We start from the raw sequence: 54,401 nt of genomic DNA on the forward strand, positions 1-54,401 counted from the left end.
AAACCTACAAAAACTACCAGACCTTGTTAACACAGCAAGTAATGTATAAATGAAAGAACGGTCCTTATTTTCTAGTTCTTTCAGCCCTTGGGCGTTTTCTTATGTAGGTTGGTAAAAGTTTTATTCTGTCTGATACGTTCTTTGATTGTTTTCAAGTCTTTTTTATACTTCGGAACTTGAATGAGCTGCTAAATAATTTTTCTCTTGCATATTCATCTGCCCAACATTTGTTGAGAAATTACAATTTTTATTTTTTTTAAACATGGATGTCATGTAAATTTGAATTGATCACAAAACCAGAAGGAAAAATAAAGAACAAAGTAGAACATCAGAGTTAAGCTATAAAATGGAACACATAATAAACGTGACAAGGCGACTTATGTCATGTATGTAATGTACTAACATTGTAATAAATAACACAACATAAAGACTGAAAATAGCATAAAATATGAAGTTGGACTATGATATTTTGAATACTAGAAAGGTAATGAATGCCTCGTAGACAATGATTGAACCAAGATGACATTTCAATTTTTGGCAATTTTTTTTCTCAAAGATTGTATTGCAGAAATTCATACAGTATACTCAACCAATTATGCAATCTCCATATATGAGATTGTTACCGTGAACAGTTTGAACACATCCACAAAACATTCAGTCACAGAGAATTGCTAATACATGAATTAGTTGACATGTGAAGAATTTGTACACCATCTGAATGAAGTTAAAACCGGTATACTTTTCTTGTACATCAATTATAAATATTCCGTTTTTAGATAACTTTTATTTGATAGTAATTCAAATTTAAATACTTAAATAATTTTTTTTTTAAATGTTATTATGATACTCAGGGGAGTCTTGTCCTAAAGTAATAAAGGTACAGTAGTTTTGAATTGTGTAAATGCAGTCTTGAAAAAAATGACGGATGTAATAGAAAATAGAAAAACGAAATATAAATTACACGAAATAAAAATAGTGTATAAAGGAAACTATAATAGTCTGGCATTAAACGGAGAACATTAACATGTTTGAGAAAAACACGAACAGAGAAACAAAATGTGAATGTGGAAAAGAGTAAATAGAGGTTCCGTGTAAGTAGTGAAGTGGGATACCCTACGGACAATGGAAATTCCAGTCAAAACACCTCTGGGACACTCTACGGACAATGGAAATTTAACATGGCGAAAAATCGTGGGACACTCTACGGACAAGGGGAATTTAACATGGGAATAAATCGTGGGACAATCTACGGACAAGGGGAATTTAACATGGGAATAAATCGTGGGACACTCTACGGACAAGGGGAATTTAACATGGGATTTTTTTTTAAAAAAAAAATTTTTTAAAAAAGGGGTAGGCAATTCAAAGACTATCTCTTTTCGAGAAATATGGCTGGCCCTGAAAAGGGCCTTTGGTTTATGTTAATATTCCCTTAACATAAAGGGCATTTGCGACATCTTCTTTTCCTCAAACTTCGTCTTACAGCAGGGCCATACATCAGAGTCCTCTTGAGGCAACCTTGTCTTTCTATATAGACTCTTCTTATCCACAGGCTGCTGTTGGTCCTGTAGACAACGGTCCACTTGGATCGGACATACATGAGCATGTCCGTCCTGAACATCATCGTTGACACAAGGGTTGAAGATTCAACGTCGGTCCACATGTTGAGGCTCCGAGAATAGGTGAATCAATGCAGTGAACGGCGCTTATTTATAGGGACAGAAAGGATTGAAACGGATTGAGTTCATTCACCAATCCGAACACGCGTTACAGAATTTAGTCAGCCCGCATCCAATCCGAAGAGAGCAGTCTGTGACGTCACGTAGTCAATATAGATTCGCTAGCGCTTGTGTGCAGTCAATCTATGCGACAGTGATTCAACATGACGGAAACTCAGAAAACGATCCAGTGGGGTGCACCAGCAGGGGAGACCGCCCAAGGGAACCCGGACTTACTTTCAGAAGAGGTGAATTGGGATTTTGTGGATTTTCTCTCCTCGCAAGAATTTGTTCCGGAACCTTCGTTACCTTCTTCATTACCGCAAGTGGAGAATTTTAGACAGAGACAGAAAGAAGAATTGGAGAAATTTATACAACGACAAAAGGAAGCGGAACAGGCTTTTCTCCTACAGCAACAGCAACAGCAAGAAGAAGAGGTAAGAAAAAAACAACAGCAAGAAGAAGTAGCAGCAAAGAAACAAGAGGATGAAAATCAAACGGTCACGGTACTGTTGGACATTTTAGCGGAGTTAAGAAGTCTGAAACAAATGTATCAGACTTCTTTATCACGACCGAAGAGAATACGACCTTCCCGAGCTAAACACGTTAACCCTGTGACTAAGCCTACCGTACCACCCTTAGTGATTTCAACCCAATCATTATCATCATCAACATTACGCAGTCCAGAAGTAGGCCTTGGCCGTGGCAAAGGCTTAAGGCAGTTAAAGTTGATTGCTTAAACTCACCCCTACACCATAAAGAAAAAAAGGCCCTTTTCAGGGCCACCCACATTTCTCGAAAAGAAATACAATTTCAATTTGCCAATAACTCAAAAAAATCTTACCCATTTTACCCTTATAGTACGTGTCTGTGTATGAGTGCGTGAGTGTAGCTTCTTATTTTAAAATCACAACTCAAAGACACTTACCTTATATCATTCATTTATTCTTTTCTCCATTTTTTACAATTCAATTCACAATTCACAACACAACACTTTAATAAAAAGTTCATTGATTTCTCCTTTTTTAGTCTCTCTGTTTTTTGAATTTCTTCACCGTCACACTCTTTTCCTCTTCTTCTTTCTCCTCGCTTTCTTCCCTTCTTCTTTTCTTCTCTTGTTTCTTTGCCTCATTTAAATAGAATTGTCTTTTTTCTTCCTCTTCTTCCTCTGAAGAATCCCTCTCTTCTTCTGAAGAATTCCTCTTTTCTTCTGACTCCTCTTGTTTCTTTTTGGGGCAATCTGGAGACCAATGTCCTTTTTCTTTACAATAATAACAGGTATCTTGACTTTTGTCTTTTTTATCCCCTGTTTTTGTTCTTTTTTGACGGTCTGGACACTCTGAAGACCAATGCCCTTTCTTCTGACAGATATAGCAAGTATCTTGACTTTTATCTCTAAAGGAAGGAGAGTAGTCCGTAGGCTGGTCTGAAGAGAATTTTCTAATGACCCCTCGCAAAGCTCTGACGAAACGTTCCATCTGGTTAGTCTCTTCCATCGTTGTGCTCGGCTTGAGAGTGAAATGAATAGTGAAAGGACAAGACACGCACCCTTTTATATACGCTGGTCTGCTATGACTATAAAGTAGTTTATGGTGTTTGAACTTGAGTCATTTGACTTTTTGCTTTCAAGATGAAACGATCCCATTCATTCGAGAAGAAAGAAGAAGAAGAAAGTAAGAGGCAGAAACGTGATCTATCGCCTCGTACCAGGGCTGAAATCTTGGCACAAATTCATGCCAGTGATTTTGAAGAGGACATGAGTGAACCAGAATCCGAACCCTCTAAACCAAGTTCATCACCCTTAGTCAACCCTGAAAAGTATTATTCCATTCGAGAGACGGAAAAGCGCTCCTCTAGAAAATTTAGAACCACGGCTTACAAATACACGGTGAAGTTTAAAGATTTCAAGGCTGAAGTGCCGTTAGAGAAAGCAGAAGTGTTCATCACCGAGGTGTGGGATTCTTTGCTCACTGCACTCAAGCGACAATGTCAACCCAAAGAAGACGATCGCTTGAGACTTTCCATACAACACGACGGTTTGAAATCCCCTGTTTGGATCGAGTTTAGCACCCCTGCAGAATTGACTGCTTCCAAAGTCATGGACAAGATTCAAAACGTACAACAATCTAATGATCAGTTTGACATCACCGATGGTAAAGCCACACTGGACATGACCCACGTCTCTCCTCCTCAAGGGACAGGACGCAAAAAGATGTTATTGGTGGACGACCTTCGCAACACCAAAACGAGTCTCGTCCGAATTAACAACCCTCAAGACCAGATGTGTTTAGCCCGTGCCATCGTGGTGGGACGAACCTATGCCAACAAGAACGACACGGTAGAATGGAAAAGAACCTGGGACACTATTCAACGTTCCGACCGAGCCAAACAACGAAACGAAGCAGAACTTCTGTTACAACAAGCCGGACTGCCCAAAGACACACCCTGTGGCATTCCTGAGATGCAAAAATTGCAAGATGCCCTAGCTCCACGCTACACCTTGAAAGTGCACCCTCAAGAAATGCGCGGGCCTCTATTGTTTCGAGGCCAAGATTTTAAGGACGGAAAATACATTCATGTTTATCATCACGATGACCATTTCGATACCATTACCAGTATCACCGGATTCCTGGGATACGGTTATTACTGTGAGAAATGTGACTATGGTTATAATAATCGAGAGCAACACAAGCATTGTGGATGGAAATGCTCAGGATGTTTGGCCTCTCCACCCTGTCTGATCGAAGAACCAGTGCCTTGTTCCACTTGTCTGCGCACGTTTGTCAGCCCTACCTGTTACCAACAACATTTGAAAACACAAGGTTCACAGAAGAAATGTGCTTGTCAACTCCTGAGATTGTGCTCTACGTGTGGACAAGGCATACTTACCAACAATGCCAAGGCACACGTATGTCGAGGAAAGAAAAAATGTCACATTTGTCACCACATCGTGGACTTGGAACACCAATGTTACGTGCAAAAATACCAACCCCCACCAGAGAAAGAGGACGGTCACAAGAAGAAAGGCAATTTCATCTTTTTCGATTTCGAATGCATGCAAGAGACTGGCATTCACATCCCTAATTTCTGCGTGGCTCATCGAGCGTGCGAGAAGTGCATTCAAGAACCTATCTTCAGTCATTGCCCTCACTGTAGCAAGATTCCTGGAGGACGTGAAAAAATCTTTCGGGGACCGAACACGTTAGCCGATTTTGCCCAATGGGTCTTAGACCCCGTCGACAAGACGTGGAGCCAAGAGGACATCGAACGTTACGGAGATTGTCATCGTCATGCCACGGTGATGGCTCACAATTTTTCCGGATACGATGGACAGTTTCTTCTCAGATACTATACGGAACAAGGCACCGAACGTCCTAAAGTGACTTTGAACGGAGCCAAAATCATTTTCATGCAAGTGGGACAAGTGCAGTTTAAAGATTCGATGAGTTACTTGGCCATGCCTTTGAGTCGAATGCCTAAAACGTTTGGAATGACAGAAATGGCTAAAGGGTACTTTCCACACTTTTTCAATACGGAAGCCAATCAACATGCCGTTCTACCCCATTTGCCTGAGGCTCACTATTACGACCCCGACAACATGCGTACCGAACAACGAGAAGCTTTCTACGCTTGGTACCAGGCTCACGCCTCGGACCCTTTCGACTTTCAGGAAGAAATGCTAAAGTATTGTCGTTCCGACGTGGACATTTTACGGCGTTGCTGTGGAAAATTTCGAGAACTGTTCATGGAACACGGAGGGGTCGATCCTTTGAAAGAAGCTTGCACCATTGCCAAAGCGTGTTCCCTAGTGTATCGACAACGATTCATGCCTGAAAACACCGTGGCTGTCATCAGCCCTCAAACGACCCACTTTGTCAAGCGTCAATACTCGGTCAAAGCCCTACGTTGGTTACATTACTTGTGCGACAAGGAAGACAAGTGGATTCAGCATGCCCGCAACGGAGGGGGCGAAAAAACCATCGGAACGTATTCGGTCGATGGCTGGGACTTAGAAAACCCCAAGATCGTGTACGAGTTTAACGGTTGCTTATTTCACGGATGTCCCGTCTGTTACCCTGACCGTCACACTAAAAATCAGTTTTTGCAACGAACCATGGAAGACTTGTACCAGGACACTTGTCAGCGACGCCTAAAGTTAGAACAGCAAGGATACCAAGTGGTGGAAATGTGGGAACACGAGTACGATCACCGTTTGAAAACCGATCCCGAGTTTAAACGCCTCGTAGAAAGTTACCTGTTCATGGACCCGCTGAACCCGAGGGATAGTTTGTACGGAGGAAGGACCAATGCCACCTGTTTGCTGTACCAAGCCGAGGAAGAGATAGGAGAAGAAATCAAATACTTGGACGTGTGTTCGCTGTATCCCTACGTGTGCAAATATTGTCGCTTTCCTGTAGGGCACCCGCAATTGTTAACGGAACACATCGACCTGGTCAACCTTCGACAATACGAAGGCTTGATCAAGTGTAAAGTTTTGCCTCCCACGAACCTATACCATCCCGTCTTACCTCACCATTGTCAAGGCAAATTGATGTTTCCCTTGTGCCGTACTTGTGCCGAAACGTGCAACCAAGATCAACCTTGTCAGCACAGCCAGGAAGAACGGGCCTTGACGGGAACCTGGGTCAGCGTAGAATTGTTCAAAGCTTTGGACATGGGATACCAACTGTTAGAAGTGTACGAAATTTGCCACTTTCCCAAGACACAAGAGTACCGCAAGGGTGATCCCAGTCAGAAAGGCATTTTCGCCGACTACGTGGATGCCTTTTTGAAACTGAAGCAAGAAGCCAGCGGCTATCCTTCCTGGTGTCACACTCCCGAAGACCAAATAAAATTCAAAGAGAAATACCGGGAACAAGAGGGCATCACTTTAGACCACATCGAGAAAAACGAAGGCAGGCGATCGTTTGCCAAAGTGATGTTAAATTGCTTGTGGGGTAAAATGGCACAACGCCCGTGTTTACCCAAGACGGAATATTTGACAGAACCTTCCCGCTACTTCCAGATGATTCACGACAAAACCAAATACATGAAACACGTGGACGTCGTTCGAGAGAATTTGATCTTGGTCAATTACGAAGAAGATCTGGACTTTGTACAAGACGACCCTTTTGGAAATGTCATCATTGCGGCTTACGTGACAGCTCATGCTCGCTTAAAATTGTACGAAGCTTTAGAACTGTTAGGGGAACGCGTCCTGTACTTTGACACGGACAGCTGCATTTACATCCATCACCCGATTCAACATCACCCTAACATCGAAGGAGACCGTTTAGGAGCCTGGACAGACGAGCATCCCGACGACAAGATTCTAAGTTTCGTCAGTGGCGGTCCCAAAAATTACGGCTACGAATACCGTGACAAACAAGGAGAAGTGCACACGACGTGCAAAGTGAAAGGACTGACTCTGAATTATCGTACCAGTCGAGTGGTCAACTTTGGGGTATTGAAAGAAGCCTTGCAATCGGGAGAGGATGGAAACTTTAAAGTGACCACCTATCAACCGAACAAGATTGTACGTTTACCCACTCACCACATCGTCAGTCGACCCTTGGAAAAAGTCTATCAAATTGTATACCAGAAGCGAGTTCGACTTCCCAATCATTTCACCTTACCTTACGGTCACATCGGTATTGGTCTGTATATAAAAAGGAACCCTAGGCAAGATCGATAGTTCATTGGGACTACCAAGACCGAGGGAACAAGATGAATACTTTGAAAGAGGCATCGTTCCAGTTTGGGGATTGTAAAAAAGTTGTATCTTCCTCTAGTGTGACTAATATTGGATGGATAAGACCCATGCATTGCGACGGAAAATGTCCGGAAGGAAACTGCGATTGTCCATGTGGTTACCATTGTAATTGCGTAACGGAGTTTGCAGACGAGTGCGATTGTGAGCCTTGCGATGGATACGATGCTGTACCTTGTGACCTGAGCGATGCCGTAAAGCATCATGGGAACTTTAGTGCCCCTACCCCTATCATGGAAAGTGATGCTGTGCGTGTCAAACCTGTGGGATGCGAAAGCGATGCTGCTCGTCCTCTTGGACATTTTACTGGGTTTCGTTTTAAAGGGGAATGTTCACCTTCACGTCTACCCCCCTACGGATGTCATCCAGCCCTGAGCAAACTCCTACCCATGTCACTCAACCCTCATAGAAACGAACCTGTGAAAAACGAATATTCTTTTCCTGTGCGTTTGTCGGAATACTGCGACTTTGAAAATCGTCTTCAATCGTTCAAAGGAAAATGGCCAAAGTATCTGGGAGGACCGACCCCCGAAGAATTAGCCAGAGCCGGATTTTTCTACTTGGGCGAAGGAGATAAAGTCAGGTGCTTCAGTTGCGATGTGACACTTCACCACTGGGAACCGCAAGATTCGGCCTACGTAGAACATGCTCGATGGTCACCGAATTGTCATTACTTACCCTTAGTGGGACCGAGACATTGAAGTAACTTCTTACCATAATAATCTGTTCATGGATACTTTACAAGAGAACATTCGTGCTTTGCCTGTGGAGTTGAGAGAACGCATTTACCGAGAGCTGGTCAAAATACAAGTGAAACGTAAAGAACAATTGCATCCGTCACGTCACCGGTGTTTGAACCACTGGTACCTGAAGGCTATACAAGGATTGATTCAATTGAAAGTGTTCCATCGGACAGACATTGATCAACGATCCTCTAGTTTTAAAAAGGATTGGTTTGGTATGGACGATTCTACCTACATCATTGTAAACGTACTGCATCGAATTCCAGAGGAAGAGTTAACGAATTACCAACATCTTGAACACAATGTCAACTTGGTGAAAGAGGAAACTTCTGAACGAATTGTAATGTGTAGATTAGTGACTCAACGATTTAAATTCGACACTGAAGTGAAACCATGTTTGTGCAAAGAGTACATTTCTTGTGTCAGACCAAAGAGGATTTAGTATGACCTATTCATGGATACTTTGCTAGAGAACATTCGTGCTTTGCCTGTGGAGTTGAGAGAACGCATTTACCGAGAGCTGGTGAAAATACAAGTCAAACGTAAAGAACAATTGCATCCGTTACGTCACCAGATCTTTAACCACTGGTACCTGAATGGTATAAGAGAACTGATTCGTCAGAAATTGTTTCAGTGGTCAGACCTTGTTCAACACTTTGTGTTAGTGAATGATCGAAATGTTCATTATTTTGGTTACTTCGAGATTCACCTACAGCAATACATTGAGGAAGACAAGTTAAAGGATTATCAACATATTTTACGTGGAATCTACTTAGAGGAAGAGGAAACTTCTAAACGAACTCTGAAGTTTCGGTTACAGTATGCAAGATTTAGATTCCCTACTGGAGAACGAAGATCTCTGGCTAGAAAGTACGTGTATTGTTTCCGAAACAAAGAGACTATAAAAACAGGCTGCCATGCCACGACTTATGTCACATGTCATCCAACAGATTCCGTGGAAGGAACTCAATGACCATATTCAAACCGTGGATCATTACCATCGATTATTACAAGAACTGTATCCATTCAATTTGGGACGACAAGTGGTGTGTGTCTTAGTGACTTGTTTTTTGGGATTTCGTTTACCAGCCGATTCTTTGTGGACTCTTTACGATCAGTACTTACCACCTCCATGGCCTTAAATGGTCACGAAAAACTCCTTTTGCTCAAAGCCTTGCGTTTTCATCTGGATACTTCTCGACCTCAACAGGAAAAAAAGATTCGTCAACTTTTAGCTACCCAAGACGTGTATGACGATGTGTGTGTAGCTTGTGACTTACATCCCCATTGGACAGATGTCCGTGCCTGGAAAGAATGGGATTTTGAGGCTTGGACCCAAGAAGTGGCCCAGTATGCACGAGAGTTGTTCAAGGAAAAAAGTTACTTTTCAACCCGTGTTAGTGACGGTGCCAGAAGAACCCGTCACCCAAGACAGGACTTTCGTGGACAGACCTGAAAGACCTTTTCGGGAGGACACTTGTGTGACTTTACCCCCTGTTGAACTAGTTAGAACATTACCCAAAACATGTGATTGTTGTACAGACACTTGTGTTTATTCCACGTTCATCGTTATCATGTGCCTCTTATTCTTGTACTTAAGCCTTTGGCTTTTATGTATTTTTGTCTTTCGTATTCATGTTTGATAAAAAACATTCAATAAACGTGTTCTGAAAAAGTATATAAACTCTTGTCTTGTTTGTTTTCGTGTCACAAGTGACATTTCTGACACCATGGCTACCTCTACTGTCTCTGCTCCCTCTTCCTCTACTGTCAAAGTCATCGACGAACACTTAGATCGTGCCAGTTGGGAGGCTTTGTATCTTCGCCATCCCTTTAACATGCTCATTGCTGGACCTAGCGGTTCAGGCAAAACCGAATTCGTCAAACGTTTGATCGAACATAAACATCATTTGATCGATCGGCCCCCTCAACGGATCGTGTGGTGTTACAAAGAGTGGCAATCGGCGTACAGCCTCTTGCGAGAAAGTCAAGGCGATTCCATCGTGTTTGTGGAAGGCATTCCTAAAGAAGACGACGGCATCGTCTCTGACTCCCGTCAAACCCATTTGGTCATTTTCGACGACATGTTAGGAGAAGACGAAGAAGAAATTAAACTGTGGTTCACGCGCAAAGGGCATCACCGTAATGCCAGTGTCATTTACATCACCCAAAATTTGTTTCAACAAAGTAAAGCCCATCGCACCATCAGTCTCAATGCGCATTACGTGGTCTTGTTTAAAAGCCCTCGAGATAAATCGCAAGTGCAAGTCTTAGCCAAACAGTTAGGAACGCCTTGGCTGACTCAGGCGTACGACGATGCCACTCAAACGCCACACGCCTATTTACTCGTCGATTTGAAACCTACGACTCCTGAGGATTTGCGATTTCGTACCCACTTGTTTCACCACTGGTGCCAAGACGGAGGGCCTGTCCTGTACACGTCTCCGTCCTCGACTTCATTTCACTCCCCATCAAAAAATCTATAAAAACCTCAGACCCTTTTTCGTCTGTCTCACTCTCAGTGCGAACATGACGTCCCTTCAGTCGCATCTTCCCGTCAAATTGATTCGTGCCTTGTATGGCATCAGTCGAGAAAAAGATCCACAAACACGAGCTCGTGTCTTAGAAGCTAGTCTCAAAGAAGTCTTACGATGGTTCACGGTGACGGCACGTCAATTACTCCAAGGAATCATTCAGATTCCTCATCAAACCCAACGCTTTTTCGATCGAAACAAAGTCGCTTTGGTCCAACTGGCCGATCCCCGCATCGACACTCAAACCAAAAAACAAATCATTTTGAAACCTGGAGGGAGCGGTACTCTAGGAGGGGTCATCATTCGCTCACTCTTAAGATGGGATCCTAATGCCCCCAAAGTTATCCCCAAGACAAAAGTCCAACGAAGCCCCAAGAAGAAAAAGAAAAAGACCAGGTCCCCAAGAAGAATAACTTCTCCAGTGGCAGGACCCTCCTCTTACCAGACACCACCACCCCGGAAAAAGAAAAGAAGCCCCCAGAAAAAGAAACAGAGAAAAAGTCCCCAGAAAAAGAAAAGTCCACAGAAGAAAACTAGTCGCAAGAGAGGCACTTCGGCCAGGACGCAACCTTACACTCGCAAACCACGACCTGCCACGGCAGTGACTGCGTCTCCGGCATCCTCACGTTCATCCACTTCTCCGTTGATGACACCCAGAACTGAAGAGTACTTGGAGACGTTGATCACACCAAGAACATCTCCGTTGATGACCCCCAAAAGAACTTCCCCAGTGGCAGGACCCTCCAATTTAGTGGCAGTGGCTGCTGCTCACAAAGTACCTTCTCCCAAAATCAAAGTCCAAGAAAGATCGGGCATGTTACAAAGTTTACTGGATTTGTCCAAGCAAGAACTGGCTCGATTTAGTCCGTTGCGTACCCCTGCACGACGTGTCATGCCTGTCCTCAAACTGATAAAACGTAAAGACAATCAGTGGCGACGCGTTCCAGTATAAAAAGAGCCTGTGACCAAGTCGGGGTATCAGTGAACTTGTAAAAAAGATGTCACCTCCAAGAAGCCACAAAAGAAAGAGACAAAGGCAGACGCGTCATCCGACAAAGCGCTTAGCCAAGCATCGACATTACCCTAAGAAAAGACACAGTCGTTCCAAGAAAAAGAGGCGTCAACAAAGGGGAGGATTCCTTGGCGATTTTGGGAAAAACATTGTCACCTTTATGACAAAGCGATAGCCCCAAAAAAAGATAAAAGGGTGTGCGTTAAGTCATCGACGTTAGTGTCTGTTCGGTGAATGTCCCGGAACCCACAAGCAAAAATGTCACCCTCCAGAAAACCCCAAGGAAAGAAAAGGAAAGGACTGCCACCACGTTTAGCTAAACATGGGGACCTGTTATCTGTCCTGTCCAAAGCTTCTCCACCCCTACGAAAAAAACTCATTCAAACGGCCTCCAAAGAGGTCATCGATACCGTCTGCGAATGTTGTTTGAACGTTTTGAAAGGTACGATCCCTTTGTCCAAACACCAGAAACAATGCTTAGGCAAACATCGTCACGTTCTTCGCCAAATGGTTCAAAAGAAAATTCCCATTCGTCAAAAAAAGAAGATGTTGGTTCAACGTGGAGGCATTTTGCCTCTCTTGTTAGGCCCCATACTGAAAGGAGTCTTGGGAACCATGTTGGGAGGACTGATGGGAGCAAGATAAAAAGGCCTTCGAAAGTCCCAAGATCTCAGAATCGACCCCTGACAACCCCATGGAAGGACGAAAACTAGCTTTAGTGCCTTACAAACGATGGATGGAATACCATCGGTGGCAAGAACAACGCACCCCGCATTTACCTCCCAATCCCAATTTGAGCGAGATGTCCCAGTTACAACACGAATTGCAGTCCTTGATGGATCGCCAAGATTTGTCCGAAACAGAAAAATCGCAAAAGTACGGTCAACTCTTGCAACGACTGCAACTCTTTCACCAGAAAGCTTTAGACGAAACAGCTTTACCCACTCTAAAAGATTTTAAGACCTTGATGAAAAGTCCAGCACCATCATCATCATTACCACCACTACCATCCCCAAGGGTCACCAGAGATGCTACCCCACAAAGACCTGAGGAAGAAGAGATGCGCGAAGTGTTTCAAACACCGTCAGCAGCTCCCATTTCAAGTAAGATTGCAGCATCCTTATTGACCCCGTCCCCCACACCCCAACGAGAAGAAATGAAAGCTTGGGTTAAAAAGATGATGTCCACGCCTCCTTCGACAGAAGTGAAAAAGAAAGAAGGGAAACCAGAAGCGAAAAAAGAAAAGAAGACCAAAGCCATTCCATTGCCACCACCACCACCACTACCTTCTACTTCTACTCCCGTAGCCCATCGGACACGTAAATCCGTTTCCAAACCACCCTTTCGACCCACCCAAAGTAGCATCACCGAAGAGTGGGTGACTTATTAAAACGCCAACACAAAATAAAAAATGGAAAAAGTCTTAGCCAGCATTTACTACGATCCCTCGCATCCTGCAGGTTACGCAGGAGTTCAAAAATTGTATCGTGCTGCCAAAACTCGACTGAAAAGTCTCCGTTTACCTCAAGTGCAACGATGGTTACAAGAACAAGCTACCTACACTTTACACAAACCCATTCGACGCAAGTTTGCCAGAAGTCGCACCCGAGTGGAAGGCATCGATCATCAATGGCAAGCCGATTTAGCCGATGTCTCTCATTTGGCCAGCTACAATCGTGGCTACAAATATTTGTTTTGTGTCATCGACGTCTTTTCCAAATTTGCCTGGGTCGTGCCCTTGACTTCCAAATCCAGCAGCGAGTTAGTGCGAGCCCTGCAACGGGTGTTGAAACAAAGCGGCCGTCACCCTCTTCGATGGCAAACGGACAAAGGCACCGAATTTCTGAACCAAGCTTTCCAAAAAGAATTAAAGAAACGTGACATTCATTTTTTTACCACCGAGAATCCCGAAACCAAAGCCAGCATCGTGGAACGTTTTCAACGCACTTTGAAAGAACGCATGTGGAAATATTTTACGCATCACCACACTCTGAAGTACATCGACATCTTACCGCATCTGGTGCAAGCGTACAACCAATCTTACCATCGAAGCATCGGACGTGCTCCGCAAGACGTGACTCCCGACAACGAAGTGCTGGTGTTCGAGCGCCTGTTCGGTACGTCCCCGACGAGGGCTGTCCCCAAGAAAAGTGGAGAGTTGACCGTAGGAGATTGGGTGCGCATTGGCAAAACCAAACGCACTTTCGACAAAGGTTACTTACCTAACTGGACAACCGAATTGTTTCGCGTCACTGGACGAGTACATGGCCGTCATCCTGCCGTCTATAAATTGGAAGACATGAACGGAGAAGTACTCAAAGGAACGTTTTATTTGCCCGAGTTACAACGTGTCACCAAAAAAGAAGACGACGTGTACGACATCGAAAGCATTCTCGAACGCAGAACCCGTAAAGTGGGCAAACGACGTGTCAAAGAAGTCAAAGTACGTTGGAAAGGATATCCACCCAGTTTCGATTCTTGGATCGACGCTTCGCAAGTCATCGACTATAAAAAGAAGTGACCATCATGCCCTTTCACACAGCAGACGCAGCTACGTCGACCAGTCCTTCTTCCCCTAGTTCTTCTGTGCAAGATTTACAAAAACAACCCTTGTGGGTGTGGTGTGGAGAACGTGTGCCTAAAACGCAAATCGTCTTTTTCTGCCAAATCTTCGTGGTGTATTGTGTCATCGGGGCAGCCATCGCCAATTTGAGTTTGCAACAAGGAGACAAACAATTGTGGACCATTTTATTGAGCAGTTGCATCGGTTACCTGCTTCCCAATCCCTCCCTGAAATTCTCCTCGAACGGGAACGTTGTGTCCAGTGCCAGTGCCAGTCACCACTCCAACAACCACAACCAGAACCCCATTTTGGGCGGAGACACACCTCTGACGTCCAGTAATATCCCCTCGGACAGCCACAGAACTCTGGAATTATGAGTCACCAAAACCAATTTTACTTAACTTTACCCAGTGACAGTTCCATGGAGGTGTTTCCCCACAACACGTTGTGCTGTTACACGGCCAAATTACCTCAAGCCATCCCCTTAGATCACGAAGCCCATTGGGAAGTGGCTTTAGTAGAAATGATTCACCCGACCCAAGTCCTCAATGTCATTAACAATCAAAATACTTTTAAGGTAGAAGTTCATGACGAGCAATTGCAACAGGAGTTGGATAAGAGAACCATATCTGACATTAAAACCTATGATGAGAAAACTAAAACGTGGACCTACCACTTGTCCATTCTCCCAGGCTATTATTTCAGTGGTCATCATTTGGTCAGCGCCATAGCCTCCAGGTTTAATGGCGTGTTTGGGAAAGCTTTTGAGATTGTCAAGAACAAAAGTGTCACCATGGAGTACCACAAAGTAGCTCGTCGCTTCTTGATGAAATTTGAGCGAAGTAAAATCGTCTCCATTATATTTTGTCCTGAATTGTTTGACATGTTGGGCGGGGACATGGAACTGAGGAAGAACTTAGAACGAAAAACACCACCCGAATTACCAGTCATTTACGACAACGTGACTTTTGGCCAGTATTTTCGTACCCCGGTAGAACTGAACCAAGGACTGAATTTGATCTTTGTGTACTCCGATGTGGTGGAATACAACGTGGTGGGACACACCTCCGTGCCGTTACTGCGTGTCATTCCTTTCAAAGTGGATTCTGCCACGAACGCTGACGAGGAAGGTGGAAACACTTACCACGTCCACCGCGAATTTGTCCATCCTCACTATTTGCCGGTCAGCAAGTCGTATTTGGACACGGTCAACATTACTATAAAAGGAGATTTGGGACAAAATATTCCATTCACCAAAGGAAAAGTCACGGTGAAACTCCATTTTCGAAAACGGTTCTCTCACGACTCGTAAGCAAGTCATGTATCCAGTGTACCGAGGGGTGGCTCGACAGCGAGGACACGGTTTAGGAGACATGTTAAAATCGGCCTTTCGTTCGGTGGCCCCGGTGTTGAAACCGATGGTGACACGCGGATTGCACGCCTTGAAAGATGCAGCACTGACACAAGGCAAAGAATTTCTCCAAAATGTCATCATCGACAAACAAAACCCTAAAGAAGCCTTCATGAGGGCTGGCAAAAATGTCTTGCTGCAAACGGGCAAAGACATTTTGGGCCGACGAGAGACACCTATAAATGCCCTGCACGCTACCGAGTCAAGCATTCAGCAAGGACAAGGCAGAAAGAGACGACGAAGAAGAAAACACCCTTTCACCAGACTTCAAGCGAGAAAGGCCAAGAAAAGAAGAACCGTTCGAGACTTAGACGTTTTCGATTATTGAAACACAGCAACAACAAAAAATGATGCACCGAGAGTCTTGCGCTTGTTCCAAGACGGAACTGGATCTGTTTGCCATGCCCCCTACCATGATGACCATGCAAGAATCCCAATGGGTGGAATTTCATCCCATCTCCTCATTGACCGATTCCGCTCCCATCGAGTTTGAAATCAAGGGGCAGCCCGAAGATTACATCGATCTGAATAGCAGTTACCTGTACTTGAAAGTCCAAGTTCTAAAAAAAGATGATAAAGGAGTAGAAGACGATGACGAAATAGCTCCCGTCAACAATTTCATGCATTCCTTGTTCAGCTCAGTGGATTTGTACTTGAATAACAAACTAGTCAGCAGCAGCATGGATACATACCCTTACCGTGCCTACCTGGAAAATCTCTTGACGTACGGAACAGATGCCAAGACAAGTCATCTCAATGCCTGTGTGCTGTGGGCAGATGACACAGCGGGCAAGTTCGACGCAACAGATAAAAGCAATGAAGGCTTTGAGGCAAGAGAAAGCAAAATCTTAGACAAGAGGAGTTTAGAACTGATGGATCGTTTGCATTTGGACATGTGGTTGCAAGAGAAATATTTGCTGAACGGGGTCAATGTCCGCTTGAGACTGAATCGCAGCAGTGCCACTTTCCATTTGCAGGCTGCTGATCTTGATAAGGCTCCTAAAAGCATAATCCAAGAAGCCAAACTCTACGTACGACGCGTAGAAGTGTTACCTAAAGTGGCAAACGACATCAGTCAGACGTTGAGCAGAACAACCGCCAAGTATCCCATCCGACGTGTGGAAGTGAAAACGTTCACCATTTCTGCTGGACTACAATCCATAACCGAAGATCATCTGTTCCAAGGACAGTTACCCAAACGTTTGATCCTTGGTATGGTCATGAATTCAGCCTTCAACGGAGCCATCGATCAAAATCCTTTCAACTTTCAACACTTCGGTGTGAAGAAAATCGAAGTCAGTCGTGATGGCAAGACCTTGTGTACCCGACCTTTCGAACCTGACTTTAGTGACAAGAACAAAAATTACTTGAGATCGTACTTGTCCCTGTACGAAGCCACGGGTCAGTTAGGAACCAACACCAGTCACGGCATTGAGTATGACGATTATGCAGGAGGCTATACTTTGTGGGCTTTCGATTTCACTCCAGACCAAGGCAGCGACGAGGGACATTTCCACCCTATAAAATCTGGCCAGATTCGTGTGGAACTTCAGTTTGCAAAGCCACTGACCCAGACAGTGAACGTCATCCTGTATGCAGAATTCGATAATACCATAGAAATCAACAGTTTGAGAGAAGTCATTCTAGATTATTAGAAAGCCATGGAAGACTGTTATCCCTCTTTACCTAGTGGAGAAACTTTGGAGATGGAATGTAAGGAGACCGTGGAAGGAGAAGAATCTCAAGACAAAGACGAAGAAGTTTTGATGAAGTCGAGATGGCCAGAACAAGAAGCCCATTTAGTCTCCTGTTTTGCCAAACACTTGGTCGACAAAATGACGGAATTGATCAAGAAAAATTGCTATGGATGTCAAAACGATCATCCCAGTCAAATTCAACACGATAAATGCCTGATGTTGAGTCAAGAAGAAAAATTGGACGAGTATCTGGACGAAGCTTGGAGTCTCATCTCGAACAAAGACGTGTTGCACCAGTGGTATAAAGACTTGCGTGAACATTCTTGTCCACCATTAACCACTCAAGAGATCCATCGTATCGAAGCTCTCCTAAATCAGAGTGAGGAAACAGAACGAATAACCGTTTATTCGTCAGACATTTTTAAGCAAAAAGTCAGGATCGAATTGATGACTTATTATTACCTGTGAAGAAGAAGAAAAAAAACAACACAGAAATCAATGGATACCTGGGAACTTTATTACCTTTTGAACCACAGTTCGTATACAGCTTCTTGGAATCCTGTCGTCTGTGCTAAAGATGAACTCCCTCATCGCAAACCTAAAGACCATCAAGCTTACGTGATCAACACGGACGACAGTCATCTCCCAGGAACCCACTGGGTAGCCGTCTACTTTCCTCAAGAAGGATGTGTGGAATATTTCGATTCGTACGGATTGCCCCCTTTGGAAGACGATATCATCGACTTTATGAGAAGAAATGCTCAAACCACCCGATTCAATAACGTGAAATTACAAGGCACAGATTCCTTGGTGTGTGGACAATATTGTGTGTATTTTCTGCATCATCGCAGCCTGGGCTATTCCTTAGAACATTTAGTGACTCATTTCGATCCTCGTTCTTCTGCTAGAAACGATGTGAAAGTAGATCGATGGTTTTGTGACCATTATGCTTATCTTTTGTCTCAAGCTAGGAAACGTAGTGTCCATCAATGGCCTAATGATTTCCAACAGTGGAAATCACAATTTCATTCACAACGTTGTCAGCCCTGTTCTAAGTAGATTGTTAATTGAGAAAAAAATGTTTGATGTTATAGTGTTATATTATTGTTAAAAAATGTTAGAGTTGTTGTTTAGTGTTAAGTGATTTTTGAATAAAAAATGTTGTGTTTTGAAAAAATGCCTTTGTCTTTTGTTTAGCTATAAGAATGTTGAATTGATGCTCTTTCATTTCTTACTATCCCTCTCATGAACGTTGCGGCTCGAAAAAACCGTGTGGGGGATGTTTTCCTTCACGTCCGCGCTTTCACTATAATAACCGGGGTTGTTTCCAGTCTAACCATCCATTGTCGACTCATCCTCCTAAGAAGATGTGCTCCAAACTAGCTAAGCTCAACGAAGCCTACGTGAATTTGCATAGGGTCAGACACAGTCTGATACCGAAGCCAGAAGAAATAGAGAATGTGAGAATGTTAAAAATCACTGAAGACCTAATAGAAGAGCTCTTCAGAGAAGAAGTGAACAGGGAAAAAGAAGAATGGACAGAGAAGTACAGACTTCAGAGACAGCAGCAACAGCAGCAACAACAGCAGCAACAGCAGCAACCTGAACCTGACAGAGGCTTTGTCGATTGCCGTATCGACACCAAAGAGTTCTTCTTCTCTTTCCGAAGAAGCAGACCTATTGCCAGAAAGTCTATCCTCAGAGGACATCGCATTCTTAGAAACTAAAAAAGAATGCCATAGCAAAACAAAAAACAGCCCTTTTCAGGGCTACCCCAATACTCTAGAAAAGAAGTAATGATCCATTTGCCAATGTGTGTAGGTAGAGTAGTGTGAAAATAAACACTAACTCTTTCTTAAAAATTTTGAGGGTATGTGTTGGTGTGTTTGTGTTTGTAAGTGATAAAGTAGGTTGGTGTGGATAGTAGATTAAAATGATGTTTGTTTGTTTGGTTTTTTTTGGGCTGCTTGAGGTGTATATTTGGGGTTAGATTGGATTGCTTTGCTTATGAGGATAGTCTATTGAAGTGATTTATAAAAAATTTTAAAATAGTGATGGGTAGCATAAAAAAGTGAGTGAGTGTTTCTTTTAGGTCCGTGCGTTGTTGTTTTTTTGGTCATGATCTAGGTAAGATGAATTTTATGTTTATGGGGATGTTTTCCTTCACGTCCGCGCTTTCAGTATAAATTGAAACTCACTGGGCAGTCCAGCTACCCTTGTTGATTGATCAACACCAAAAAATGAACACGAGACTTGAGAAACTGTTGGAGCTTCATGTGCATCTGGAATATGCCAGGCGCATATTAAATGAACTGGCCGCGGAAGCCATTGTCGAGGAGGGAAGAATAAGAGAGGAGGAAAGAAGAAACAAAGAAGAGGAGGAGAGAAGATATAAAGAAGAAGAAGAAGAAAGAAGATATAAAGAGGAAAGAAGAAACAAAGAAGAGGAGGAGGAAAAGGAGAGAAGAAAAAATTTCAAAATCCCAGAGAGCGAAAATTGGGATTCTGAAGCAACATATCCTGCCTCTGCTCTCTCCCCCCAAAAGGTAAAAAGTAACTGGGGGATAAGATGCGTATGTGGCGCCAGGCCTGGAAGGTGCCACCATTAACCAGGTGCCCATGAAGTTCCAAACAAAACAGCCCTTTTCAGGGCTACCCAATACTCTAGAAAAGAAATAACCATCAATTTGCCAATGTGTGTAGGTAGAGTAGTGTGAATATAAACACTAACTCTTTTTAACAAAATGTGAGGGTATGAGTTTGTGTGTTTGTGTTTGTAAGAGCTAAGGTATGTTTGTGTGAATGGTAGATTATGGGTTTCTTAGCGTGTCTGAAGAGTATAGTTAGGGTTATATTATATGAAATGAAAAAGTAGGGGGATGTTTTCCTTCACGTACGCGCGTTGATGGGTCATGATCTAGGTAAGATGAATTTTATGTTTTTAGGGGATGTTTTCCATCACGTCCGCGCTTTCACTATAATAACCCACAGTATTCGTCGTTCAAACCATTCTGCAAAGAATAAAAAGAAGATGGCGTCAAACCAAATGGACAAAATACAAACCTTGCAAGACGTTTTAGACAACTTAGGAATAATGGAACAGATGCTATTAAGACTGGTTGAAGACCATTATTCCTATAGTCCCCATCGTGTGAAGATGGAAATTAATAATTTAAGGAAAGCAAAGGACAAGATTAGTGGTGTCATGAAAGAGATCAAGGAGCAGAAGGAGGATGAAGAGGAAAGAATAAGAATACGCAATTGGAACGAAAAAATTGAAAAAGAAGAAGAAAATGAAAAGAGGAAGAAAGAAGAGAAGAAGAAAGAAGAAGAGGAGGAGAAGAAAAAAAAGAAAGAGAAGAAGAGTGTAGGAGATAAAATAAGAACTTGGTGGAGGAAAAGAAGAAATTAGAAGAAGAAAACCCAAAGGCCCTTTTCAGGGCCAGCCATATTTCTCGAAAAGAGATAGTCTTTGAATTGCCTACCCCTTTTTTAAAAAACTTTTTTTAAAAAAAAAAATCCCATGTTAAATTCCCCTTGTCCGTAGAGTGTCCCACGATTTATTCCCATGTTAAATTCCCCTTGTCCGTAGATTGTCCCACGATTTATTCCCATGTTAAATTCCCCTTGTCCGTAGAGTGTCCTACGATTTTTCGCCATGTTAAATTTCCATTGTCCGTAGAGTGTCCCAGAGGTGTTTTGACTGGAATTTCCATTGTCCGTAGGGTATCCCACTTCACTACTCGTGTATTTATATAAGAAAAGCCAATTCCATATACTGTTTAAACATTATTAAAGTCTTCAAATAATGAATGTTATTAATTCTAGGACGGCAAGGATGCGACATAGATTAAACCATAATGGTGAAATTCAAACGATATATATGGGAAGATTTCTAAATTTAGATTGGACAATGCATATAATGGTGAAGAAAACCCCCATTTTAGTCTACAAAATACAGTCTAGGTGAGCATTGTGCAACGCGCTAATTTTTTATTTTCTCAAGGCTAACACTTTATGGTGGATAAATAGATTCCTGTCCGAAAACTCAACAAGTGCAAATTCTTATCCTTGCTATGATACTCAATTTGTTGCATTAAACTGGTTAACTAACCATAACAATATCAATGTAGCAAATGAATTTAAAGAGAACAAAACTCTTCGATTGAAATAAAAAAATGTTGTAATTTTTCATATATATATATATATATATATATATATATATATATATATATATATATATATATATATATATATATATATATATATATATATATATATATATATATATATATATATATATATATATATATATATATATATATATATATATATGTGTGTGTGTGTGTGTGTGCGCGTGTGTGTGTGTGTGAATTTTGTAGCCCAGAAACTATTTGATAAAGAAAGTGAGGATGTCGTCCGAATAGTTGTTTCTGAATTTGGTCAAAGGCGCAATTTATTTCAAAAGTTTTTTAAAAAATTCACACACGGAATATATGATTTATTTTGATAGCCTATTGTATGGTTTGTTTTCGCATCAGAGCACTTGATTTGGTCAGTACGGACAAAACATTTTAATTCTCAGCCAGAGGAAGGAATCCGTGATTTTTTTCTTGTTGTTGTTTTCTTTGGATGAATGTTAATTAATACCACGTCATTTGGAATCTGAATTCATCTTTCCGTTCTCTTCGTCGAATCATTTCGTTCTATGTCATTTGGAATCTCAATTAATTGTTCCGTTTTGTTGATCAGAATCATTTAATTTAATACCACGTTATTTGCACTCTGAATTCATCAGCGTTTAGTTATTGTGTTAAATCAGTTCATGTCTCACAACGACATTTAATTAATGTAATTCTGGCGGTGGCGGCTTGTCATATTTCGCTGTTTAGTAGAATGGTGAATCCGCCGCTGACAAGTTAGTGAGCGCGGCAAAGGGATGTTCGAACATTGTTGGTCAAACAAGCATTGTTGGTGTTATGTATATTTTATTTAATTTATATCTGAGTTAATTGTTTGTAAGTTTTAAATCTTTTTATTTGTTTTTTTAATTTCATTATATGTATAAATAATGTAGTTCTGTTTACTAGGAACTCGATACTTTTCCTGAAAAAGTTTAACCTTGACTGTTCATTTTTGTAAACACATAAGGCTGACCTGGTTCACGACCTTAATTCAAAAATAGTAACAGTCACGTGAACAAGTTTTGTTTTATTTAAAAAAAAATAATTTTTATTGTGGGAACAATGAGGTTGAGATCAAGGCTGATTTGGATACGTGACCCATGACTTTTAAATAGATTTTAGTGAAGTAAACAACTTTTTTCTTATTTTTTTTCTTGGAGTAACACGATTAGTTCTTTTCAAGGACATACAGGGGCTACGTGATTTTTTAAAATGTAAACATGATCATGTGACCCTTATCCGGGCATCGGTTTTGCGCAATATTTAAGTTTTAAACCATCGTTTTAGAGAAATAATGAGTCGGGCTTCTAAACACAGGGATGTAAAGGTGTTTCTTTTGTTGTGTCGTTTTGGGAATTACAGTTTAATGTTTATTCAAATTATTCGGATTCTAAGGGATTAATTCGTTTCCCTGGAAATAGTTTGAGTGCTCGTGCAGAATTCTTAAACAAGGACATTTCTTACAAGTTTTATTCGGATTTCCAATGCCAGATTATTGTTTGTGAATAACACAGGGCTATAGATATTCCAACACCATAAAGGATACAGTATATGTCATCGCCTTCCATCTTGGATTATTCGTCTGGACTCGAACTTGAAATCATTTGAACATTTTATTATTAGGACTTCTAAATTTTATTCGTGGATTATTCTTGGATTATTTGGGATTTGATTCTTAAAGCCGTCAGTTCTTATTTGTTCCTTTTTACAGTATTTTTTCAGATAAAAAAATAATGTGTTAATTTTTTTCAAAGCTTGTTGTTTTCACACTTTCTTGTGTTACTGTTTATCCGAGCCTAAACACGTAACATAAGATTGGAAATTTACCAACCCGCACGAAGAAAGATGTCTCAAGGATGGTTTGATATCTAAACACCCGACGAAGTTGTTCAGGCATATATTTTGTCTCTTCCACGTGACTTTGTTTTCATAGTGGGAACAATGAGTATACGATTGTCAGAAGAGGAGCGTAAGTATCTTGCTGGTGTGTACACATGGGTGAGGTCGGATAGGTATGTTGGACTAGAGTCCGTCAATGAAACGTAGCACAGAGCACAAATTTTGTGTTTGATTCTGGATCGAATGGATAGCCAGTGTATGGTACAGAGCAGCGGGGAGGTGTGCTCTGATCGTGGTACTCTAACTATGATCCGAGCAGCTGTGTTTTTAACTTTTTGAAGTTTCTGGAGAATATATTTAGATGAACCAGACAGAATTGAGTTACAATAGTCCAGTCTTGAAAGTACTAATGAACACAGAAGTGTTTTAGTGGCATCAACTGAAAGATATTTGCGAATGGAGCTGATGCGTCTCAGCTCAAGATATGCAGCCTTGCATATTTTCATGACATGTTGGTGCAGTGTGAGAGTACTGTCCAGAGTAACACCTAGGTTTCGTACTGATTGTGTGTATTTAATTTTGGTGTTGCTGATATTTATTGTTTGAGGTTAATGATGTGAATGAGAAAGTCTTTTTGTTGTGATCAGAATGGCCTCAGTTTTATCATCATTCATCAGCAACTTGTTACATGTCATCCATGATTTCACATCAGAAATTCACCTCTCTACACCTTGGATGGTAGCATCAACTTCAGTTGGGTGGCTAGATTTGTATATTTGGTTGTCGTCAGCGTACAATTGGTGAGACACTGGATGATGATCTATGACACTTGAGAGCGGCTGAGTGTATAGATTGAAGAGAACTGGTCCAAGAACAGACCCCTGTGGAACACCACAACATAGATCAACTGGGCTGGAGTGTATTCCATTTGCAGACACAATTTGTGTCCTGTTGACCAAGTAGGACTTGAAAACCAGAGTAAGGCTGTATCATGAATACCAAATACATGCTGGAGACGGTGAAGTAATATATCATGGTCTATTGTGTCAAATGCTGCAGACAAATCAAGGAGGGCGAGGGCTGTAATCTTTCCGCTATCCAAAGCAGAGAGAATGTCATTAACTACTTTTAGAAGAGTAGTTTCAGTACTGTGGTAAGCGTGATATGCAGATTGTACATTGCTAAAAAGAATTCAGATGAAATACAAGCTGGGATAGAACAACCTTTTCTAAGATTTTTTATATGAATGGGAGATTAGAAACTGGGCGGTAGTTCTTTAAATCGTTATGGTCTAGTGTTCGTTTCTTACTAAAGTGAACCATTATCCTAACGGAACATGACTTTGTGTTGAATGTCAAAACTGAGTATTCTTGAAATGCTTTTAGAAGTATGAAATTGTATATTAACGATTGGATTTTTAACTTGAACGTAACCAAATGATTTTTTCAGCCCATGAAAATTTAAAATCATTACGTGTTTCTACTTGCTTCCATTTGTTTATGCGTCTGTTTATTGATGAATCTATTTTTTTATATGAAAGAATAACAAAGATGTTTGAAATTTAAATGTTTTATTTCAACAAAGCAAAACAGAGTGGGGGAGTCACCTATTTGGTCTTGTGCGGTTAAATGAACAACAGAATGTGATGTATTAGGATATCCTTACACACAAAATGAAACGTGCCTTCATAAATATGTGGGAAGAACGATGTTGTTAGGTGTCGGTTTGAGTGGTTAGGAATCACGATGGCGGATATAGAAGTGCACACTTTCCTTTTGTTACGTCACGTGAAAACAACGGATAAGAAAGCCCAAGTGCTGCTTTGATCCACATCTAAATTGGAAGAGACTTGAAACAATGTTAAATTGCCATTTTAAACTCACTAAATAAGAAACTCATCTTCTGAAACATTGGCATAGTGGTACGATCAATAAACATGGCTTATCTTGCAAACTATACGTTAGGTTAGTTTGTGGTGTAGTAAGGTATCTTTCTTTAAACTGTAATCTGTTGCTAAAGCTAACATGTTAATTGATAGGGATCACGTGAGGCCAGTGTTAGTTTAATGGCAACAGAACCAGAAACGGGGAAAATGATCTGATGAGATTAAAAACTGATTGTGGCATATTCATTAGGGAGGGAAAATATGACGGGGGTGGGGTGATAGGAACTTAAGAGTAAATTTTCACTGGCGAATCCATGGTAAGATCTTGAATATGTTGCATGCTACAGTAGCTATTATTTTCCAATGCGTAAGTGATTATATGAAGAAACAAAATCAGCTTGTAAATAAATTACTATTAATTATATGATATATTCTTTTGTAATACGTAAATTTTAATGTCTGCATATGTACATATATATGTAAAATGACACAGATAACATGTGATATGTATGTCATTTATCACGTCTATACCAGATAATTCACTTGTAGTTTGTAGTACTGCATATACCGTCTTGTACTTGTCGTTTGTATTATTACTGTTTGCATGTAATGTAATTTGTAAAATCTTACTGTTGTATTTCTCTTCGTGTATTACGTATCCAGCTGTCAAATATGCATGAGAGTGAGATAAGATTTAATGGCTGTATGAATAGTTTAATTTGAAATTTCTGCATGCCTTATGTACGAATGTTTGCTATAAAAACCTCATTGGAGCTTACGTTAGTTTATGAAATCCTACTATAAATAATCTCTCTCTCTCTCTCTCTCTCTCTCTCTCTCTCTCTCTCAGGTTTTCGATACTGTTAATATTGAATGCGGACGAAAACTACAGCCAATAGGAGACTCACGTATACTGATTGGTACTGTTCCGTATAAATGCTTATTAATTTTGTATTGTGTAGTTCCATGCTTTGTTTGTAAACATAAGTGTCAAGTGGTTTTCTAAACGGTACAAAGTCGCCCCCACCGTGTCACTGTCTGAAACAATTAAAAGAAACAAAGAAGCAAAAATGGTTGACTGCTCTTTAATTACTGACATTGACTCTCAAAACTCAAGTTCTCACAGTTATATGAATTATATTTTCCTCAAACAATATATATATATATATGGTTTGGTCTCACTAGAGCGCATCCCATTTGAGCGCCGCTCAATGAGGCGCTGAAGAAACAAAAATTCTCATTAGGGCTAATCCCATTTAGGGCGCGAAAAAATCTCACTAGAGCGCATTCCCAATACGGCGCGGAGAAAAAAATTAAGTTCAACAAGATTGAATTGCCATCACGTTTGATATTTCATATATATATATATATATATATATATATATATATATATATATATATATATATATATATATATATATATATATATATATATATATATATATATATATATATATATATAATAATAATAATATGTACAAAAACGACGGTCTCGTCACTATTAGAAAATAATTACTAGACAGAAACCAGAGAACCATCAATACACATAATTTTATACAACTATTATACCTTACACCGGTTTATTCTTTTTTGTACACAAATAAACAAGTAGATAAAAAATGTAATGCAAATTAAAACAATATAGATACATATATAACACAAACACAATACTGTAATAGATTGATCCTTGGTCAAGATCACTATAATTTAGAGACCATGTTATAGAAACCAGTCGCAAGACCTAGTGTCTGAAGAAGGAAGTATATGTCATAAAGAAATATACCGGGAAGGAAAACAAAGAAACCAGCTCCAGGGACAGTATGAGTACGACACATCGTAAAATAATAAAATGCAAAGATCAATGATCAACCCCCCCAAACGAGAATAATAAATACTTTGTTTCTTCAAAATTCTTTTGATTAGTTCGCGCTCTAGTGATACTAGTTCTTCGCGTTCTAATGGGATGCGCCCTAATAAGATTAGCTCTAGTAGGAAAAAATATTTTTTGTGCTCTAATGGTTTGCGCTCTAATGAGACGTTACCATATATATATATATATATATATATATATATATATATATATATATATATATATATATATATATATATATATATATATATATATATATATATATATATATATATATGTGTGTGTGTGTGTGTGTGTATACAAAAAATACTATCATACAGGTTAGAGAATTTTTAATTCGTACTTAACGAAGACTCGAACTCAGGTCCGCGGGTAAACGGCACCCATCGTCTTGCCTGCACACACGAGCCCATATTCCCTCACGACTAAGCACACATCACCAGGTGTTGTGTGGGTTCGAGTCTCCGTAGAGTACAAATTAAATATTCTCTAACCAGTATGACAGTATTATTTGTATTAAAATATTAATTCTGCCTACTATTATCAAGCATTCGTCTATAGAATCCAGGGATAGCACTTTCCGTTCTGTCTGGTGTACACACACACACACACACACACACACACACACACACACACACACATATATTTCATGGCACTATCTAAGCTACCTCAGGAAACACTTCTGCTTCAATTTATATCGGACCGGTGCTGCTAAACAGTTTTTACTTACCCTGTGACACATTGGGAATATCTTTGTTTAAACTCTAATTTTCTAGTAACAGGTAGGAACTGGAGGAAATTATTCACAAGGTTGTGTATTGCTTTTGGTATACATACGAACATTGCATACGACAATATATATTGGAGCTTTTGTCTTTCCACTGTGTCATTTCATTTTATTGTGTCTCATTCATTGAACTGTAACGTAAATTCGTTTGACATTTGGTCCGTCACATGTTTTCGATTTCAGATAGCATTGTTACTTAAGCCATGTGTACCCACATTTGTCATTACAACACATATTTTGGCCATATGAATTAAAAAGAGTACAGGAGAAACTATAATGTCAATTAATTATAATTCCTCTTTATTGTATGATATGGCTGTTACGTGGCTCTCATCCCGTTTTGTTCCACGTCTCAAGTCCATAAAGGCGACGTGTCCTCAGACTTCAGGACTTGCATGTTTGAAATGGTGATTATGCTGTGTATGCACTAATAAGACTCAAAAAATTGTTGAAAGATTCTAAATTGAAAAGACGTTGAACCTGATGTTTTTCATTCCTAAATTCTATAACAAAAACAACAATTATAATAGTGATAACAATAACACCAAGACTATTCACACTGATGTCGTGTACTTGGACTGTTTGCATTGTCGCTGCAGTCGTGATCTGCAGAAGGCTATTAGCAAGAGATTTGGGTATATAATACTTTAAATATATTCATGTGTCTGCCAATCCTTATCTGCATGTTTGTTTTTGTTTTAGGGGTGGGGTTTGTTTGCTTGTTTTATTTTTTCTTTCTTCCAAGTGACTGGTGTAAAACTGGTACAGTTAAAACTGGATTCAATGTAGAGCAAATCAAGCAGTTGCACCAGGGCCCTCCACAGGCCCTTGCCCTCCCTCTTTTGGGTTGGGGGTGCAACACAGTCATATGGTTATAATTTGGGGAGAAGGGTCAGCTTTTTGGGAAATAGGTAAAGTGCTTCCTAGTACCACCTAAATCTGGCCTTGGGTAAAAAATTTGCACTTTTACTGCTTTGATCTTGAGATCTGTTAACATTTATATCAATTATCTTATGCAGAAAATTACCCATAATGACTTGCTAAAATGTGCCTGATCTTATACAAATTAACCATCATTTGCTATAGTTATCAAAACCACCCACAGTTACTATGTAAAAAAAATTATCTTCTCTACTATTAATATCTACTGTTCTTGTTAAAATGTAATAAACAGTAAATAAAAGATAATCAAATGATTTACATTTGTATGATGTTTGGTAGTAAAAAAATTGTTCCCCAAACCTTTAATAGTATTGATGATGGTGGTTGATTTAATGGATGAGGTGTCTTGTTGCCTGTGACTACTCAGCCATTCGGGGCCCCTGTCATGATTGTACAGCAGTAGATGAACTTTTTATCATTTTAATTAATTGATCAAAATACTTTTCTAATCAGGCAAAATAATTCACAACTCTTCTGCAAATTTTTATTTCCTGCTGGTATACATTTTCACTCATTTTGATGTATTTATTGTTTTCAAAATCATTGATTTAATTATTATATTTAGTAATTTTGATGGGTGTTTTGATGAAATAAAAGGCAACATGATTTTATTTTCTTGTTCATATTTTATTTCATGCAAGGACATTACTCATCATTACAGTACGTAATCAGCAAAATGAATGTAAAAATTATAAATGTTGTCAGTGACCAGTACCGTATTTTCGCATATATAAGACGCGTCTTATACAAAATTTTACTTACCCCGCACCCAGGGTGTGTCTTATATTAATGGACGTCTTATCTAAGTATTTTTTAACACGAACAAACGGTAAAGTGTGTGATATTGAAGGAAGATTATTGCGGTCGATATTCACGTTTCATGATTTTCATTCCTCGTTGTAAAAACAATTGGGTAAGTGTTCAGTAATTACCACGTGTACCAATCCAATCACGTACATTCTTCTCGCTGCAGCTAAATTCTCTTCCAGCAGCTCTGTTGCCACGCTCAGCAAAATGAATGTAAAAATTATAAATGTTGTCAGTGACCAGTACCGTATTTTCGCATATATAAGACGCGTCTTATACAAAATTTTACTTACCCCGCACCCAGGGTGTGTCTTATATTAATGGACGTCTTATCTAAGTATTTTTTAACACGAACGAACGGTAAAGTGTGTGATATTGAAGGAAGATTATTGCGGTCGATATTCACGTTTCATGATTTTCATTCCTCGTTGTAAAAACAATTGGGTAAGTGTTCAGTAATTACCACGTGTACCAATCCAATCACGTACATTCTTCTCGCTGCAGCTAAATTCTCTTCCAGCAGCTCTGTTGCCACGCTCCTTGGCAAACTTGATGACGTCTAATTTAAAGTTGGCCGTATATGATTTTCGCTTCGGCATCGTGACAATTTTATAAATCTTAAAAATGCAAAGCAAATTGATCACTCATTTATATATACCGGTAATAAGAGACTGTTCCCACGTTTACCGGTATATATGCTAACCGCATACATCGGGCATTTATTGGTCTATGTACGGTACTAATCCCACGCGCTGAAGACTTGGCCTAGCAGATCAATGAAGCCACCTTTACCTCTGGCGTTTATTGTTCTAGAATCTAGATACCAGGTACTCAACCCATCCGCTATTGGCCCAGTGGGAGATAAGAATAAACGATAACCGTTTTGGTCCTGCCTCAGACAATTCTTTGATCTCAACTAAAAATGGTAATGAAACCTTGTTTACATCCGACAGGTGATGAAACATTGGACAAATTTTCATTTATGATAAAGGAAAGGAAACCACTGGAGATAAATTGCTCAGTGCGGCAGATGGCTAGGCCGTGTGCGTCTTATATTTGTGGGCGTCTTATGTAAAATAGTTTTTACACAAATCGTCAAAACCCGCGTCTTATATATGGGTGCGTCTTATAATTAGGTGCGTCTTAAATGCGCGAAAATACGGTACTTATTACTACTAATAAGATTATAAACATGCGACATTGAAATATAGTACTTTTTTCTGGCAATACTCACACCATGTCTTCTTCCCATCACACCACTGTACTTATGTTCCATTAAAAAGTAATATTGCAGAGCATCATCAATAGCACATAGTAAATAAGTTTATAGAAAAAATTACATAAAGGAACTCGATATAGCATTCCTAAAGCTTATCATTTTAATATGAATAATGTTTAGAGAAGAAACAATTTTTTTTAAAATCCTGAATCTCATTTGTGCATTTAATTGAGCCAGTTTAGCCCAGTACTTGAAATGCATATTTTATTCACAGTACATTATTTTGCTTTGTTTCAGTTTACAACTGATAAGGATATGATTTTTTAAATAAAAATTATGTCTTTATAGAATCATTGTTGATTAGTGGAAACAAATATTGTGGTAATGATATCATTGAAAGATGCATTTGCTTGAGAACTGTGAATTTATGATTGCACCAGAATGGGGTCAGACAAGAATGAGGGTTATATTTTTAGCAGATGCTAATATTTAATATGGTTCTCAGAAGGTAAAAGTTGAACACAAATGTATGGTATATTATTAATAATGTACTCTTAGGATCTTACCATTTTATTGCAGGACTTGGGGAGGTGGGCTTAAATATTTTAGTAGAAATCATTTCTGGCCCTATGTCTGTCTCACATTTTCATGTCAGCCCTTGGAATCAGTGTTATAATAAATACGCTATTCAATAAAAATAAGTTTCATTTGTAGCAGTGTGTGAAACTGAGGAAACACCATGCTGGCTTTCAAGGTCCAGTAACTCTGACAAGCCACTACTGGTCCTATATATATCTGATCCTGTTCTTGAGCATATTTTACTGGGCCATAATTGCTGGACCAGGTCATTTGTGCAGTAATTACACAAGAGTAAAAAGAACTAAAATTATGGACTGCTTTGGTGGCCTAGTGGTTAGATCATCCACCACATATGCGGGAGGTCACGGGTTCAAATCCTGGCCGAGTCATACCAAAGACTTATAAAAATGGTATTAACAGCTGCTTCGCTAGGCACTCAGCATTAAGAGGTTAGTGTTAGGACTGGATGGCCAGGAATCAGAATAATGTGACTGGGTGGGACCTGATGCTACATGTCTGTAACATGATGCCTCAGTGCTAGACATGACTATAAACTGTCACACTGCAGACATCATAGTGATGTGACTAAAATTGTTAAAGTTATGCTAAAATCCAAATCACACACACATACGCAGACACACACTAAAATTATGTATAATATAAAATATAGCACAATTTTGTTGAAGATTTAAAAAAATCTTTATAATTTAAAAATATCAGTAGTACCATAAAACCATTTCTTTATCATTTACAAGTTTATATTTAGGTGCTTATTAAAATTATAAGAGGAAAGAAATACTTGTAACTCTAAGGTAATCACAATGAAGACTTGAAATGGATCCATTATACAGCTTAAAAATTTAGACCCATACCAGTAACCAGATTTTCTCATTAGTCCAGTGTCAGAATATCTGCCTCCGATCAATGGTCTGGTGGTATTTCACACACAGAATTGAGAGGGATTTTGTTTTTAATGCAAACTTTTGCTTTGACCCCTAGTTTTATGCAAATATCTCCCATTTATTTCCTCCCTCTCCCATTTTTCGGGGGCAGTTATATAAAGATTGGATATTGCCTTTACATAATGACGGTATGGCTATTCATTGTTGCATAGACTTGGATAATTAACATTCCTGTTTAATGCAGTCATAGAATATCTTATTTGCACACCTACCAACCTTCCAGACATTGTAGAGTAATTTGGTGTTTATTTATCCCTGAACACTTTAGGTTCAATTGTCGCTGTGACAATGAACTTATAAACTGGCCTCTGGTAACAATTTTCCATGAGCATTAAGCATGAAGACATGCAAATAACAACTGTTTACTGCTTAAACAGACAATATTTTGTTGTATATTTTATTGTCAAAAAAGATCATGTTTATATCAACACAACTAGGTTGAGGAGTTTAGGTGACAAAATTATGTTTTTTTGTGACAGTACCATGCTAAGTATGTGTGTGTTTTCAATATTTTTGCTTGATTGGAGCAGTAGTTCATTTGGTGGTTATTTCTCTTAACATTTAAAATTTATTAAGTGTTCTCTCTTTTTTTTACAAATGCAGCTCAAAGGATCCAAAATGTCTCACCTGGATGATGAAGAATTATCACTCCGGGATAACTCACGCCTGCTACATGAAAGTGAACCAGTAAGGTCACGGTTACCACAGTGGTGGCACAAATTCTACAAAACTCTTTGTTTGTCTTTCTCCTTTTTTGTTCTTGTAAGTATTACTGAGGTCCTGTTTCTTAATATCTATCATAGAATAAATGTTACAGGGGAATGACAGAGTAAGTGCATTGTTTGTTTTTGTCATTGTATCAGACAGAATGTATGGGGCAGCGCTCTTCAGCAAGAGATGGATGGAATTTACTTCATCCCCATGTGCATCAATATCTCAACATCCTCTCAGTCCAGACTAAGTGTTACATGAATACAATATCTACACATCCTCTGTCCAGACTAAGTGTTACATGAATACAATATCTACACATCCTCTCAGTCCAAACTAAGTGTTACATGAATACAATATCTACACATCCTCTCAGTCCAGACTAAGTGTTACATGAATACAATATCTACACATCCTCTGTCCAGACTAAGTGTTACATGAATACAATATCTACACATCCTCTCAGTCCAAACTAAGTGTTACATGAACACAATATCTACACATCCTCTCAGTCCAGACTAAGTGTTACATGAATACAATATCTACACATCCTCTGTCCAGACTAAGTGTTACATGAATACAATATCTACACATCCTCTCAGTCCAGACTAAGTGTTACATGAATACAATATCTACACATCCTCTCAGCCCAGACTAAGTGTTACATGAATACAATATCTACACATCCTCTCAGTCCAGACTAAGTGTTACATGAATACAATATCTACACATCCTCTCAGTCCAGACTAAGTGTTACATGAACACAATTATTGAGAGCAACATTTGTGGTTTATACCCTATCTAGAGCTGAGTAAATAAAAGCACATTAATTTTTAATAACTTGACAAAGCTGATTGATTTCTTTTAGCTATATAAAATTTTCAAGCTAAACTTATTGATCAAACTGCCAAGATTATTGTATCCATTTCTGCTGGTCGTAAACCAGAAGAGCTTGTGGGCTACCCAGTTGTCTGTCATCTGATGTCCATCCTAAACTAATTGGAGACTTGCCATGAAACTTTGCACACACATGCATCCCAATGTCCTGTTGATCCTAGATGAAATGGTGCTGCTTAGACATCCAGCATGGCCAACAAAGCAGATCTTAAATATCTTGTTGTCACTACTTCTCCTGAATAAAAATGGTCATATCAAGATGGTGTTTTCACTAAGACTTCTTGTGATGTCTGGTTGGTCATAAATTAAAATGGTGCTGATCTGATATCCAGTATTTCCATCCTTATGGGCTAGTTAGAAAATCTTGTTATTCCTACTCATCTTGAACAGAATTCCTTATAACATTTCATTTTCACCAGAAGACTTCTTATGGTGTCTAGTTGGTCTTAAATAAAAATTGTGCCTATCTTATATCCAGTTTGGTTACCTTAGTGGCCATCTTGTAAATTTTATTGCTTCTTCCTCTAGTTGTAATGTCATACCAGCATCAGTTTTTCACCAGATGACTTCTTATAATGTCTAGCTGATACTAATTGAAAATGGTGCTGGCCTGTCATCCACTATGGCTACCATGGTAGCCATCTTGAAAAACTTAAACTAAATAGGAATCATATTGACATGGGGTTTTCACCAGAAGACTAATTATAACATTGTGTTGGTTCTGAATGAAAATACACCTCCCCATCAGTAACTAACACACCACGGAGTCTACAAACATAGACCACACTATAAATGAGGGCACAAGTTACAGAGGGTCCTCAGAAAATTGAAAACATTTGCTTAGACATCAAGAAATGCGGGTTGGTGGTGTTAGTGAACTGGGCTGTTTAATGATTGAATCCTTGTTTTACAATCATGTCGATAATAATTGTTAATAATATGCTTTTTCTAAAGAAGTTGCCTGTTTTTCTGTATAAATAACATTTATTTTCAAAATGTCCTGTCCAACATGTGAAAGATCATTCAAAAACCATGATGTGTATGCAAAAATATCTATGTATTACATCACTAGTTTTTATTTTGTTGATTAGTCTGGTTCCTGAAGTGGCATTTAAATAGTATATTGCCAGGTTGGGAGTCTTTGTAGCAGGGAACTAGACTAATCATTGATACACCACCAAACAAGATTCCTTTTTCTAAAAAACTAGCGACATTTATTTCGTGAGACAGTCATCTATGTTGAAACTCAATTTTTGTATTGTTCAGTTAGTACAATATTGATGTTGTGATTTCATTAGAAGTAATGCCTGGTGAAATTTCTTATCATCCTTGAGGATATTTTTAAGTGCCAATTTAGGAATTCTCTGAAACTTGCTTTCCCACAATGGTCCTTATCTGTGAAACCAAGCTCTTTTTTTTTATGAAGTATTCTTTTCGCTAGATTGCCTTGCTATCTTTGATCACAGTTATGAATGAATCAGTTAATTTAAGGTAGTTTATGTTACATACACAATAACATTTGTAACAGTGTTCAATTGATCAAATGAAGTGACTTCACACGAGACACGACTGGGGCTGTTAGATTTTAAGTATGTAGCATTTGCATGCCTTTTACCTTTTCTTTTATTCCATTTCCTTTATTTTATTCAAAAGACATAATTAATGTGATAATACAAAGGAAGCCAGCTTTTAATTAAGTTTAACAATGCAACAAATACTTCCACAAGTCAGTTATCAAAACACAATCCCACTTAATTAGGTTCTCAGAGAAATGCTTGTGGACATAGCTGTTACGGTAGATTGACACATTTTATGTTTAAATACACATTGCATTTATGATGATTACACTTAAGAGGAACTAAAAGATAGAATTAAAACACAAATTGCACTTAATGAAAATTATTTAATTAGAATTTAAATATTAATGTACTGCCTTCACTAGGCATAAGTGACATTTTCATTGATCACAATTTCCTTGAATATCTTTAGTTACGGTGTACTTAGAATGCCATTTGGAAGGAAAATCTAACCAATTGTATGACTTTTTATTCAAAGTTGATAATTTCAAAATGTTGATTAAAATGTCCAGGTCCTATCTACCATTTTCGACCATAAATGAGTGATATATCATTGTTTCAGTTACCAATTTGGATTGCAATTTTCTTCAAGTTCTAGAAATAACGATCAATTTTTTTTGGGTTATTTTCTGGTTTAGAAAAATGGGATCCATGCCTGACCCCAGGTTATAAACAGGTTTGCAAGTTATCAGGGCACAAGTTATCAAAGGAGTGGTGTACTACCAATCTGACCAGGATGGATGACACATTGGCAAAGTAAAATTTGTATTGCTGAAGAATATATGAGATGGTTTCAACACTCAGCAGTTAAAATGAAAAAATGGTCTTATCTTGAATTCCTGAAATTTTTTACAGCATCAGTCCCACAGAGAGATACTTGTTTGGCTTTTATAATCTTAATTCCATGCCATTCTGCAGGAACTTAAAATATTGTCTGGTAATCATGGCTAGCTTCATTCAGATGCATCTTGGAATGCTGGATCAGTCTGTTTTTTGAGGAGGGCTTAATGGTACAGGGAAGACCCAATTTGCTAACAGTCACTTATGGATGCAGCTAAAGCACTGTTAAAGCAGCCCACTCCTGCCTGTACAAACTGATTTGCTCATCCAAAAATAGAAGAGCATTTGCTGATACAGTACAAATGATGTTCAACTCAAAAAGAATACCTGCTTCTTTTGCTCTTACAGTACTAATGCCACCCAACTTGAAAAGACTAATTGTCTACTTTTGTTGACACAGCACTAATGGTGTCTGATATTTGGTCACTACTGGTAGTTAGTAACAATACAAGTTTTGGTATTTTAGAGATGATGATAGTATTGGATTATCTAGTAATAGGTGTTAAGAATTTTAACAAGGTATTATAAGAGAAGAGTAATTTACATAGATTTTTTTTATCTTGGTTGTTTTTCAGGGCTTGTGCATTTCAATACCTGGTCCTACCCTTCTGGATTTAGGCGAACGAGTCCATGCTGATACAGGGCCGATGACTTTGGTTTTCACAGGCAGATCTTTGGGTTACCTTGTAGGGTCCATTTTGGGAGGAGTTTTGTTTGATCACTTTGACAAGCAGCTACTTTTATTTTTTACCCTCTTTGTGGCCTCATTTGCCACTGTAGCTGTTCCTTGGTCTCTTACCCTTACTGTTTTGTCATTGCTAATTGCCATCCAAGGTATAGCCATGGGAGTCCTAGATACAGGTAAGATATAACAAAGTAGTGTTTGTTTTAGCTAACCAAGGCATAAGAACAAGTACAGCCTTGTGTCAATCATACATCTGTCAGCATTGTTATTTTCAATTTCTTGACAAGCACCATTGGACCATTTTATTTTGGCAGAGAACATCCTGGCATGGAAGAATTTTATTAATCTCAGTCCACAATCAACTAAGGCCACCATTACTATAACAAGAAAAACCTTTAAACGACTTCTCAAAAGTTGCTAAATAGTGCTGACCTGCCATAAAGTATGGCCACCATTACAAAAAATAGAAAAATCTTTACAAAATATTTTTTTCTTTAAAATTCACTAGACAAAATTTGACAAATTTTAAGAAAGCATTTTGGCAGAAAGGTCTTTCAGGTTTTTACAAATGATACCAAACTGCCATCAGCAATGGCTACTGTTACTAAGTATACATTTTTAAAAAAAAGCTTCTTGTCAGAAACTGCTCATTAGAATTTTACTGAAAGGCTTCAAAATTGTATAGAATCAATTCAGATTCACCATTATTAAACTTTAAAATCTTTGAATAACTCCTTCGAAACCACTCAACATCATTTGACCAAATTTAGCAGAAATCATCTTGGAATGAAGGGCTTTAAAGTTCTTACAGATGATTCCAATCGACTATCAAATATGTCTACTGTCAAAAAAAGCTAGAAAAACTTAATACTATCAAAAATGCCACATAGCAGAATTTGACCAAATTTGACAATAAGCATCCTAAGGGGCCATCCATTTAGTATGTATGCAAAAATCTGGCAAAGCTTGACCCCTCCCCCCTCCCTGTACACATGCATACTTTTTTACACCCCCCTCGTTTGATGCACCTCCCCAATACTATATTACGGCCTATATATAATCCATGCAGAAATCATAAAGGATTAATAATATTAACATGTTTAATAAAACAGATAGCCCACCGACATTGAATGTCTGGCAGTATCAACAAAATAAGCTGCGTAACTTTAAACAGTTTGTCTAGTGTCCACTAAAATTGAAACACCGACTAACCCAGTCAAACAGGTTATATATTAGACAAATTATTATTGAGGTTTCACACATACACCCCATTTCCTATGCATACGTACATTATCAGAAGATACCCCCATATGCAAGCATTTGCATTTGTGTTACCCACTCCCCCTCCATGCATACATACTAAATGGATGGCCCCTAACCTGAAGGTCTTTCACATTGGTAGAAATGATGCTGATCCTAAATCATATATGATAGCCATGATATTTACTCATCATTATCAAAAAATTACAGAGTTTGACCAACTCTGAGAGAAATCATTCTGGCATAGAGGTCTTTCAGTATCTGACAAATTTTGATGAGTCATCAATTATGGATTACAGGTATAAAGAAATGGAGAAACTTTGAAACATTTCTTTTCATAACACATGCAATAAGTAGCAGTGGAGCACCTGTCCACATATGTAGATTTTTCTGCCAGTTGTGCTTAGATTGTCTGTTTGATGTATGTCCATCATGTGAGTGATCTGTGACCTACTTGGACCTCTTGGTAATCAAAGATGCTATTTTTTTCTTTTAGAGATGCAGCCCACAATAATCTCAGAACATGATATGCAAACCATTTAATTGAATATTAAATTGTTTGGGAGAGATACTTAATTTTATTTAATGATGCTAACACCATTTTTATATGCCTTAAACATATATTTCAGTACTGTTATGTATATTTAATTTGTTTTTTCACCTTTATTTAGAAGAGTTTTGACCTCCCTGATTATTTTCATGTTTGCTTTTCTCATTTTTGTCATGATTATAATTGGTTTAGAAGATATTTATAAAAAGTTTAAGGCCTAAACTTTTTTATGAATTTGTTGGAATTTTCCACATTAAAATGACTCCTATCATTGGCATTCTATTGTTGTATAGGTCAAGTGAAATTAGTGTATGTAGGATGAGGTCAACAATTAATCATTCTTGTTTTAAAGTTCAGTCTGTGAAATCATTTACTTTTTTTATTCAGATATAGTGTGAGAGGAATCATTTATATAAATTATTAATTGGAATTGCAAAGTGCCCATTGACTTTTTGGACTAAACCACTGCTTTGAGGTTATTGTGAATTCATTCAAAGACATTCTGGATTATATCATTGTGATACATCAAATCTATTGGTACATTGCCACATTCAAGACAATTGGTACATCAGCACATTTAATATTGGAATTCGTTCGGAACGTTCTTAGCATTTAGACTTGTGATAGAACATTTGGGATTATTTAGGATTTAATTTACAATACTGTAAGTTCCTCTTGCATTTTTGCTTCATAACTTAGAGAAATAAATTATTTCATAAATTTAATAAACTTGTAGGTTTTGCTTTAGTTTAAGACCATAGAGTCACATCATTAGTCATGTTCATTCATCAATAACTTATGTAAACTAAACTCCATCTCAACCAATAGATTCATCATATTTAGTATGATGGCTGTCCATTGTTGTAAACAGTGCAGTCCTTGGAGATGGATAGGATAAAAAAGTCACATATTTATAGATAGGGTCATATATTTGCAGTGACTTCCAGCTCTTATTATGGGAGTTAAATGAAGAAATAAACAATGAAGCCTTAACTGGATTTCTGAATTATCTCACATATCAGTAAACTACTTGCAAGTATGTCATAATGTATGAAGTAGTTTTTGTAATATTTTGTAATGTTTTTGACATACCTGACATATTTTGTAACGTTGCACAGATGCACCCAGTCCCTGAAGAGCATGATCATACATCCATATATTTCTTCCAAAAACATGTTGAACAACAAATTACATTAAAGATGAATCACTGAAAAAAAATCTTTTTTTTTTGCAGTAACAATTACACTTTTGTATGTTTAGTTCTGCTGGTCATACACCATGGGCTTCAACAGATCAAAGACCATAAGAGCTAATGAGATGCACTCTTGTACATGAATCCATTCATTTGCACAAATTTGATATCTGCTTCTCCTAAACTAATTGGAGGATTACCATGAAACTCTGTGAACACATTCATCCCACTGTCTGGTTGGTCCATTCATCCCAATATCTGGCTGGTCCATTCATCCCAATGTCTGGTTGGTCTGTTCACCACAATGTCTTGTTGTTCCATTCATCCCAATGTCTGGTTGGTCTATTCATCCCAGTGTCTGGTTGGTCCATTTATCCCAACGTGTGGTTGGTCCATTCATCCCAATGTCTGGTTGTTCCATTCATCCCAATATCTGGTTGGTCCATTCATCACAATGTCTGGTTGGTCTATTCATCCCAGTGTCTGGTTGGTCTGTTCATCATAATGTCTGGTTTGTCCATTCATCCCAATGTTTGGTTGTTCCATTCATCCCAATGTCTGGTTGGTCTATTCATCCCAGTGTCTGGTTGGTTTGTTCATCACATTGTCTGGTTTGTCCATTCATCCCAATGTCTGGTTGGTCTGTTCATCCCAATGTTTGGTTGTTCCATTCATCCCAATGTCTGGTTGGTCTATTCATCCCAATGTTTGGTTGGTCCATTCATCCCAATGTCTGGTTGATCCATTCATCCCAATGTCTGGTTGTTCCATTCATCGCAATGTCTGGTTGGTCTATTCATCCCAATGTCTGGTTGGTCCATTCATCCCAATGTCTGGTTGGTCCATTCATCCCAATGTCTGGTTGGTCCATTCATCCCAGTGTCTGGTTGGTCCATTCATCCCAATGTCTGGTTGGTCCATTCATCCCAGTGTCTGGTTGGTCCATTCATCCCAATGTCTGGTTGGTCTGTTCATCGCAATGTCTGGTTGGTCCATTCATCACAATGTCTGGTTGGTCCATTCATCCCAATGTCTGGTTGGTCCATTCATCCCAATGCCAGTTTGGTCCATTCATCCCAGTGTCTGGTTGGTCCATTCATCCCAATGCCTGGTTGGTCCATTCATCCCAATGTCTGGTTGGTCCATTCATCCTAAGAACTTCATATAATGTCTAGTTGCTCCTTAACAATAATGACTACCATTATGTTGTCCATCTTGAAAATATTATCACTACTACTTCTGGATGGATGGTCATTTCAGCATGTGATTGTCACCGAAAGACTATTTAAGATATCTGGTTGGTTCTCAGTGAAAATGGTGCTGATCTGACCCAAGTGGTAGCCAGTCTTGAAATATTGTTGCTGCTACACAGGGATTGTAATTAATCACAGCGACAGCTGTAATCATAATCATAATCATTGATTTCAGGAAGCTGTTTAATCGTAATCACAATTGTCCTTCTTTGGCAGTGTAATCGCATAATATAGTCATGATTACAAATGATTACAGCTAAAAATTCACTGATTATATTCTTAATAAAGTTTCCATAAACAAAAGACCATGAATGCTAAGTTGTGCTCATTTGCTCATTTGACATGTTAATTTGTACATAATAATTTTCAGTAAACATTTACTGGTACATTGAGTTAAAATTGTGTTTTTCAGTTATTAGTGTATGATATCTGTCCAGGACAAAAAAAGATAACAAGCAAATACAAAGCAATCATAATCGTAATCATCCCCTGTAATCCTAATCGTAATCATGGTTTCCAAATAAAGTGTAATTGTAATCATAATCATGAGTGCCAGACGACCAGTAATTGTAATTGTAATTGTAATCACGCACTAGTAATTGACCCCATGCCTGCTGCTTTACCTCCTGAATGGATAGTCATATTGACATGAAGTTTTCACCCATAAACTTATTACGATATCCAGTTAATCTTGAATTATGATATCCAGTTATTCTTGGAGGAAAATTTGCCAATCACATTCTGTTTGACTGCCACACTAGTGATATTGAAAATCTTACGTTTCAACACTCAGAAGTGAAAAGGAAGCAATAGTCTTATCTGACAGTCCTGGATATTTTGTATTTGGCCTGTACAGTATCAATCTCTTTATAAAATTCTTCTTAAGATATTGTTCTGTGAGGTCTGGCTAAATAATCTGTGACATTTATTTTTTCTGTCTTTAATTTATAATGTTTCATGTATATTGATCTAAATTTCAAACAAAACCTTGCTTCAGTTCATTTTTACCAGATTAGATAATGTTACATACCACGTGGTGTCTGCACATAAATTACCAGAATTATCCTATCTTTATTTTTGGCTTGAATGGATCCCTTTAAGCCTATGGCTTGCTGTGTACTCTTCAGTAGGTCTGTTAGTAGAGCACTAAACTCATAATATAGTTGTCAGATGTTCTTTACCCACCCATGACAGCCTCATTCTAGAGCCTCGGTGTGTCATTGTTAAAAGAACTTAGTTCTCATTTCCTGTGAATGATATGGCCATTAAAAGTGCCATTAAAATCACCAAAACAAGAATACTAGGAATAGTTAGTGTTAATAATTTTCCTATATTTAGCCCTTTTTGCTGTTTGGCCTTGAAAAATATCAGCCAGCTGGGCTAGGTAAAGTGACAAAACCTGTATTCTGATCCTAAGAGGAGGTGATTAGACTCAGAGTGGTTAACTCCCTTGATTTAATTTGACAGCCTGTGTTTAATACTTGAACCAACACATCATGTCAATAGACTATGCTCATAAACCATAATTGCTTCAGTATTTCTCCCAAAATATTGTATAATATTTTTAATTGGGTCTCAACTGAGAGACAAAGAGAGGAAAAGACATTTGGTTCAGATTGCATGCATTGAGGGGAATTTGGATACTGGATATGATCAAAATGAAATATGATTGTTATGAAAATTAATATTCATTCCTTTTATCCTGTGTAATGGCCATGTTATCAAAACCTCTAAGCCTTTTGTTTTCCTAATACTTTGAGTTTACAGGTCACATTAATATTGGTAAAGATGCATCTTGTTACAAATACACAAGTATTTACTTAGATGTATGTTCTCAGTCTATTTACTGTATGTATCCAAAAATATAAGGAGGAAGAAACATAGTATAATAACTTTATTTTTTTCAAAAAATCAAACTGAGAGTGTGGCACAGAGATTTTAATTCTGATAAATGTCACAGGTATGCAGTTTGCAACTGTGAACCATGTAATGGTAATCAAAATATTTGTAAATAAAGACATTTTAAGATTAACCATTATACTTCGTAATGGAGAAGATAGTTGCTTTAAACTTAAGATAAAGTTAGGCTTAACTAGGGCTGTTCTTTTTAAACATGCATGGTACCCATGGATGGCATTTTAAAAAAAATATATGCCAAGGTATTGCAATTACTTATAAATTGCATCATGTTTAAAAGTCCCTTCCCTGGGTCCCAAGTACATTTTCCTGGAACAGCCATGATATGCTAAGACAAACATTTTTCTCTGGGCAAGGCACATTTTTCTTATCTCCTTCTATTATGTGCTGTTCAAAGCAATGTAATTAATCAATCAATCAAGTTAATTAAATCATGTTCTTTGTTATATTTCTTTCAGGAGGAAATGTGTTTTGTATCCGGATTTGGGGAAAAAGGAATGCCCCCTACATGCAGACCCTCCATTTTGCCTTTGGAGTAGGAGCCTTTATAGCTCCCCTTCTTGCAAAGCCATTCCTCTCTAGTCTCAGTAGTCAAGGATTATTGTTAGAGGGCAACTTCACAAGGGTTGCCAGGGGATTCATACCAGTTGTAACTGATATATCACACTTAGTGAACCATTCCAAAGGATTTGCAGACTGGGATCTGTATACATTTGATATTCATTCAAATATAAGTTTTCGTTATGACAATGCACTTAATAGTAAACTGACACTGCACAGAAGAGAAGAAATGTCAGTGCCGGGCAATAGTAGCTCAGAGCTTTACTTGAGTGGTACAAATTCATCTTCACCATTAACACCCATTCCAGGTAATAGATCAGGTTCAAATGAAACATTGTTGTCAACTAACTTAGGATTAACACCCTCTACTAACATCGATCCTGGCTTTAATTCAACTTCTGTTTCTCTAACATCTTCAACATCACCAACAGAGACCACACTTGCTAAAAAACCAGTATATTCCTCTGATCTCATTTTAAACATTAAAAATGCTGATGGAAGGAACATACCAAATCATTCCAGCAATATTAAGCCTGGACCAGCCATCGATGGGGGATCAAAACCATTTGGGTCAGCAGAGGAGAATAGATTAAGGGATGTAACTCTTTCCCCTGGAGTTAATGAGACAAGTAGACTTTCCGAAACTGAAAGTCTTCATGCTAGTGTAGTTACAGAATCGAGTAAAATGAGCAATGCTTCCACTGAGAAAAAATCCACTAAATCAGAAGAAGCCAGTATAAATGCCACTGAATCTTCTGAATTTAGTAGAATAACCCAGGAAGTGACAGCAGATCCCACAAAATTAAATGGAACTCCAACAAAAACCACCACTCCAGTGAAAGAAAACACATCCAGATTATTACAAACTACTCAGAAAACATTACCATCCACTGAACCATTTTCACATACAAGTGTAATATTACCAATAACAAGTATGACATCACAATCAACAACAAAAATAACACCATCAGCAGTTACGAAAGGAACAGCAACTACTGAAACTATTTTAGTGACATCCTCAGCAGGTGCACAGAACATTAAGCCAACTGACATAGCACCAAATCCTTTGCCATCCACAGGTACAACGGATAAGACAAATCAGTCAGAGAAGGTTGGATCTAAGAAAAATATGGATAAGGGAGTGGAAGGTCCAAGTAGTGAGGATAAGAATGGTACGAAAAAGTCAACTGCTGCTCCACAAAAACCCAAGCAAACAGGGATAATTGACCATGCTATAGAGGCAGTGAAGAACATATCCAAAATTCAGTTTGCTTACCTTATAATAGGGTTGCTGCTTCTGTTAAATTCAATCATGTACTTGGTCATGTTTTGTCGAGACAGGAACCGATACCAATATGATGATTTACATGACAACTTAGGACCAGTCTGCAAAAGCAGACCATTCTACAGAATTTTTCTGCTGACCCTCCTATTCATCTTTTTTTTTTCTTATGTTGGAATGGAAGTTACATATGGAGGTCTCATTACAACATTTGCTGTTGAATTCAACCATTGGTCAAAGGATCAAGGCACAATGGTGACTGCAGTATTTTGGGGTGCTTTAGCTACTGGAAGAGGATTCTCTATTTTCATATCAAAATATTTTCACCCACCATGTATGCTTATCATTGATCTAGTGCTTATGATTTTTGGTTCACTAGTTCTGTGTACAGCACTGTATGCATATGAACCTCTCTTATGGGTTGGAACTGTAATTCTTGGTCTCGGAATGTCATCTGTATTTCCAACTGGAATTTCCTGGGCTGAAAGCAGAATGCACTTGACAGGAAAAGCTACTGCAGTTTTTATTGTTGGATCAGCTCTTGGAGAGATGGTGATACCAGCCACTACAGGGTATTTGTATGACAAGTATGATTGTATCAAACTCATGCAAGTCCTGTTGTCATTAAGTATTTTCAGCACAGTTATTTTCACAGTACTACAGTGTGTTGCTGGACGAACAGTGTACACCATGTATTTGAATGACAAAGCTGTTTCCCTCCCACTGGAGGATAGAAATGAAGAAACATGTGAACTGGAAGCAGTTACACTTGGTAGAAGGAATGAAAATCTTAGGTTTAAATCAAAGAAGGGGAAAGAATATCAGAGTTTGATTGAGGATTTAGATGATGATTAGTTTGTAAATTTTCAGGAGGATGAAAGTTTGTTGAAGATTAGTCAAAAGAAAAATCATTTTATATTCTGCTGTAGTAGTTGTGGGATATTGGGACAGTGTATCTACAAAGCATGAAGAATAATTTTGGCAAGAGGATCAGTGTTTTCATATTATTATAACTTTATATTTTAGTCACAGTGCCTAAAATTTTTATCGCTGATTATATCTCAAATACTGTGGGAAGGCTATCCTAGAAAGAAATTTGCAGTTGTTCATACAGGAAGGAATATATCTTTTTGTTGAATACTATCCATACATTACTCCTTGCATTTTGTCAGACAATAAGAATATAATTGCTGGTGTCTTAGATTCTAATTTTTTTTTAAACAGGGGCTCTGGGTGGCCCAGTAGTTTAAGGTGCTTGCCTTTACAGATCACTGACATCTCATCTCTGTCCATGTGGGTTTGAGTCTCAGGCTTGGCCAACACAGATATGTGAGAAAGTTTGCCAGTAGCTTCCCATGGGTTGGTGGTTCTTCCATGGGTTTTCCTGGTTCTTCCTCCACAAAAATATACTGGCCACCATGTATAGATCATCATGTGCTGAACAATGGCTTTAAACTCCATAACAACCAACCAACTAAAAAAGCATGCAAGGTTATAAGTGGCCATAAAATGTCATATTTACTTGTGATCACCATGGCTTGGCTATCAGGTTGGTTGTGCTAAACAGAACAATTAAATTTCAAATAATTCTTGTCATGTTTGGAAGTATTTTTTTGTGTGCTTACTTTTGTTTATTTCTTCGGGATTCTGGTTGAAACTTTTTTCTCAGTATAACACTGTGCATGGACAGTAATTATCAAAGTTTTTTTTACTAGATATGTATGAAAAATGCATGCGTATTAGAAAACCTGTTATAATAATATGTATTTCAACTGAACTTAACTGTAGCATTTTTTGAAAAAATAACTTTTGTCATTTATAGTAATGGTCCTACTATTATCGCAAAGCTTGCCTTCATTTCCATAGGAAACTTTTACTAATCAACAGAAATTACTAAACCTTACAGATTTACTGGTTTTAATAACACAGAACTAGTTTCAACATTTGAGAGCTTAATCCAAGCAATACTTGGTTGGAGGTAATGAGATAAGACAGGTCTAGGTAAGGTTGGTTTGCGTGATGGAACTATTAGTTCGATATACCTACCATCAGTTAAAACCTTGTACCACAACTGCTTGATTATTGATATTATTTTGTGTACCCAATACATTTTACAAAGGATAACATTTTCAGATTTATCACTCAATTATTCATCATATTTAAGTTTGTAAAGTGTATGTGATTTTGTTCTTTTTCAGTACATATTTATTTTTGCTTATTTAAAACATCTAATTATGTTCAATCATACAATCCATCGACTGCATATTTTATATATGTTTGAACAAAGTTTGAAGTTTTGAGATGATACATTGAATGTTTTTGTGTGTACATTTTTAAAATGTGTTTTTTATCATACTGATGTACATTAGTGATATTTTACATTATAAATTTTATGTATGTTAAGTTTGATTCCTGTGTACCAAGTACAGATCAGCTAATGCTATACTGATGATGTTAATGTCTGGTCATTAACTGTCAAAGAAGATCCAACAAAAGTTCTAGAAATCCAGAATATGTGAAATTTCAGACTTGATTCTGAATGAATAAATGAAGAATTTTTGTTTCTCCTATGAAACATAGGTGAGACTTGGAAATAAATTGTCTAGCGTCATTTGTTGTTGTCATTGTTATAGTTATTTATGGTAAGTTTTTGCATTTAGCTCAGTTACTCAGACACTGTTATATGTATAGTCTTGAAACGTGATATGTGTTTTAATCTTAGATAATTGTACTCATTATGGCAGGTCACAGTGACCTACTTTTTAAGCTCCAGGAATTAGGCTTTCCATTTAGTGATCTACTTGACACCATTGTATGTACCATCATGAAACTTGATGGGTATCTTCATCCTGGAGGGCACTAGACACCAGGGGCATATGCAGGTCACAGTGACTTTTCATGCTCCAGCAGTGACCTTAAAATTAACCTTAAAAATAATGTAAAATAAAATATGGAATGTTATCTTGAAATTGTGTCATATTTATTTTCAATGAAACAGCTTTATTTACTTTTTTTATCTCTTTTTTTCACAACAAAAACATAGCAATAAGTTATCAAAACACTTATATTTATATGTACAACAGGCTTTTATATTAGTGCCCTGATCAGAATAAACTACCAAACTCATCTTCTAGTCAGTGTCTAATTAAGTGTCCAATTTTCTCGTACAGACATTATGACATGAATACTTACTATCTAAAGCTGACAAACAAAATGAATCTTTATATTTTAACATCTTTTCAGTTTCATTTTAATTGTAATAATTTTAAATGTATGGGATTCTCCAAATTTCAAGATTTTAACCTAACGACAGGCAGTGGGTGTGTCGGCTCCTACCTTATCATTATAATTAATGTCCAGTGAACTGTCATGATGACTTTAGGTTCCAATGAAATTTGCCGAGCTTGCCAACTACTCTTAACAGTTGGCTTGTCGGAAATTGTTTTGATTCATGTTGATGATTTTAAGGTGATGTGTTAATAACATAGCTTATGGGATTTCTATTGCATGTGTGTTAATAACATAGCTTGTGGGATTTCTACTGCATGTGTGTTAATAACATAGCTTGTGGGATTTCTATTGCATGTGTGTTAATAACATAGCTTGTGGAATTTCTAGTGCATGTGTGTTTGGAAGTAAAAAGGTACTCATCTCTAATGATTAGCTACATGGAATTCTCTAAAAGCATGTGCAATTTATGGAAACAATTTATGGGAGTTTAAGAGTATATCACTTTATATTGAGACCACCTTGTAATGAAGTATGTTATAAATATAATATTGCTACTACTTCAGGAAATCCATGACCATACCTACTATGTAAAATGAACTTTGTTATAATGAAGGGCATTATAGTGAGGGAGTGTAGTATACTTATTGCAAATTGTTGGGAAGTTCTTTTACAAGTACATACTAGACAGCAACATCCAAAATTATATTTGTTCAAATCTTTTAAGATATTTGAAGGTTTTCATTTGCAGGTTTTGAAAGAATAACATATCTGACAATCTGTGATATTGATTTTGTAAATGTTTTCAAACTGGTATTTGAACAATACAGTAATACATATTTGGAATATCAAAAATGTTATAGCATTATGATTTATTGTATCACCTTCAGCATATAATGATAGATAGAAAACATGACAACTGAATGTACCACATTTATGAAATTTTGTAAAATGTTTTACTCTTGCAACAAAAGGAAGTTATTTACTTTTCCATTTTGTATCAGGAGATTGTTTTGTGGGCATTTTTAATAAATTTTTGACCATGAGATAAAATACTTAATGTTTAAATGACGGAGAGAAATTGCTTCAATATAACATGCACTAAAGTGTGATAACCAAGTCAAGGTCATTACAATTTGTTTATGATATATAGTCTCTTGTGAGTTGAGTCGAACTGTAAACAACAGAGAACCTGATCTGCCATAATATAATGTGGACAGTCAGAGTCTGTGTTCTTTGTTCTACTGGTTACTCTGTAGAAACTACACAGACCCAAATCAGGATTTGTGCAGTTTGTAGTTGGACTTATAAGCAAGTATACAGTGGAGCCTCGTTAATCCGGACTCCATTTATCCGGAAACCTCGCTATCCGGACATAATTCAACAGGAACGGAATTCCTAAACGTTAATTTGCTCCGTTAATCAAGAAATCCACATTCGGATCCGGAAATCAAAATCGGGGACCAAAGTGTAAAATTACATTAAAACTTGTCTCGATAATCCGGAAATAATCTGTCCAAAAATAAGAAAATTCGAAAAACCGTATGTGAAAATACAATCAGAAGAATAATACATAAAACACAGTAGTGAAGCCCTTGAGAATCTATGGCCACTATCAATAACTAAGTAGCGTGACCATATTGTAACCAGCGATTGTATAAACAATGTCTGTTTTAGCTAGTCGCCGACGGGGGTGTTAATAATTAAATAGCGAAGCCCTTGACAATCTGTGGTCACTATCAGTAATCATTGCAGATAGATCCACCAAAGAATCCAGGCAAACAGAGGTTACAGACTTCTTCAGGAAATTGACATAATAAATGTATGTACATTACATACATGTACATGAACATAGTGTGATGTGTTCGATGTGTTAATTGTCTAAACTTCTATTTATTGTATATGTACGTACAAGCACATGTTATAATAATGTGAAATAAACACAAATTAATAGATGTATTCATTAATTTATTTCAACCATTATTGAATATACAGTACATTACATTTAAAGCTAGCATATACATGTACATATATACGGTGTGATGATATCGTAAAATAAAAAATGTGCATGATTCAATTATCCGGAAAACTCATTAATCCGGACATATTCGCTGGGAACGAATGTGTCCGGATTAACGAGGCTCCACTGTATATGATATGTTGAAAATAGTACAAGCTATGTATTATGGTATGTACTGTATTACAAACTCTACATTGTGATGTAAGTGGTTATTATGCACTGTTTGTACTGTTCAGGCTCAAATATTACCATTACTCAGGCTTTGCACTGTTGGACTCGGCATTTGTCGTGCATAATGTATTGTTTTTTAAATTGATATATGTTATAATTATTGTCATAATTTTTCATGGTGTAATTTCCAGATGCAGCCAACATTTCTGCTGGTGATGTTACCTGCTATAAATAAGAAATAGTTTTATTCAACTTAAATTTTTATAGAGCTAATGTACTGTCATGACTCTATGGCTTTAAACTAAGTAACAGAAAGAAGCAAAACCAACAAGTTTATTAAAATTAACAAATTATTTAATTCTCTAAGTTACAAAGTGAAAATTTAAGATAATAATCCATAAATGTTCTGTCACAAGTCCAAAAGTATAGAATGTTCCAAAATGAATTGCAGTATTGAATGTGCTGATGTACCAAAAGTCTTAAATAGATTGACCTACCAACAGTCTTGATGTATCACAATGAAATAATCCAGAATGTCTTTGAATAAATTCACAATAATCCCCAAATAGTATTTTAGTACAAGAAAACTCAGTGTTTTTAATTCCAGTGAATTATTTTTAAATATATAATTACTCTCCAATTATATCTGAACACAACTGAACATGATTCCACAGACTGATTGTAAAACTGATCCATTAACTCAGGAAAAAAACCATATGCAATATTGTGTATTTATCTTTCATCAGTGCTATCCGTATTGTATGTTTATTGTTTATAAGAATTATAAAGTTTGGTAACTATGATTTGTGTTATCCCCTAAAAGATTAAAAATTGTTTGCTGTAATATTGTGTGGAGGTATTTTGTTTTTTAATCAATAAAAAAGCTGGTCTTGACATTTCTATTCATTTATGAATGTGCTGAGAAGTGAAGGTATTACAGTACCAGGTATTTCTCTGTGTGTGTATGTGTGTGTGTGATTTGGATTTTTAATGTAGCTTTAACAATTGTTCAGTCTTGTCGCTATGATGTCTGCAGTATGGCAGTTTATAATGATGTCTAGCACTAGGGCATCATGCCACAGACATGTAGCATGATGTCCCATCCAGTCACATTTTCCTGACACCAGGCCAACCAGTCCTAACACTGATCTCTAAATGCTAAGTGTCAAGTGAAGCAGCTCTCAGTACCATTTTTATAATTCTTTGGTATGACTGTACTGGGGTTCGAACCTACAACCTACTGCATCGGAGGCAGATGCTCTAGCCACTAGGCCACCGTAGTGGTCAAGTATTTCTTGTACAGATGCTGAAAGCATAGCCTTCCATTACATGATATCTTAAACTAAGCTGGAGTGAGTCATAAGTAGTCAACCATTCCCATAATCCTAATTTCAGATTTCAGAAATTCACATAAAATTCACAACTGTTCTTGGGTGTTATCATGAGATTTATTGTTTTCAACATATTGATAATAACATGACTTTAAAAAGGGTTCATTTCACAGAGCTATCTGTACTGGTTATGGTTATATAGAGAAAATTATTAGAACATGTTTAATTACTTAGTATTTTTTCAACATTCTCTTATTGACCTTAAGGAAACCACAAACATTGGATTGGTGACCATGTACATTGCAAGTGTTAGAAATAGGGGATGCAAAGTATGCTCATGACCACAGCAGATTGAAAGACAGACAGAAAGACATGCATCCCATTTTCTCACCAAGTCCCAGATACTGAGTATACATGTGTATGCTATTGAAGCCAATAGATAACATCAGTATACATATTCAACCAATCCAAAATGTATATGACACTTTGTATATGTCTGTAAATCAAGGATGACCTACAACTGTTGTAACTTGTTTTTATACAAAGAGAGGAAACATTATCTTGGACACGCTTGTGTCACACTGAAGATAAGCAAAGGATTACTTTTTATTTCCTAGAAAATAGAGACTAGAGAAACATTTGTGCCCAACTGCCATAATGTGGATTATATTATGAAATTGTCTTTCCATTCATCTTTTTTTTTCCATTGTTTATTTTATTCCTGCACAATAACTGTAATTGTCCAGCATCTACAGTTAGTAAAACTTTATGATTAGCTTACAGTTGGGGTAAGGAAGAAACCTATGAATTTCAAGGTCAGAAACTTAATAGTCCAGATCACAGTGAATGGGGAAAAAATGCTTGTACACAATAACTTGTGTTCTCCACAAGATGCATTTAATAAACATTGTGGAATGCTTGCACTTGGGATAAGGAAGAACTCTATTGATTTTGGGGTCAAAAGTCAAGGTCACTAAGTGAAGAAACAAATTTTTGTTTCCATACCATAACTTGTTCTCCATCATCTACAATTTGCAGACTTTGTGGATGGTTTGTGCTTGGTGAAAGGTAGAACCCTTTACGCTTAGAATGTCAAATGTTAGTTACTGAAAGAATAAACATGGTTTCTGCACAAAAACATTAGTTCTACATGACATACCTCAATCAAACTTTGTGGATGGCTAGCACTTTGGGTAAAGAAGAATGCTATTTATTTTGGGGTTAGAGATCAAGGTCACCAACTGAAAGAAGAGAAATGGCTTCCACATAACATTCAGCACCACATATATTTTTGTGGATGGCTTACACTTGAACGAGGAAGATGCTATCAATTATGGGGTTAAAAGGTCAAGGTAATGCTTGCTGAAAGAAGATAATGGATTTCTGTGCAAATGTTTCAGTTATCAACATAAAGGACCATGAAATATGTTGTGGGCATGTGTGCTGTTCATGATACTCTTGTTTTAAAGGAAGTTGGTAAAAAAATAACCAGCTTCTTACAAACAGTCAGGTTCCTCCTGTGAAACATAATGTTGTAATATGGCAGTTCATTTACCATGCAGACAGACTCATATTTCCCTCCAAAAATAGAACCAGCATGTTACAAAAAGACCAAGTTGGGTTAGACTAAAAATCAAATGCTTTTTTTTGTTGTTGTAAATTTACTGTCTGTCACATACATAGCAATTTTTAGTGAGCATCTTCATTACATACCCATCTTTATGCCATAGACTGAAATTCCCATGTTTAGAAATGATGATAAAATAGAAAATTGGTTTTATGACTATTTTCTTTAGACCTGAAAAATGGTGTGCATCAGTTGTAAATTTCTACTGTTCTAAGTTATTGTAAATCTATCCCTTCATTGCAACATTGTCAACCTTGTAAATAAATAATGTGTTTGTTCAATATTTGGTATTTGTACATGATGAAGAAGGGACAAGTCTGTCATTTTAAGATAGTGGGCTTATTAAAATGTTGATTTTGAAAACAAAATGATGTTAATTCTTTTCTTTTTTTTTATTCTTTAACTCCCTCTTTCATTGTTTCTCACAGACAAACACATACTGACAAGCAGACAGAGACAGCTCTTCTTTTAGATCTTACCTTGTGTGCATATCATGGTACATCTGGGATGTGGAGAGAGGGACATTATTGATGGGGTGAAGAGGTTTTTACTTTATAAGAGGGATAATAGGGTGGTAAGTAGAGATAAAGAAGATAATTTTGTTAATGAGTGATTTAAATTCTTCCTTTAAATCATACCATTTAGGGTCAGTGAATGAGTGGTGGGAACATAGGAATGTTATTGGGGTTTTACTTCATTTATAAAGGGATTTATAAGGGGGCTTATGAGAGGGTTAAGAGACCCTTGTTTCTAAATTAAAATAACTGTTGAATATTA

General features: G+C 37.8%; 1 protein-coding gene across 3 annotated transcripts; it reads left to right on the forward strand.

The window, feature by feature from the left end:
* Window positions 1–27,955: 27,955 nt before the first annotated feature.
* Window positions 27,956–53,992, forward strand: LOC149785048 (uncharacterized). 3 transcript variants are annotated; one of them, XM_089978760.1, is made up of 4 exons: window positions 27,956–28,008; window positions 33,126–33,284; window positions 37,123–37,408; window positions 43,863–53,992. In XM_089978760.1, exons 2-4 carry the CDS (start codon window positions 33,141–33,143, stop codon window positions 46,100–46,102), a joined length of 2,670 nt encoding a protein of 889 aa, XP_089834886.1. In that variant the 5' UTR covers window positions 27,956–28,008; window positions 33,126–33,140; the 3' UTR covers window positions 46,103–53,992. The 3 variants fall into 3 exon arrangements, with proteins under 3 accessions (XP_089834886.1, XP_089834885.1, XP_089834884.1); XM_089978759.1 differs by having other exon boundaries at window positions 27,967–28,036; XM_089978758.1 differs by lacking the exon at window positions 27,956–28,008 and adding an exon at window positions 28,069–28,420.
* Window positions 53,993–54,401: the final 409 nt, after the last annotated feature.

This window comes from Sinohyriopsis cumingii, chromosome 13 (assembly GCF_028554795.1).
Source record: "Sinohyriopsis cumingii isolate HCF-2022 chromosome 13, ASM2855479v2, whole genome shotgun sequence".
NCBI classification, from domain to species: Eukaryota; Metazoa; Mollusca; class Bivalvia; order Unionida; family Unionidae; genus Sinohyriopsis; species Sinohyriopsis cumingii.

Bases quoted from the DNA above. Each gene is read 5' to 3' on its own strand.
- LOC149785048 (XM_089978758.1), top strand. The intron at 33,285-37,122 runs GTAAGTATTACT...GTTGTTTTTCAG, and splicing joins CTTTCTCCTTTTTTGTTCTT to GGCTTGTGCATTTCAATACC. The intron at 37,409-43,862 runs GTAAGATATAAC...TATTTCTTTCAG, and splicing joins CATGGGAGTCCTAGATACAG to GAGGAAATGTGTTTTGTATC.